Source organism: Leptodactylus fuscus, unplaced genomic scaffold, assembly GCF_031893055.1.
Source record: "Leptodactylus fuscus isolate aLepFus1 unplaced genomic scaffold, aLepFus1.hap2 HAP2_SCAFFOLD_146, whole genome shotgun sequence".
In the NCBI taxonomy this organism is placed as follows: domain Eukaryota; kingdom Metazoa; phylum Chordata; class Amphibia; order Anura; family Leptodactylidae; genus Leptodactylus; species Leptodactylus fuscus.
In genome coordinates this window covers 35,098-106,304 of record NW_027440168.1, presented here as the reverse complement: position 1 = coordinate 106,304, position 71,207 = coordinate 35,098, and the positions used below count along the sequence as shown (strand labels likewise).

The window sequence follows — 71,207 nt, the reverse complement described above, 5'->3', positions numbered from 1 at the left end:
TCAGTGTCCCGGTGTCAGTCACATTCTCAGTGTCGCGCTGTCAGTCACATTCTCAGTGTCGCGCTGTCAGTCACATTCTCAGTGTCCCGGTGTCAGTCACATTCTCAGTGTCGCGGTGTCGGTCACATTCTCAGTGTCGCGGTGTCAGTCACATTCTCAGTGTCGCGGTGTCAGTCACATTCTCAGTGTCCTGGTGTCAGTCACATTCTTAGTGTCGCGGTGTCAGTCACATTCTCAGTGTCGCGGTGTCAGTCACATTCTCAGTGTCGCGGTGTCAGTGACATTCTCAGTGTCGCGGTGTCAGTCACATTCTCAGTGTCGCGGTGTCGGTCACATTCTCAGTGTCGCGGTGTCAGTCACATTCTCAGTGTCGCGGTGTCAGTCACATTCTCAGTGTCCCGGTGTCAGTCACATTCTCAGTGTCGCGGTGTCAGTCACATTCTCAGTGTCGCGGTGTCAGTGACATTCTCAGTGTCGCGGTGTCAGTCACATTCTCAGTGTCGCGGGGTCAGTCACATTCTCAGTGTCGCGGTGTCAGTGACATTCTCAGTGTCGCGGTGTCGGTCACATTCTCAGTGTCGCGGTGTCGGTCACATTCTCAGTGTCGCGGTGTCAGTCACATTCTCAGTGTCGCGGTGTCAGTCACATTCTCAGTGTCGCGGTGTCAGTCACATTCTCAGTGTCGCGGTGTCAGTCACATTCTCAGTGTCCTGGTGTCAGTCACATTCTCAGTGTCGCGGTGTCAGTCACATTCTCAGTGTCGCGGTGTCAGTCACATTCTCAGTGTCGCGGTGTCAGTCACATTCTCAGTGTCGCGGTGTCAGTCACATTCTCAGTGTGGCGGTATCAGTCATATTCTCAGTGTCGCGGTGTCAGTCACATTCTCAGTGTCGCGGTGTCAGTCACATTCTCAGTGTCGCGGTGTCAGTCACATTCTCAGTGTCGCGGTGTCAGTCACATTCTCAGTGTCGCGGTGTCAGTCACATTCTCAGTGTCGCGGTGTCAGTCACATTCTCAGTGTCGCGGTGTCAGTCACATTCTCAGTGTCGCGGTGTCAGTCACATTCTCAGTGTCGCGGTGTCAGTCACATTCTCAGTGTCGCGGTGTCAGTCACATTCTCAGTGTAGCGGTGTCAGTCACATTCTCAGTGTCGCGCTGTCAGTCACATTCTCAGTGTCGCGGTGTCAGTCACATTCTCAGTGTCGCGCTGTCAGTCACATTCTCAGTGTCGCGGTGTCAGTCACATTCTCAGTGTCGCGCTGTCAGTCACATTCTCAGTGTCGCGGTGTCGGTCACATTCTCAGTGTCGCGGTGTCGGTCACATTCTCAGTGTCGCGGTTTCAGTCACATTCTCAGTGTAGTGGTGTCAGGGACATTCTCAGTGTCGCGGTGTCAGTCACATTCTCAGTGTCGCGGTGTCAGTCACATTCTCAGTGTCGCGCTGTCAGTCACATTCTCAGTGTCGCGGTGTCAGTCACATTCTCAGTGTCGCGGTGTCGGTCACATTCTCAGTGTCGCGGTGTCAGTCACATTCTCAGTGTAGCGGTGTCAGTGACATTCTCAGTGTCGCGCTGTCAGTCACATTCTCAGTGTCGCGGTGTCAGTCACATTCTCAGTGTCGCGGTGTCAGTCACATTCTCAGTGTCGCGGTGTCGGTCACATTCTCAGTGTCGCGGTGTCAGTCACATTCTCAGTGTCGCGGTGTCGGTCACATTCTCAGTGTCGCGGTGTCGGTCACATTCTCAGTGTCGCGGTTTCAGTCACATTCTCAGTGTCGCGGTTTCAGTCACATTCTCAGTGTCGCGGTGTCAGTCACATTCTCAGTGTCCTGGTGTCAGTCACATTCTCAGTGTCGCGGTGTCGGTCACATTCTCAGTGTCGCGGTGTCAGTCACATTCTCAGTGTCGCGGTGTCAGTCACATTCTCAGTGTCGCGGTGTCAGTCACATTCTCAGTGTCGCGGTTTCAGTCACATTCTCAGTGTCCTGGTGTCAGTCACATTCTCAGTATCGCGGTGTCAGTCACATTCTCAGTGTTGCGGTGTCAGTCACATTCTCAGTGTCCTGGTGTCAGTCACATTCTCAGTATCGCGGTGTCAGTCACATTCTCAGTGTTGCGGTGTCAGTCACATTCTCAGTGTCGCGGTGTCAGTCACATTCTCAGTGTAGTGGTGTCAGGGACATTCTCAGTGTCGCGGTGTCAGTCACATTCTCAGTGTCGCGGTGTCAGTCACATTCTCAGAGCGGCAGGAAATCTTTTTTTCCAATTTACATTTTTATTATTTTGGCATTTTCTGGTTGCCTCTCTGGTAACATTGATGTGAACAATGACTGCTTTCATTTCTCCATTGTTATTGATGTCACATATTCCGCACATATTATGGAGCAGAAACTATTACAGATATTTTTCGAACTATTTTTCATCAAATATTACAATTTCTGCCCTTTACACAAAGATATAAAACAGTTACAGCCAATAACAATATAGCGTCTTATCTTTATGCTGATGACACCCAATTATACACATCTTCCCGTGACATCACCCCTGAACTCATACAGAACACTAGAGATGAGTGAACAGTAAAATATTCCATGTTCATTATACGTTCCGAATAGCTGCTCACTATGTGACTATTGGAAGGAATATGGAACCCCATTATAGTCTATGGGAGAAGATGCTTCACTCCAGGGGATCCCACCATTCACCTCAGGAGAGTCACCAAGTCCACTATGACACCCCAGGAAATGATGCAACACCTCTGCAATGTAACTGGGCCAGCAGGGGGCGCATGTCTGGGGGCATCTAACACATGCACACACTGGGTTGGTAGTACCAAGCTAATTAACTAGTGACACAAGAGGAGGTACCCCTATGAAAAATGGCTAAAACATAGCTTTTAATAGTCCAATTAAAATCTACAAAAGTCGTTCCCCCCACAAAAAAAATAAAAGAAAATCCAGAGGGTGGGGGTTGTGTGAACACACAATCTCCCAAGCCTATGTTTAAGACAGGATAGCAACTGAGGGGAGGGTGAGAGTATCTCTAGTTCTTTCTGTGTTATTGCCTATGAAATCACACTGGCGATGTCCTAACATCAGAACTCATATGAGACCCCCACTCTGTTTCCCCTCTGACACTCAATACAGAAACTATGCAGTCCTAGCCTATGTGGCAATGGTCGGTCAGGTGGGTCAGGTACTTAGTGGAGATAGCAGGGATACATTGTAATCCCAATCATGATTAATGGGTAGTATCCAACAAAATAATGTACCACCTCTAGTCTTTTAAACCCCCCGCTGTGAGCTTCCTATTGTAAACCCTCCAATCAGTTGAAGGGAGCTCTCTCTATTGCTGGGGTGATTATAATCGGGCTGCATATAGATTCAATAAAGCAAGCCCCGGCACTGCTCACAGCCAGGGCTTAACACTGGATTTGAGATATAACGGTCTATCCCTCTACGCGTTTCATCTATGACTCCTCAGGAGAGTGATATCCATATTTCAATAGAGCGTCAAAAATAATAAATTGCGGTTAAAACCACAAAGACTGCAGCCCTGATGGTGGGCTGCAGCGTGCAAGCGAGTCCGACGCTGACTGCTGTTTTAGCTGCGTTTATAAGGCCCGCGATCCGGTCTTGGCTCCTCCCCCTCAAAGCCCGCCCACCACAGGCCGACCATCAGGAATCATGCTGGTCGGGCAACGTCATAGTGGGCGTGGCTCGGGCGGAGTCTCGTCATTCGCACAATCGTCGTACCAGTCTATGAAGAAAACCAGCGTAGTGGATGGCTGAACAAGTGGGTGTAACAGAAGGTAAGTATCTCCTCGCTGAACGTTCCGGATATGTGAAACAATACTCAAGGGGGCTTATATTTACAATGTATCCACATGCACCTAGATGGTCAAATAAAGAGTATATAATTGGATACGTAAAGAAATCGTGGTATATTGGTGGTATAGATACGCAACCAGCATTTCTGTCCCCCAACAACCTCACCCCAATAGGACCACATATAAGGTGACCAGTTTGGGTGTCATTCCATACATTATTCCATATGTATGGCAAATGGATGTACGGTGTCCTGACCGTTGGAAGCATCAATCGGTTGCTGATATCGCCATCACACCCTTCTTACAGATGTCCATAGGTCTCTCCATTAGATAATGAGACAGTGTGGGGGCCCATGTTTTTAATTCCCCTATGCCTTCACTGATCCCTATCCATACTATGGAGTGAACCTTTGAGATAGTAATAGTCATACACCCCAATTATATTAATGTTCGACTCTTATATGTGCCCCTATCTAGTATAAATATCCAAGTCATCTCATTGGAGACATCCCACCATACACCCACTCTACACAAAAGGGAGAAAGGAGATGTTATCGTTCAGGCCCCTAGGTTTGACACAATTGAACCTGAAAATCCACTGCGCCTCTTTACGCAGAATAGTTCTGTCCCAGTCACCTCTTCTCTCATCTTTGTGAATACATTCCATCCCTTGAAATTTAAGACAGAAGACATTTCCTCCATGGGCATTGCGAACATGGTTCGCCACAGGTGTATCAGTGGCCCTCACCACATCTCCTACATGTTCGAGGATGCGTCTCCGAAATTGTCTTTTGGTCTTGCCCACATAATTTAACTCACATGGACATGAGATGACATAGACTACACCCTCCATGTAACAAGAGATAAATTGATTCGTGGTGTATCTCTTGCCCGTGGCACACGCTAGTACTTCACGACCCTTTTTGATATAGCCACAAGCCCTACACGAGCCACACTTGTGTGTACCCGGTGTCAGCTCGGGAGTTAACCATGTAGATCTCTTATCTTGTTCAAGGTGGCTCTGCATTAGTAAATCCCCTAGATTGCGGCCCCGTCTGTATGTCACTGACGCTGTTGGTGAAATCGCCTTTTGAATATCGGGGTCTTGGAGCAATATTCCCCAGTATGTTCCAAGGATACGCCGAACCTCCTGTGCATGTTTGTCGAAGGTTCCTATAAGGCGGATGGTATTATCCCTTTCTTTTTTAGGTTTAGGTATGAGGAGAGACTCCCTCGGGGTATCTCTACCCATAGTCTCGGGCATCGACGGGTTGACGCAAGGGATCAGCAATTATCTTGACATCATTTTGCGTCCCTCTGTTCTAGCGCTCCCTTCGTATGCCCGAGACACCATGGATGTCCTCCGACATGTGGAGGGCATCCAGATACCACCTGGGGCGGCCCTTGCATCACTTGACGTGGAGGCGCTCTACAGCTCTATACCCCATGACCTGGGGTGTGGGGCTGTGGGGCGCTTCCTTGGGACCCGGGGGACCCAATATGACCGACACAGTGCCTTTATCCTAAGACTCCTGGAGTTTACCCTCACCCACAACATATTTCTGTTTAACGGTCGAGTGTTCCATCAGCGGCGGGGCACCGCGATGGGGTGCCCCGCCGCACCGACCTATGCAAATTTGTATCTTGGGGCGTGGGAAGAGGAGATAGTCTTTGGTGAGGCTTGTGAACAGTGGAATCAGCACATTGTCATCTGGTTAAGATATATAGACGATGTGATGATCATTTGGTCGGGATCCACCCAATCTTTTGAGAAATTCGTTAGTCATCTTAACAACAATCAGCTCAACTTGAGGTTTACGTCCATGATCCATCCAAAAACGATCTCATTTTTGGATATTCAGATTACGTTATCCAGTACAGGAGTATTGTCCACCACCCTATTTAGGAAGGAGACGGCGACTAAAGCGCTATTACGATACGATAGCCACCATCCCCAGCCCCTAAAAAGAGGAATTCCGAAAGGGCAGTTTCTCAGAGTAAGGAGGAACTGCTCTGAGATGGCGGAATATGAGAAACAGAGAAAGATTTTGATGAAGAGGTTTCTTGATCGAGGGTATCCAACTTAGAGATACCCCGAGGGAGTCTCTCCTCATACCTAAACCTAAAAAAGAAAGGGATAATACCATCCGCCTTATAGGAACCTTCGACAAACATGCACAGGAGGTTCGGCGTATCCTTGGAACATACTGGGGAATATTGCTCCAAGACCCCGATATTCAAAAGGCGATTTCACCAACAGCGTCAGTGACATACAGATGGGGCCGCAATCTAGGGGATTTACTAATGCAGAGCCACCTTGAACAAGATAAGAGATCTACATGGTTAACTCCCGAGCTGACACCGGGTACACACAAGTGTGGCTCGTGTAGGGCTTGTGGCTATATCAAAAAGGGTCGTGAAGTACTAGCGTGTGCCACGGGCAAGAGGTACACCACGAATCAATTTATCTCTTGTTACACGGAGGGTGTAGTCTATGTCATCTCATGTCCATGTGAGTTAAATTATGTGGGCAAGACCAAAAGACAATTTCGGAGACGCATCCTCGAACATGTAGGAGATGTGGTGAGGGCCACTGATACACCTGTGGTGAACCATGTTCGCAATGCCCATGGAGGAAATGTCTTCTGTCTTAAATTTCAAGGGATGGAATGTATTCACAAAGATGAGAGAAGAGGTGACTGGGACAGAACTATTCTGCGTAAAGAGGCGCAGTGGATTTTCAGGTTCAATTGTGTCAAACCTAGGGGCCTGAACGATAACATCTCCTTTCTCCCTTTTGTGTAGAGTGGGTGTATGGTGGGATGTCTCCAATGAGATGACTTGGATATTTATACTAGATAGGGGCACATATAAGAGTCGAACATTAATATAATTGGGGTGTATGACTATTACTATCTCAAAGGTTCACTCCATAGTATGGATAGGGATCAGTGAAGGCATAGGGGAATTAAAAACATGGGCCCCCACACTGTCTCATTATCTAATGGAGAGACCTATGGACATCTGTAAGAAGGGTGTGATGGCGATATCAGCAACCGATTGATGCTTCCAACGGTCAGGACACCGTACATCCATTTGCCATACATATGGAATAATGTATGGAATGACACCCAAACTGGTCACCTTATATGTGGTCCTATTGGGGTGAGGTTGTTGGGGGACAGAAATGCTGGTTGCGTATCTATACCACCAATATACCACGATTTCTTTACGTATCCAATTATATACTCTTTATTTGACCATCTAGGTGCATGTGGATACATTGTAAATATAAGCCCCCTTGAGTATTGTTTCACATATCCGGAACGTTCAGCGAGGAGATACTTACCTTCTGTTACACCCACTTGTTCAGCCATCCACTACGCTGGTTTTCTTCATAGACTGGTACGACGATTGTGCGAATGACGAGACTCCGCCCGAGCCACGCCCACTATGACGTTGCCCGACCAGCATGATTCCTGATGGTCGGCCTGTGGTGGGCGGGCTTTGAGGGGGAGGAGCCAAGACCGGATCGCGGGCCTTATAAACGCAGCTAAAACAGCAGTCAGCGTCGGACTCGCTTGCACGCTGCAGCCCACCATCAGGGCTGCAGTCTTTGTGGTTTTAACCGCAATTTATTATTTTTGACGCTCTATTGAAATATGGATATCACTCTCCTGAGGAGTCATAGATGAAACGCGTAGAGGGATAGACCGTTATATCTCAAATCCAGTGTTAAGCCCTGGCTGTGAGCAGTGCCGGGGCTTGCTTTATTGAATCTATATGCAGCCCGATTATAATCACCCCAGCAATAGAGAGAGCTCCCTTCAACTGATTGGAGGGTTTACAATAGGAAGCTCACAGCGGGGGGTTTAAAAGACTAGAGGTGGTACATTATTTTGTTGGATACTACCCATTAATCATGATTGGGATTACAATGTATCCCTGCTATCTCCACTAAGTACCTGACCCACCTGACCGACCATTGCCACATAGGCTAGGACTGCATAGTTTCTGTATTGAGTGTCAGAGGGGAAACGGAGTGGGGGTCTCATATGAGTTCTGATGTTAGGACATCGCCAGTGTGATTTCATAGGCAATAACACAGAAAGAACTAGAGATACTCTCACCCTCCCCTCAGTTGCTATCCTGTCTTAAACATAGGCTTGGGAGATTGTGTGTTCACACAACCCCCACCCTCTGGATTTTCTTTTATTTTTTTTGTGGGGGGAACGACTTTTGTAGATTTTAATTGGACTATTAAAAGCTATGTTTTAGCCATTTTTCATAGGGGTACCTCCTCTTGTGTCACTAGGCATCTAACACCCCAAAGCCCCTCTGTTACCCCACTATCACAGCCTAACAACTACACACTATACACACTCACTACAACCTCTATCACAGTGGGGGGAAAATACCGGGAAACCTTCTTTACTCCCCAAATGGAGGGACACAAACCCCAATGTAAGCCCCACAAACATTACCAAGCCCCCCTTTATATCACGTCCCCCATGACAACCACAGATGGAATAGACAATGGGAAATCCTTCAGTCCCCCCCTGACCTGTCATTGTGGATGTGTGTGATGTGTATATATGTGTGTGTGTGTGTGTGTGTGTGTGTGTGTACTGTATATATATGTATGTGTGTGTGTACTGTATATATATATATATGTGTGTGATGTGGGGAGACCTTCCAAAATTCACTTTTATGGCCCTTAACATGAGCCCGTACAAATTAAGTTCCAGGCCCTTAAGCTGAGCTCCAGCAGAGATTGGGGCCCTTCAGGTGACTTCAGCCTCTACCTGCAGAGATTGGGGCCCTTCAGGTGACTTCAGCCTCTACCTGCAGAGATTGGGGCCCTTCAGGTGACTTCAGCCTCTACCTGTAGAGATTGGGGCCCTTCAGGTGACTTCAGCCTCTACCTGCAGAGATTGGGGCCCTTCAGGTGACTTCAGCCTCTACCTGCAGAGATTGGGGCCCTTGCAGTGAGTAGAGCCTTGCACCAGCAGACTGTTAGCCCCGGTGGTTCCAGAACCATCACTCTCATTGTGTTGGATTGATACAGTGGATGGGACTCAGGACCCAGACATTGACCTTGATTTTGATTGTGAAATTGATAACATTTTGGTATCAAGTCCTGGGGGTAACTTTTATTTAGAGGACCGCAAAGGGGGAGAATTGGCTGCAACCACTACTAGCGGTAATAATAACATCTGTCTAGAGCCCAGTGTAGAGACTACAAGTCATGTCTGTCTAGAGCCCAGTATAGATAGTAGAAGTCATGTCTGTCTAGAGCCCAGTGTAGAGACTACAAGTCATGTCTGTCTAGAGCCCAGTATAGAGACTAGAAGTCATATCTATCCAGAGTCCAGTGTAGAGACTAGAAGTCATGTCTGTCCAGAGCCCAGTGTAGAGACTAGAAGTCATGTCTGTCTAGAGCCCAGTGTAGAGACTAGAAGTCATGTCTGTCCAGGGTCCAGTATAGAGACTAGAAGTCATGTCTATCCAGAGTCCAGTGTAGAGACTAGAAGTCATGTCTGTCTAGAGCCCAGTGTAGAGACTAGAAGTCATGTCTGTCCAGGGTCCAGTGTAGAGACTAGAAGTCATGTCTGTCCAGTGTAGAGACTAGAAGTCATGTCTGTCTAGAGCCCAGTATAGATAGTAGAAGTCATGTCTGTCCAGGGTCCAGTATAGAGACTAGAAGTCATGTCTGTCTAGAGCCCAGTATAGAGACTAGAAGTCATGTCTATCCAGAGTCCAGTGTAGAGACTAGAAGTCATGTCTGTCCAGAGCCCAGTGTAGAGACTAGAAGTCATGTCTGTCTAGAGCCCAGTGTAGAGACTAGAAGTCATGTCTGTCTAGAGCCCAGTGTAGAGACTAGAAGTCATGTCTGTCCAGAGTCCAGTATAGAGACTAGAAGTCATGTCTATCCAGAGTCCAGTGTAGAGACTAGAAGTCATGTCTATCCAGAGTCCAGTGTAGAGACTAGAAGTCATGTCTGTCCAGAGTCCAGTGTAGAGACTAGAAGTCATGTCTGTCTAGAGCCCAGTGTAGAGACTAGAAGTCATGTCTGTCCAGGGTCCAGTGTAGAGACTAGAAGTCATGTCTGTCCAGTGTAGAGACTAGAAGTCATGTCTGTCTAGAGCCCAGTATAGATAGTAGAAGTCATGTCTGTCCAGGGTCCAGTATAGAGACTAGAAGTCATGTCTGTCTAGAGCCCAGTGTAGAGACTAGAAGTCATGTCTGTCCAGAGTCCAGTATAGAGACTAGAAGTCATGTCTATCCAGAGTCCAGTGTAGAGACTAGAAGTCATGTCTGTCCAGAGCCCAGTGTAGAGACTAGAAGTCATGTCTGTCTAGAGCCCAGTGTAGAGACTAGAAGTCATGTCTGTCTAGAGTCCAGTATAGAGACTAGAAGTCATGTCTATCCAGAGTCCAGTGTAGAGACTAGAAGTCATGTCTATCCAGAGTCCAGTGTAGAGACTAGAAGTCATGTCTGTCCAGAGTCCAGTGTAGAGACTAGAAGTCATGTCTGTCTAGAGCCCAGTGTAGAGACTAGAAGTCATGTCTGTCCAGGGTCCAGTATAGAGACTAGAAGTCATATCTATCCAGAGTCCAGTGTAGAGACTAGAAGTCATGTCTGTCCAGAGCCCAGTGTAGAGACTAGAAGTCATGTTTGTCCAGGGTCCAGTGTAGAGACTAGAAGTCATGTCTGTCTAGAGCCCAGTGTAGAGACTAGAAGTCATGTCTGTCCAGGGTCCAGTGTAGAGACTAGAAGTCATGTCTGTCCAGTGTAGAGACTAGAAGTCATGTCTGTCTAGAGCCCAGTGTAGAGACTAGAAGTCATGTCTGTCCAGGGTCCAGTATAGAGACTAGAAGTCATGTCTGTCTAGAGCCCAGTATAGAGTCTAGAAGTCATGTCTATCCAGAGTCCAGTGTAGAGACTAGAAGTCATGTCTGTCCAGGGTCCAGTATAGAGACTAGAAGTCATGTCTGTCTAGAGCCCAGTATAGAGTCTAGAAGTCATGTCTGTCCAGAGTCCAGTGTAGAGACTAGAAGTCATTTCTGTCCAGTGTAGAGACTAGAAGTCATGTCTGTCTAGAGCCCAGTATAGATAGTAGAAGTCATGTCTGTCCAGGGTCCAGTATAGAGACTAGAAGTCATGTCTGTCTAGAGCCCAGTGTAGAGACTAGAAGTCATGTCTGTCCAGGGTCCAGTATAGAGACTAGAAGTCATGTCTGTCTAGAGCCCAGTGTAGAGACTAGAAGTCATGTCTGTCTAGAGCCCAGTGTAGAGACTAGAAGTCATGTCTGTCCAGGGTCCAGTGTAGAGACTACAAGTCATGTCTGTCCAGGGTCCAGTATAGAGACTAGAAGTCATGTCTGTCTAGAGCCCAGTGTAGAGACTAGAAGTCATGTCTGTCCAGGGTCCAGTGTAGAGACTACAAGTCATGTCTGTCCAGGGTCCAGTATAGAGACTAGAAGTCATGTCTATCCAGAGTCCAGTGTAGAGACTAGAAGTCATGTCTAACCAGAGTCCAGTGTAGAGACTAGAAGTCATGTCTGTCTAGAGCCCAGTGTAGAGACTAGAAGTCATGTCTGTCCAGGGTCCAGTATAGAGACTAGAAGTCATGTCTGTCCAGTATAGAGACTAGAAGTCATGTCTGTCCAGGGTGCAGTATAGAGACTTGAAGTCATGTCTGTCCAGTATAGAGACTAGAAGTCATGTCTGTCCAGGGTGCAGTATAGAGACTAGAAGTCATGTCTGTCCAGTATAGAGACTAGAAGTCATGTCTGTCCAGGGTGCAGTATAGAGACTAGAAGTCATGTCTGTCCAGTATAGAGACTAGAAGTCATGTCTGTCCAGTATAGAGACTAGAAGTCATGTCTGTCCAGGGTACAGTGTATAGACTAGAAGTCATGTCTGTCCAGTATAGAGACTAGAAGTCATGTCTGTCCAGGGTCCAGTATAGAGACTAGAAGTCATGTCTGTCCAGGGTCCAGTGTAGAGACTAGAAGTCATGTCTGTCCAGGGTACAGTGTAGAGACTAGAAGTCATGTCTGTCCAGTGTAAAGACTAGAAGTCATGTTTGTCCAGGGTCCAGTATAGAGACTAGAAGTCATGCCTGTCCAGGGTGCAGTGTAGAGACTAGAAGTCATGTCTGTCTAGAGCCCAGTGTAGAGACTACAAGTCATGTCTGTCCAGGGTCCAGTATAGAGACTAGAAGTCATGTCTGTCTAGAGTCCAGTGTAGAGACTAGAAGTCATGTCTGTCCAGGGTCCAGTATAGAGACTAGAAGTCATGTCTGTCCAGTATAGAGACTAGAAGTCATGTCTGTCTAGAGCCCAGTGTAGAGACTAGAAGTCATGTCTCTCTAGAGCCCAGTGTAGAGACTAGAAGTCATGTCTGTCCAGAGTCCAGTGTAGAGACTAGAAGTCATGTCTGTCTAGAGCCCAGTGTAGAGACTAGAAGTCATGTCTGTCTAGAGCCCAGTATAGAGTCTAGAAGTCATGTCTATCCAGAGTCCAGTGTAGAGACTAGAAGTCATGTCTGTCCAGGGTCCAGTATAGAGACTAGAAGTCATGTCTGTCTAGAGCCCAGTATAGAGTCTAGAAGTCATGTCTGTCCAGAGTCCAGTGTAGAGACTAGAAGTCATTTCTGTCCAGTGTAGAGACTAGAAGTCATGTCTGTCTAGAGCCCAGTATAGATAGTAGAAGTCATGTCTGTCCAGGGTCCAGTATAGAGACTAGAAGTCATGTCTGTCTAGAGCCCAGTGTAGAGACTAGAAGTCATGTCTGTCCAGAGTCCAGTGTAGAGACTAGAAGTCATGTCTGTCCAGGGTCCAGTATAGAGACTAGAAGTCATGTCTGTCTAGAGCCCAGTATAGAGTCTAGAAGTCATGTCTGTCCAGGGTCCAGTATAGAGACTAGAAGTCATGTCTGTCTAGAGTCCAGTGTAGAGACTAGAAGTCATGTCTGTCCAGGGTCCAGTATAGAGACTAGAAGTCATGTCTGTCCAGTATAGAGACTAGAAGTCATGTCTGTCTAGAGCCCAGTGTAGAGACTAGAAGTCATATCTGTCTAGAGCCCAGTATAGAGTCTAGAAGTCATGTCTATCCAGAGTCCAGTGTAGAGACTAGAAGTCATGTCTGTCCAGGGTCCAGTATAGAGACTAGAAGTCATGTCTGTCTAGAGCCCAGTATAGAGTCTAGAAGTCATGTCTGTCCAGAGTCCAGTGTAGAGACTAGAAGTCATTTCTGTCCAGTGTAGAGACTAGAAGTCATGTCTGTCTAGAGCCCAGTATAGATAGTAGAAGTCATGTCTGTCCAGGGTCCAGTATAGAGACTAGAAGTCATGTCTGTCTAGAGCCCAGTGTAGAGACTAGAAGTCATGTCTGTCCAGAGTCCAGTGTAGAGACTAGAAGTCATGTCTGTCCAGGGTCCAGTATAGAGACTAGAAGTCATGTCTGTCTAGAGCCCAGTATAGAGTCTAGAAGTCATGTCTGTCCAGAGTCCAGTGTAGAAACTAGAAGTCATGTCTGTCCAGTGTAGAGACTAGAAGTCATGTCTGTCTAGAGCCCAGTATAGATAGTAGAAGTCATGTCTGTCCAGGGTCCAGTATAGAGACTAGAAGTCATGTATGTCTAGAGCCCAGTGTAGAGACTAGAAGTCATGTCTGTCCAGGGTCCAGTGTAGAGACTAGAAGTCATGTCTGTCCAGGGTCCAGTGTAGAGACTACAAGTCATGTCTGTCCAGGGTCCAGTATAGAGACTAGAAGTCATGTCTATCCAGAGCCCAGTGTAGAGACTAGAAGTCATGTCTGTCCAGGGTTCAGTGTAGAGACTACAAGTCATGTCTGTCCAGGGTCCAGTATAGAGACTAGAAGTCATGTCTGTCTAGAGCCCAGTGTAGAGACTAGAAGTCATGTCTGTCCAGGGTCCAGTGTAGAGACTACAAGTCATGTCTGTCCAGGGTCCAGTATAGAGACTAGAAGTCATGTCTATCCAGAGTCCAGTGTAGAGACTAGAAGTCATGTCTATCCAGAGTCCAGTGTAGAGACTAGAAGTCATGTCTGTCCAGGGTCCAGTATAGAGACTAGAAGTCATGTCTGTCTAGAGCCCAGTATAGAGTCTAGAAGTCATGTCTGTCCAGAGTCCAGTGTAGAGACTAGAAGTCATTTCTGTCCAGTGTAGAGACTAGAAGTCATGTCTGTCTAGAGCCCAGTATAGATAGTAGAAGTCATGTCTGTCCAGGGTCCAGTATAGAGACTAGAAGTCATGTCTGTCTAGAGCCCAGTGTAGAGACTAGAAGTCATGTCTGTCCAGAGTCCAGTGTAGAGACTAGAAGTCATGTCTGTCCAGGGTCCAGTATAGAGACTAGAAGTCATGTCTGTCTAGAGCCCAGTATAGAGTCTAGAAGTCATGTCTGTCCAGGGTCCAGTATAGAGACTAGAAGTCATGTCTGTCTAGAGTCCAGTGTAGAGACTAGAAGTCATGTCTGTCCAGGGTCCAGTATAGAGACTAGAAGTCATGTCTGTCCAGTATAGAGACTAGAAGTCATGTCTGTCTAGAGCCCAGTGTAGAGACTAGAAGTCATGTCTCTCTAGAGCCCAGTGTAGAGACTAGAAGTCATGTCTGTCCAGAGTCCAGTGTAGAGACTAGAAGTCATGTCTGTCTAGAGCCCAGTGTAGAGACTAGAAGTCATATCTGTCTAGAGCCCAGTATAGAGTCTAGAAGTCATGTCTATCCAGAGTCCAGTGTAGAGACTAGAAGTCATGTCTGTCCAGGGTCCAGTATAGAGACTAGAAGTCATGTCTGTCTAGAGCCCAGTATAGAGTCTAGAAGTCATGTCTGTCCAGAGTCCAGTGTAGAGACTAGAAGTCATTTCTGTCCAGTGTAGAGACTAGAAGTCATGTCTGTCTAGAGCCCAGTATAGATAGTAGAAGTCATGTCTGTCCAGGGTCCAGTATAGAGACTAGAAGTCATGTCTGTCTAGAGCCCAGTGTAGAGACTAGAAGTCATGTCTGTCCAGAGTCCAGTGTAGAGACTAGAAGTCATGTCTGTCCAGGGTCCAGTATAGAGACTAGAAGTCATGTCTGTCTAGAGCCCAGTATAGAGTCTAGAAGTCATGTCTGTCCAGGGTCCAGTATAGAGACTAGAAGTCATGTCTGTCTAGAGTCCAGTGTAGAGACTAGAAGTCATGTCTGTCCAGGGTCCAGTATAGAGACTAGAAGTCATGTCTGTCCAGTATAGAGACTAGAAGTCATGTCTGTCTAGAGCCCAGTGTAGAGACTAGAAGTCATGTCTCTCTAGAGCCCAGTGTAGAGACTAGAAGTCATGTCTGTCCAGAGTCCAGTGTAGAGACTAGAAGTCATGTCTGTCTAGAGCCCAGTGTAGAGACTAGAAGTCATATCTGTCTAGAGCCCAGTATAGAGTCTAGAAGTCATGTCTATCCAGAGTCCAGTGTAGAGACTAGAAGTCATGTCTGTCCAGGGTCCAGTATAGAGACTAGAAGTCATGTCTGTCTAGAGCCCAGTATAGAGTCTAGAAGTCATGTCTGTCCAGAGTCCAGTGTAGAGACTAGAAGTCATTTCTGTCCAGTGTAGAGACTAGAAGTCATGTCTGTCTAGAGCCCAGTATAGATAGTAGAAGTCATGTCTGTCCAGGGTCCAGTATAGAGACTAGAAGTCATGTCTGTCTAGAGCCCAGTGTAGAGACTAGAAGTCATGTCTGTCCAGAGTCCAGTGTAGAGACTAGAAGTCATGTCTGTCCAGGGTCCAGTATAGAGACTAGAAGTCATGTCTGTCTAGAGCCCAGTATAGAGTCTAGAAGTCATGTCTATCCAGAGTCCAGTGTAGAGACTAGAAGTCATGTCTGTCCAGAGTCCAGTGTAGAGACTAGAAGTCATGTCTGTCTAGAGCCCAGTGTAGAGACTAGAAGTCATGTCTGTCCAGGGTCCAGTGTAGAGACTAGAAGTCATGTCTGTCCAGTGTAGAGACTAGAAGTCATGTCTGTCTAGAGCCCAGTATAGATAGTAGAAGTCATGTCTGTCCAGGGTCCAGTATAGAGACTAGAAGTCATGTCTGTCTAGAGCCCAGTGTAGAGACTAGAAGTCATGTCTGTCCAGGGTCCAGTATAGAGACTAGAAGTCATGTCTGTCTAGAGCCCAGTGTAGAGACTAGAAGTCATGTCTGTCCAGAGTCCAGTATAGAGACTAGAAGTCATGTCTATCCAGAGTCCAGTGTAGAGACTAGAAGTCATGTCTGTCCAGAGCCCAGTGTAGAGACTAGAAGTCATGTCTGTCTAGAGCCCAGTGTAGAGACTAGAAGTCATGTCTGTCTAGAGTCCAGTATAGAGACTAGAAGTCATGTCTATCCAGAGTCCAGTGTAGAGACTAGAAGTCATGTCTATCCAGAGTCCAGTGTAGAGACTAGAAGTCATGTCTGTCCAGAGTCCAGTGTAGAGACTAGAAGTCATGTCTGTCTAGAGCCCAGTGTAGAGACTAGAAGTCATGTCTGTCCAGGGTCCAGTATAGAGACTAGAAGTCATATCTATCCAGAGTCCAGTGTAGAGACTAGAAGTCATGTCTGTCCAGAGCCCAGTGTAGAGACTAGAAGTCATGTTTGTCCAGGGTCCAGTGTAGAGACTAGAAGTCATGTCTGTCTAGAGCCCAGTGTAGAGACTAGAAGTCATGTCTGTCCAGGGTCCAGTGTAGAGACTAGAAGTCATGTCTGTCCAGTGTAGAGACTAGAAGTCATGTCTGTCTAGAGCCCAGTGTAGAGACTAGAAGTCATGTCTGTCCAGGGTCCAGTATAGAGACTAGAAGTCATGTCTGTCTAGAGCCCAGTATAGAGTCTAGAAGTCATGTCTATCCAGAGTCCAGTGTAGAGACTAGAAGTCATGTCTGTCCAGGGTCCAGTATAGAGACTAGAAGTCATGTCTGTCTAGAGCCCAGTATAGAGTCTAGAAGTCATGTCTGTCCAGAGTCCAGTGTAGAGACTAGAAGTCATTTCTGTCCAGTGTAGAGACTAGAAGTCATGTCTGTCTAGAGCCCAGTATAGATAGTAGAAGTCATGTCTGTCCAGGGTCCAGTATAGAGACTAGAAGTCATGTCTGTCTAGAGCCCAGTGTAGAGACTAGAAGTCATGTCTGTCCAGGGTCCAGTATAGAGACTAGAAGTCATGTCTGTCTAGAGCCCAGTGTAGAGACTAGAAGTCATGTCTGTCTAGAGCCCAGTGTAGAGACTAGAAGTCACGTCTGTCCAGGGTCCAGTGTAGAGACTACAAGTCATGTCTGTCCAGGGTCCAGTATAGAGACTAGAAGTCATGTCTGTCTAGAGCCCAGTGTAGAGACTAGAAGTCATGTCTGTCCAGGGTCCAGTGTAGAGACTACAAGTCATGTCTGTCCAGGGTCCAGTATAGAGACTAGAAGTCATGTCTATCCAGAGTCCAGTGTAGAGACTAGAAGTCATGTCTAACCAGAGTCCAGTGTAGAGACTAGAAGTCATGTCTGTCTAGAGCCCAGTGTAGAGACTAGAAGTCATGTCTGTCCAGGGTCCAGTATAGAGACTAGAAGTCATGTCTGTCCAGTATAGAGACTAGAAGTCATGTCTGTCCAGGGTGCAGTATAGAGACTTGAAGTCATGTCTGTCCAGTATAGAGACTAGAAGTCATGTCTGTCCAGGGTGCAGTATAGAGACTAGAAGTCATGTCTGTCCAGTATAGAGACTAGAAGTCATGTCTGTCCAGGGTGCAGTATAGAGACTAGAAGTCATGTCTGTCCAGTATAGAGACTAGAAGTCATGTCTGTCCAGTATAGAGACTAGAAGTCATGTCTGTCCAGGGTACAGTGTATAGACTAGAAGTCATGTCTGTCCAGTATAGAGACTAGAAGTCATGTCTGTCCAGGGTCCAGTATAGAGACTAGAAGTCATGTCTGTCCAGGGTCCAGTGTAGAGACTAGAAGTCATGTCTGTCCAGGGTACAGTGTAGAGACTAGAAGTCATGTCTGTCCAGTGTAAAGACTAGAAGTCATGTTTGTCCAGGGTCCAGTATAGAGACTAGAAGTCATGCCTGTCCAGGGTGCAGTGTAGAGACTAGAAGTCATGTCTGTCTAGAGCCCAGTGTAGAGACTACAAGTCATGTCTGTCCAGGGTCCAGTATAGAGACTAGAAGTCATGTCTGTCTAGAGTCCAGTGTAGAGACTAGAAGTCATGTCTGTCCAGGGTCCAGTATAGAGACTAGAAGTCATGTCTGTCCAGTATAGAGACTAGAAGTCATGTCTGTCTAGAGCCCAGTGTAGAGACTAGAAGTCATGTCTCTCTAGAGCCCAGTGTAGAGACTAGAAGTCATGTCTGTCCAGAGTCCAGTGTAGAGACTAGAAGTCATGTCTGTCTAGAGCCCAGTGTAGAGACTAGAAGTCATGTCTGTCTAGAGCCCAGTATAGAGTCTAGAAGTCATGTCTATCCAGAGTCCAGTGTAGAGACTAGAAGTCATGTCTGTCCAGGGTCCAGTATAGAGACTAGAAGTCATGTCTGTCTAGAGCCCAGTATAGAGTCTAGAAGTCATGTCTGTCCAGAGTCCAGTGTAGAGACTAGAAGTCATTTCTGTCCAGTGTAGAGACTAGAAGTCATGTCTGTCTAGAGCCCAGTATAGATAGTAGAAGTCATGTCTGTCCAGGGTCCAGTATAGAGACTAGAAGTCATGTCTGTCTAGAGCCCAGTGTAGAGACTAGAAGTCATGTCTGTCCAGAGTCCAGTGTAGAGACTAGAAGTCATGTCTGTCCAGGGTCCAGTATAGAGACTAGAAGTCATGTCTGTCTAGAGCCCAGTATAGAGTCTAGAAGTCATGTCTGTCCAGGGTCCAGTATAGAGACTAGAAGTCATGTCTGTCTAGAGTCCAGTGTAGAGACTAGAAGTCATGTCTGTCCAGGGTCCAGTATAGAGACTAGAAGTCATGTCTGTCCAGTATAGAGACTAGAAGTCATGTCTGTCTAGAGCCCAGTGTAGAGACTAGAAGTCATGTCTCTCTAGAGCCCAGTGTAGAGACTAGAAGTCATGTCTGTCCAGAGTCCAGTGTAGAGACTAGAAGTCATGTCTGTCTAGAGCCCAGTGTAGAGACTAGAAGTCATATCTGTCTAGAGCCCAGTATAGAGTCTAGAAGTCATGTCTATCCAGAGTCCAGTGTAGAGACTAGAAGTCATGTCTGTCCAGGGTCCAGTATAGAGACTAGAAGTCATGTCTGTCTAGAGCCCAGTATAGAGTCTAGAAGTCATGTCTGTCCAGAGTCCAGTGTAGAGACTAGAAGTCATTTCTGTCCAGTGTAGAGACTAGAAGTCATGTCTGTCTAGAGCCCAGTATAGATAGTAGAAGTCATGTCTGTCCAGGGTCCAGTATAGAGACTAGAAGTCATGTCTGTCTAGAGCCCAGTGTAGAGACTAGAAGTCATGTCTGTCCAGAGTCCAGTGTAGAGACTAGAAGTCATGTCTGTCCAGGGTCCAGTATAGAGACTAGAAGTCATGTCTGTCTAGAGCCCAGTATAGAGTCTAGAAGTCATGTCTGTCCAGAGTCCAGTGTAGAAACTAGAAGTCATGTCTGTCCAGTGTAGAGACTAGAAGTCATGTCTGTCTAGAGCCCAGTATAGATAGTAGAAGTCATGTCTGTCCAGGGTCCAGTATAGAGACTAGAAGTCATGTATGTCTAGAGCCCAGTGTAGAGACTAGAAGTCATGTCTGTCCAGGGTCCAGTGTAGAGACTAGAAGTCATGTCTGTCCAGGGTCCAGTGTAGAGACTACAAGTCATGTCTGTCCAGGGTCCAGTATAGAGACTAGAAGTCATGTCTATCCAGAGCCCAGTGTAGAGACTAGAAGTCATGTCTGTCCAGGGTTCAGTGTAGAGACTACAAGTCATGTCTGTCCAGGGTCCAGTATAGAGACTAGAAGTCATGTCTGTCTAGAGCCCAGTGTAGAGACTAGAAGTCATGTCTGTCCAGGGTCCAGTGTAGAGACTACAAGTCATGTCTGTCCAGGGTCCAGTATAGAGACTAGAAGTCATGTCTATCCAGAGTCCAGTGTAGAGACTAGAAGTCATGTCTATCCAGAGTCCAGTGTAGAGACTAGAAGTCATGTCTGTCCAGGGTCCAGTATAGAGACTAGAAGTCATGTCTGTCTAGAGCCCAGTATAGAGTCTAGAAGTCATGTCTGTCCAGAGTCCAGTGTAGAGACTAGAAGTCATTTCTGTCCAGTGTAGAGACTAGAAGTCATGTCTGTCTAGAGCCCAGTATAGATAGTAGAAGTCATGTCTGTCCAGGGTCCAGTATAGAGACTAGAAGTCATGTCTGTCTAGAGCCCAGTGTAGAGACTAGAAGTCATGTCTGTCCAGAGTCCAGTGTAGAGACTAGAAGTCATGTCTGTCCAGGGTCCAGTATAGAGACTAGAAGTCATGTCTGTCTAGAGCCCAGTATAGAGTCTAGAAGTCATGTCTGTCCAGGGTCCAGTATAGAGACTAGAAGTCATGTCTGTCTAGAGTCCAGTGTAGAGACTAGAAGTCATGTCTGTCCAGGGTCCAGTATAGAGACTAGAAGTCATGTCTGTCCAGTATAGAGACTAGAAGTCATGTCTGTCTAGAGCCCAGTGTAGAGACTAGAAGTCATGTCTCTCTAGAGCCCAGTGTAGAGACTAGAAGTCATGTCTGTCCAGAGTCCAGTGTAGAGACTAGAAGTCATGTCTGTCTAGAGCCCAGTGTAGAGACTAGAAGTCATATCTGTCTAGAGCCCAGTATAGAGTCTAGAAGTCATGTCTATCCAGAGTCCAGTGTAGAGACTAGAAGTCATGTCTGTCCAGGGTCCAGTATAGAGACTAGAAGTCATGTCTGTCTAGAGCCCAGTATAGAGTCTAGAAGTCATGTCTGTCCAGAGTCCAGTGTAGAGACTAGAAGTCATTTCTGTCCAGTGTAGAGACTAGAAGTCATGTCTGTCTAGAGCCCAGTATAGATAGTAGAAGTCATGTCTGTCCAGGGTCCAGTATAGAGACTAGAAGTCATGTCTGTCTAGAGCCCAGTGTAGAGACTAGAAGTCATGTCTGTCCAGAGTCCAGTGTAGAGACTAGAAGTCATGTCTGTCCAGGGTCCAGTATAGAGACTAGAAGTCATGTCTGTCTAGAGCCCAGTATAGAGTCTAGAAGTCATGTCTGTCCAGGGTCCAGTATAGAGACTAGAATTCATGTCTGTCTAGAGTCCAGTGTAGAGACTAGAAGTCATGTCTGTCCAGGGTCCAGTATAGAGACTAGAAGTCATGTCTGTCCAGTATAGAGACTAGAAGTCATGTCTGTCTAGAGCCCAGTGTAGAGACTAGAAGTCATGTCTCTCTAGAGCCCAGTGTAGAGACTAGAAGTCATGTCTGTCCAGAGTCCAGTGTAGAGACTAGAAGTCATGTCTGTCTAGAGCCCAGTGTAGAGACTAGAAGTCATATCTGTCTAGAGCCCAGTATAGAGTCTAGAAGTCATGTCTATCCAGAGTCCAGTGTAGAGACTAGAAGTCATGTCTGTCCAGGGTCCAGTATAGAGACTAGAAGTCATGTCTGTCTAGAGCCCAGTATAGAGTCTAGAAGTCATGTCTGTCCAGAGTCCAGTGTAGAGACTAGAAGTCATTTCTGTCCAGTGTAGAGACTAGAAGTCATGTCTGTCTAGAGCCCAGTATAGATAGTAGAAGTCATGTCTGTCCAGGGTCCAGTATAGAGACTAGAAGTCATGTCTGTCTAGAGCCCAGTGTAAAGACTAGAAGTCATGTCTGTCCAGAGTCCAGTGTAGAGACTAGAAGTCATGTCTGTCCAGGGTCCAGTATAGAGACTAGAAGTCATGTCTGTCTAGAGCCCAGTATAGAGTCTAGAAGTCATGTCTGTCCAGAGTCCAGTGTAGAGACTAGAAGTCATGTCTGTCCAGTGTAGAGACTAGAAGTCATGTCTGTCTAGAGCCCAGTATAGATAGAAGTCATGTCTGTCCAGGGTCCAGTATAGAGACTAGAAGTCATGTATGTCTAGAGCCCAGTGTAGAGACTAGAAGTCATGTCTGTCCAGGGTCCAGTGTAGAAACTAGAAGTCATGTCTGTCCAGGGTCCAGTGTAGAGACTACAAGTCATGTCTGTCCAGGGTCCAGTATAGAGACTAGAAGTCATGTCTATCCAGAGCCCAGTGTAGAGACTAGAAGTCATGTCTGTCCAGGGTTCAGTGTAGAGACTACAAGTCATGTCTGTCCAGGGTCCAGTATAGAGACTAGAAGTCATGTCTGTCTAGAACCCAGTGTAGAGACTAGAAGTCATGTCTGTCCAGGGTCCAGTGTAGAGACTACAAGTCATGTCTGTCCAGGGTCCAGTATAGAGACTAGAAGTCATGTCTATCCAGAGTCCAGTGTAGAGACTAGAAGTCATGTCTAACCAGAGTCCAGTATAGAGACTAGAAGTCATGTCTATCCAGAGTCCAGTGTAGAGACTAGAAGTCATGTCTAACCAGAGTCCAGTGTAGAGACTAGAAGTCATGTCTGTCCAGTGTAGAGACTAGAAGTCATGTCTGTCTAGAGCCCAGTGTAGAGACTAGAAGTCATGTCTGTCCAGGGTCCATTATAGAGACTAGAAGTCATGTCTATCCAGTATAGAGACTAGAAGTCATGTCTGTCCAGGGTGCAGTATAGAGACTTGAAGTCATGTCTGTCCAGGGTCCAGTATAGAGACTAGAAGTCATGTCTGTCCAGTATAGAGACTAGAAGTCATGTCTGTCCAGGGTGCAGTATAGAGACTAGAAGTCATGTCTGTCCAGGGTACAGTGTAGAGACTAGAAGTCATGTCTGTCCAGGGTCCAGTATAGAGACTAGAAGTCATGTCTGTCCAGGGTCCAGTGTAGAGACTAGAAGTCATGTCTGTCCAGGGTACAGTGTAGAGACTAGAAGTCATGTCTGTCCAGTGTAGAGACTAGAAGTCATGTCTGTCCAGGGTCCAGTATAGAGACTAGAAGTCATGCCTGTCCAGGGTGCAGTGTAGAGACTAGAAGTCATGTCTGTCTAGAGCCCAGTGTAGAGACTACAAGTCATGTCTGTCCAGGGTCCAGTATAGAGACTAGAAGTCATGTCTGTCTAGAGTCCAGTGTAGAGACTAGAAGTCATGTCTGTCCAGGGTCCAGTATAGAGACTAGAAGTCATGTCTGTCCAGGGTCCAGTATAGAGACTAGAAGTCATGTCTGTCCAGTATAGAGACTAGAAGTGATGTCTGTCTAGAGCCCAGTGTAGAGAATAGAAGTCATGTCTCTCTAGAGCCCAGTGCAGAGACTAGAAGTCATGTCTGTCCAGAGTCCAGTGTAGAGACTAGAAGTCATGTCTGTCTAGAGCCCAGTGTAGAGACTAGAAGTCATGTCTGTCCAGAGTCAAGTGTAGAAACTAGAAGTCATGTCTGTCTAGAGCCCAGTATAGATAGTAGAAGTCATGTCTGTCTAGAGTCCAGTGTAGAGACTAGAAGTCATGTCTGTCCAGGGTCCAGTATAGAGACTAGAAGTCATGTCTGTCCAGAGTCCAGTGTAGAGACTAGAAGTCATGTCTATCCAGAGTCCAGTGTAGAGACTAGAAGTCATGTCTGTCTAGAGTCCAGTGTGGAGACTAGAAGTCATGTCTGTCCAGTGTAGAGACTAGAAGTCATGTCTGTCCAGGGTGCAGTGTAGAGACTAGAAGTCATGTCTGTCCAATGTAGAGACTAGAAATCATGTCTGTCTAGAGCCCAGTGTAGAGACTAGAAGTCATGTCTGTCCAGGGTCCAGTGTAGAGACTAGAAATCATGTCTGTCCAGGGTCCAGTATAGAGACTAGAAGTCATGTCTGTCTAGAGCCCAGTGTAGAGACTAGAAGTCATGCCTGTCCAGTGTAGAGACTAGAAGTCATATCTAACCAGAGTCCAGTGTAGAGACTAGAAGTCATGTCTGTCCAGGGTGCAGTGTAGAGAATAGAAGTCATGTCTGTCCAGTGTAGAGACTAGAAGTCATGTCTGTCTAGAGCCCAGTGCAGAGACTAGAAGTCATGTCTGTCCAGGGTCCAGTATAGAGACTAGAAGTCATGTCTGTCCAGTATAGAGACTTGAAGTCATGTCTGTCCAGGGTCCAGTATAGAGACTAGAAGTCATGTCTGTCCAGGGTGCAGTATAGAGACTAGAAGTCATGTCTGTCCAGGGTACAGTGTAGAGACTAGAAGTCATGTCTGTCCAGTGTAGAGACTAGAAGTCATGTCTGTCCAGGGTCCAGTATAGAGACTAGAAGTCATGTCTGTCCAGTGTAGAGACTAGAAGTCATGTCTGTCCAGTGTAGAGACTAGAAGTCATGTCTGTCCAGGGTCCAGTGTAGAGACTAGAAGTCAAGTCTGTCCAGGGTACAGTGTAGAGACTAGAAGTCATGTCTGTCCAGTGTAGAGACTAGAAGTCATGTCTGTCCAGGGTCCAGTATAGAGACTAGAAGTCATGTCTGTCCAGTGTAGAGACTAGAAGTCATGTCTGTCCAGTGTAGAGACTAGAAGTCATGTCTGTCCAGGGTCCAGTATAGAGACTAGAAGTCATGCCTGTCCAGGGTGCAGTGTAGAGACTAGAAGTCATGTCTGTCTAGAGCCCAGTGTAGAGACTACAAGTCATGTCTGTCCAGGGTCCAGTATAGAGACTAGAAGTCATGTCGGTCCAGTATAGAGACTAGAAGTGATGTCTGTCTAGAGCCCAGTGTAGAGACTAGAAGTCATGTCTCTCTAGAGCCCAGTGTAGAGACTAGAAGTCATGTCTGTCCAGAGTCCAGTGTAGAGACTAGAAGTCATGTCTGTCTAGAGCCCAGTGTAGAGACTAGAAGTCATGTCTGTCCAGAGTCCAGTGTAGAGACTAGAAGTCATGTCTGTCTAGAGCCCAGTATAGATAGTAGAAGTCATGTCTGTCTAGAGTCCAGTGTAGAGACTAAAAGTCATGTCTGTCTAGAGCCCAGTGTAGAGACTAGAAGTCATGTCTTTCCAGAGTCCAGTGTAGAGACTAGAAGTCATGTCTGTCTAGAGCCCAGTGTAGAGACTAGAAGTCATGTCTGTCTAGAGCCCAGTGTAGAGACTAGAAGTCATGTCTTTCCAGAGTCCAGTGTAGAGACTAGAAGTCATGTCTGTCCAGAGTCCAGTGTAGAGACTAGAAGTCATGTCTGTCTAGAGCCCAGTATAGATAGTAGAAGTCATGTCTGTCCAGGGTCCAGTGTAGAGACTAGAAGTCATGTCTGTCCAGGGTCCAGTATAGAGACTAGAAGTCATGTCTGTCCAGAGTCCAGTGTAGAGACTAGAAGTCATGTCTGTCCAGGGTCCAGTATAGAGACTAGAAGTCATGTCTGTCCAGAGTCCAGTGTAGAGACTAGAAGTCATGTCTGTCTAGAGCCCAGTATAGATAGTAGAAGTCATGTCTGTCCAGGGTCCAGTATAGAGACTAGACGTCATGTCTGTCCAGGGTCCAGTATAGAGACTAGAAGTCATGTCTGTCTAGAGCCCAGTGTAGAGACTAGAAGTCATGTCTGTCCAGTGTAGAGACTAGAAGTCATGTCTATCCAGAGTCCAGTGTAGAGACTAGAAGTCATGTCTGTCCAGAGTCCAGTGTAGAGACTATAAGTCATGTCTGTCCAGGGTCCAGTGTAGAGACTAGAAGTCATGTCTGTCCAGGGTCCAGTGTAGAGACTAGAAGTCATGTCTGTCCAGAGTCCAGTGTAGAGACTAGAAGTCATGTCTGTCCAGGGTACAGTGTAGAGACTAGAAGTCATGTCTGTCCAGAGTCCAGTGTAGAGACTACAAGTCATGTCTGTCCAGGGTCCAGCATAGAGACTAGAAGTCATGTCTGTCCAGGGTCCAGTGTAGAGACTAGAAGTCATGTCTGTCCAGTGTAGAGACTAGAAGTCATGTCTATCCAGAGTCCAGTGTAGAGACTAGAAGTCATGTCTGTCCAGAGTCCAGTGTAAAGACTAGAAGTCATGTCTGTCCAGAGTCCAGTGTAGAGACTAGAAGTCATGTCTGTCCAGAGTCCAGTGTAGAGACTAGAAGTCATGTCTGTCTAGAGCCCAGTATAGATAGTAGAAGTCATGTCTGTCTAGAGTCCAGTGTAGAGACTAGACGTCATGTCTGTCCAGGGTCCAGTATAGAGACTAGAAGTCATGTCTGTCTAGAGCCCAGTGTAGAGACTAGAAGTCATGCCTGTCCAGTGTAGAGACTAGAAGTCATGTCTATCCAGAGTCCAGTGTAGAGACTAGAAGTCATGTCTGTCCAGAGTCCAGTGTAGAGACTACAAGTCATGTCTGTCCAGGGTCCAGTATAGAGACTAGAAGTCATGTCTGTCCAGGGTCCAGTGTAGAGACTAGAAGTCATGTCTGCCCAGAGTCCAGTGTAGAGACTACAAGTCATGTCTGTCCAGGGTCCAGTATAGAGACTAGAAGTCATGTCTGTCCAAGGTCCAGTATAGAGACTAGAAGTCATGTCTGTCCAGTATAGAGACTAGAAGTCATGTCTGTCTAGAGCCCAGTATAGAGTCTAGAAGTCATGTCTATCCAGAGTCCAGTGTAGAGACTAGAAGTCATGTCTGTCCAGAGTCCAGTGTAGAGACTAGAAGTCGTCTGTCCAGTGTAGAGACTAGAAGTCATGTCTGTCCAAGGTCCAGTATAGAGACTAGAAGTCATGTCTGTCCAGAGTCCAGTGTAGAGACTAGAAGTCATGTCTGTCCAGAGTCCAGTGTAGAGACTAGAAGTCATGTCTGTCCAGAGTCCAGTGTAGAGACTAGAAGTCATGTCTGTCCAGAGTCCAGTGTAGAGACTAGAAGTCATGTCTGTCCAGGGTCCAGTGTAGAGACTAGAAGTCATGTCTGTCCAGAGTCCAGTGTAGAGACTAGAAGTCATGTCTGTCCAGAGTCCAGTGTAGAGACTAGAAGTCATGTCTGTCCAGGGTCCAGTGTAGAGACTAGAAGTCGTCTGTCCAGTGTAGAGACTAGAAGTCATGTCTGTCCAAGGTCCAGTATAGAGACTAGAAGTCATGTCTGTCCAGAGTCCAGTGTAGAGACTAGAAGTCATGTCTGTCCAGAGTCCAGTGTAGAGACTAGAAGTCATGTCTGTCCAGAGTCCAGTGTAGAGACTAGAAGTCATGTCTGTCCAGAGTCCAGTGTAGAGACTAGAAGTCATGTCTGTCCAGGGTCCAGTGTAGAGACTAGAAGTCATGTCTGTCCAGGGTCCAGTATAGAGACTAGAAGTCATGTCTGTCCAGGGTCCAGTATAGAGACTAGAAGTCATGTCTGTCTAGAGCCCAGTGTAGAGACTAGAAGTCATGTCTGTCCAGTGTAGAGACTAGAAGTCTTGTCTATCCAGAGTCCAGTGTAGAGACTAGAAGTCATGTCTGTCCAGAGTCCAGTGTAGAGACTAGAAGTCATGTCTGTCCAGGGTCCAATATAGAGACTAGAAGTCATGTCTGTCCAGGGTCCAGTGTAGAGACTAGAAGTAATGTCTGTCCAGAGTCCAGTGTAGAGACTACAAGTCATGTCTGTCCAGGGTCCATTATAGAGAATAGAAGTCATGTCTGTCCAGGGTCCAGTATAGAGACTAGAAGTCATGTCTGTCCAGGGTCCAGTATAGAGACTAGAAGTCATGTCTGTCCAGGGTCCAGTGTAGAGACTAGAAGTCATGTCTGTCCAGGGTCCAGTATAGAGACTAGAAGTCATGTCTGTCCAAGGTCCAGTATAGAGACTAGAAGTCATGTCTGTCCAGGGTCCAGTATAGAGACTAGAAGTCATGTCTGTCCAGGGTCCAGTATAGAGACTAGAAGTCATGTCTGTCCAAGGTCCAGTATAGAGACTAGAAGTCATGTCTGTCCAGGGTCCAGTGTAGAGACTAGAAGTCATGTCTGTCCAGAGTCCAGTGTAGAGACTAGAAGTCATGTCTGTCTAGAGCCCAGTGTAGAGAATAGAAGTCATGTCTGTCCAGGGTCCAGTGTAGAGACTAGAAGTCATGTCTGTCCAGAGTCCAGTATAGAGACTAGAAGTCATGTCTGTCCAGGGTCCAGTGTAGAGACTAGAAGTCATGTCTGTCCAAGGTCCAGTATAGAGACTAGAAGTCATGTCTGTCCAGGGTCCAGTGTAGAGACTAGAAGTCATGTCTGTCCAGGGTCCAGTAAAGAGACTAGAAGTCATGTCTGTCCAGGGTCCAGTGTAGAGACTAGAAGTCATGTCTGTCCAGAGTCCAGTGTAGAGACTAGAAGTCATGTCTGTCCAGGGTCCAGTATAGATAGTAGAAGTCATGTCTGTCTAGAGTCCAGTGTAGAGACTAGAAGTCATGTCTGTCCAGGGTCCAGTATAGAGACTAGAAGTCATGTCTGTCCAGAGTCCAGTGTAGAGACTAGAAGTCATGTCTGTCTAAAGCCCAGTGTAGAGACTAGAAGTCATGTCTGTCCAGAGTCCAGTGTAGAGACTAGAAGTCATGTCTGTCTAGAGCCCAGTATAGATAGTAGAAGTCATGTCTGTCTAGAGTCCAGTGTAGAGACTAGACGTCATGTCTGTCCAGGGTCCAGTATAGAGACTAGAAGTCATGTCTGTCTAGAGCCCAGTGTAGAGACTAGAAGTCATGTCTGTCCAGTGTAGAGACTAGAAGTCATGTCTATCCAGTGTAGAGACTAGAAATCATGTCTGTCCAGAGTCCAGTGTAGAGACTACAAGTCATGTCTGTCCAGGGTCCAGTGTAGAGACTAGAAGTCATGTCTGTCCAGGGTCCAGTATAGAGACTAGAAGTCATGTCTGTCCAAGGTCCAGTATAGAGACTAGAAGTCATGTCTGTCCAGGGTCCAGTGTAGAGACTAGAAGTCATGTCTGTCCAGAGTCCAGTGTAGAGACTAGAAGTCATGTCTGTCTAGAGCCCAGTGTAGAGAATAGAAGTCATGTCTGTCCAGGGTCCAGTGTAGAGACTAGAAGTCATGTCTGTCCAGAGTCCAGTATAGAGACTAGAAGTCATGTCTGTCCAGGGTCCAGTGTAGAGACTAGAAGTCATGTCTGTCCAAGGTCCAGTATAGAGACTAGAAGTCATGTCTGTCCAGGGTCCAGTGTAGAGACTAGAAGTCATGTCTGTCCAGGGTCCAGTATAGAGACTAGAAGTCATGTCTGTCCAGGGTCCAGTGTAGAGACTAGAAGTCATGTCTGTCCAGAGTCCAGTGTAGAGACTAGAAGTCATGTCTGTCCAGGGTCCAGTATAGATAGTAGAAGTCATGTCTGTCTAGAGTCCAGTGTAGAGACTAGAAGTCATGTCTGTCCAGGGTCCAGTATAGAGACTAGAAGTCATGTCTGTCCAGAGTCCAGTGTAGAGACTAGAAGTCATGTCTGTCTAAAGCCCAGTGTAGAGACTAGAAGTCATGTCTGTCCAGAGTCCAGTGTAGAGACTAGAAGTCATGTCTGTCTAGAGCCCAGTATAGATAGTAGAAGTCATGTCTGTCTAGAGTCCTGTGTAGAGACTAGACGTCATGTCTGTCCAGGGTCCAGTATAGAGACTAGAAGTCATGTCTGTCTAGAGCCCAGTGTAGAGACTAGAAGTCATGTCTGTCCAGTGTAGAGACTAGAAGTCATGTCTATCCAGTGTAGAGACTAGAAGTCATGTCTGTCCAGAGTCCAGTGTAGAGACTACAAGTCATGTCTGTCCAGGGTCCAGTGTAGAGACTAGAAGTCATGTCTGTCCAGTGTAGAGACTAGAAGTCATGTCTGTCCAGAGTCCAGTGTAGAGACTACAAGTCATGTCTGTCCAGGGTCCAGTGTAGAGACTAGAAGTCATGTCTGTCCAGGGTCCAGTGTAGAGACTAGAAGTCATGTCTGTCCAGAGTCCAGTGTAGAGACTACAAGTCATGTCTGTCCAGGGTCCAGTATAGAGACTAGAAGTCATGTCTGTCCAAGGTCCAGTATAGAGACTAGAAGTCATGTCTGTCCAGGGTCCAGTATAGAGACTAGAAGTCATGTCTGTCCAGGGTCCAGTATAGAGACTAGAAGTCATGTCTGTCCAGGGTCCAGTGTAGAGACTAGAAGTCATGTCTGTCCAGTGTAGAGACTAGAAGTCATGTCTGTCCAGGGTCCAGTATAGAGACTTGAAGTCATGTCTGTCCAAGGTCCAGTATAGAGACTAGAAGTCATGTCTGTCCAGGGTCCAGTATAGAGACTAGAAGTCATGTCTGTCCAGGGTCCAGTATAGAGACTAGAAGTCATGTCTGTCCAGGGTCCAGTATAGAGACTAGAAGTCATGTCTGTCCAGGCTCCAGTATAGAGACTAGAAGTCATGTCTGTCCAGGGTCCAGTGTAGAGACTAGAAGTCATGTCTGTCCAGGGTCCAGTATAGAGACTAGAAGTCATGTCTGTCCAGAGTCCAGTGTAGAGACTAGAAGTCATGTCTGTCCAGAGTCCAGTGTAGAGACTAGAAGTCATGTCTGTCCAGGGTCCAGTGTAGAGACTAGAAGTCATGTCTGTCCAGAGTCCAGTGTAGAGACTAGAAGTCATGTCTGTCCAGAGTCCAGTGTAGAGACTAGAAGTCATGTCTGTCCAGGGTCCAGTGTAGAGACTAGAAGTCATGTCTGTCCAGAGTCCAGTGTAGAGACTAGAAGTCATGTCTGTCCAGAGTCCAGTGTAGAGACTAGAAGTCATGTCTGTCCAGGGTCCAGTGTAGAGACTAGAAGTCATGTCTGTCCAGGGTCCAGTATAGAGACTAGAAGTCATGTCTGTCTAGAGCCCAGTGTAGAGACTAGAAGTCATGTCTGTCCAGAGTCCAGTGTAGAGACTAGAAGTCATGTCTGTCCAGAGTCCAGTGTAGAGACTAGAAGTCATGTCTGTCCAGAGTCCAGTGTAGAGACTAGAAGTCATGTCTGTCCAGAGTCCAGTGTAGAGACTAGAAGTCATGTCTGTCCAGGGTCCAGTGTAGAGACTAGAAGTCATGTCTGTCCAGGGTCCAATGTAGAGACTAGAAGTCATGTCTGTCCAGTGTAGAGACTAGAAGTCATGTCTGTCTAGAGCCCAGTGTAGAGACTAGAAGTCATGTCTGTCCAGAGTCCAGTGTAGAGACTAGAAGTCATGTCTGTCCAGGGTCCAGTATAGAGACTAGAAGTCATGTCTGTCCAGGGTCCAGTGTAGAGACTAGAAGTCATGTCTGTCCAGGGTCCAGTGTAGAGACTAGAAGTCATGTCTGTCCAGGGTCCAGTATAGAGACTAGAAGTCATGTCTGTCCAGGGTCCAGTGTAGAGACTAGAAGTCATGTCTGTCCAGGGTCCAGTATAGAGACTAGAAGTCATGTCTGTCCAGGGTCCAGTATAGAGACTAGAAGTCATGTCTGTCCAGGGTCCAGTATAGAGACTAGAAGTCATGTCTGTCCAGGGTCCAGTATAGAGACTAGAAGTCATGTCTGTCCAGGGTCCAATGTAGAGACTAGAAGTCATGTCTGTCCAGTGTAGAGACTAGAAGTCATGTCTGTCCAGAGTCCAGTGTAGAGACTAGAAGTCATGTCTGTCCAGAGCCCAGTGTAGAGACTAGAAGTCATGTCTGTCCAGGGTCCAATGTAGAGACTAGAAGTCATGTCTGTCCAGTGTAGAGACTAGAAGTCATGTCTGTCCAGAGTCCAGTGTAGAGACTAGAAGTCATGTCTGTCCAGAGTCCAGTGTAGAGACTAGAAGTCATGTCTGTCCAGGGTCCAGTATAGAGACTAGAAGTCATGTCTGTCCAGGGTCCAGTATAGAGACTAGAAGTCATGTCTGTCTAGAGCCCAGTGTAGAGACTAGAAGTCATGTCTGTCCAGAGTCCAGTGTAGAGACTAGAAGTCATGTCTGTCCAGTGTAGAGACTAGAAGTCATGTCTGTCTAGAGCCCAGTGTAGAGACTAAAAGTCATGTCTGTCCAGGGTCCAGTGTAGAGACTAGAAGTCATGTCTGTCCAGTGTAGAGACTAGAAGTCATGTCTGTCCAGGGTCCAGTGTAGAGACTAGAAGTCATGTCTGTCCAGGGTCCAGTGTAGAGACTAGAAGTCATGTCTGTCCAGGGTCCAGGGTAGAGACTAGAAGTCATGTCTGTCCAGTGTAGAGACTAGAAGTCATGTCTGTCCAGAGTCCAGTGTAGAGACTAGAAGTCATGTCTGTCCAGGGTCCAGTGTAGAGACTAGAAGTCATGTCTGTCCAGGGTCCAATGTAGAGACTAGAAGTCATGTCTGTCCAGTGTAGAGACTAGAAGTCATGTCTGTCTAGAGCCCAGTGTAGAGACTAGAAGTCATGTCTGTCCAGAGTCCAGTGTAGAGACTAGAAGTCATGTCTGTCCAGGGTCCAGTATAGAGACTAGAAGTCATGTCTGTCCAGGGTCCAGTATAGAGACTAGAAGTCATGTCTGTCCAGGGTCCAGTGTAGAGACTAGAAGTCATGTCTGTCCAGGGTCCAGTGTAGAGACTAGAAGTCATGTCTGTCTAGAGCCCAGTATAGATAGTAGAAGTCATGTCTGTCTAGAGTCCAGTGTAGAGACTAAAAGTCATGTCTGTCTAGAGCCCAGTGTAGAGACTAGAAGTCATGTCTTTCCAGAGTCCAGTGTAGAGACTAGAAGTCATGTCTGTCTAGAGCCCAGTGTAGAGACTAGAAGTCATGTCTGTCTAGAGCCCAGTGTAGAGACTAGAAGTCATGTCTTTCCAGAGTCCAGTGTAGAGACTAGAAGTCATGTCTGTCCAGAGTCCAGTGTAGAGACTAGAAGTCATGTCTGTCTAGAGCCCAGTATAGATAGTAGAAGTCATGTCTGTCCAGGGTCCAGTGTAGAGACTAGAAGTCATGTCTGTCCAGGGTCCAGTATAGAGACTAGAAGTCATGTCTGTCCAGAGTCCAGTGTAGAGACTAGAAGTCATGTCTGTCCAGGGTCCAGTATAGAGACTAGAAGTCATGTCTGTCCAGAGTCCAGTGTAGAGACTAGAAGTCATGTCTGTCTAGAGCCCAGTATAGATAGTAGAAGTCATGTCTGTCCAGGGTCCAGTATAGAGACTAGACGTCATGTCTGTCCAGGGTCCAGTATAGAGACTAGAAGTCATGTCTGTCTAGAGCCCAGTGTAGAGACTAGAAGTCATGTCTGTCCAGTGTAGAGACTAGAAGTCATGTCTATCCAGAGTCCAGTGTAGAGACTAGAAGTCATGTCTGTCCAGAGTCCAGTGTAGAGACTACAAGTCATGTCTGTCCAGGGTCCAGTGTAGAGACTAGAAGTCATGTCTGTCCAGGGTCCAGTGTAGAGACTAGAAGTCATGTCTGTCCAGAGTCCAGTGTAGAGACTAGAAGTCATGTCTGTCCAGGGTACAGTGTAGAGACTAGAAGTCATGTCTGTCCAGAGTCCAGTGTAGAGACTACAAGTCATGTCTGTCCAGGGTCCAGTATAGAGACTAGAAGTCATGTCTGTCCAGGGTCCAGTGTAGAGACTAGAAGTCATGTCTGTCCAGTGTAGAGACTAGAAGTCATGTCTATCCAGAGTCCAGTGTAGAGACTAGAAGTCATGTCTGTCCAGAGTCCAGTGTAAAGACTAGAAGTCATGTCTGTCCAGAGTCCAGTGTAGAGACTAGAAGTCATGTCTGTCCAGAGTCCAGTGTAGAGACTAGAAGTCATGTCTGTCTAGAGCCCAGTATAGATAGTAGAAGTCATGTCTGTCTAGAGTCCAGTGTAGAGACTAGACGTCATGTCTGTCCAGGGTCCAGTATAGAGACTAGAAGTCATGTCTGTCTAGAGCCCAGTGTAGAGACTAGAAGTCATGCCTGTCCAGTGTAGAGACTAGAAGTCATGTCTATCCAGAGTCCAGTGTAGAGACTAGAAGTCATGTCTGTCCAGAGTCCAGTGTAGAGACTACAAGTCATGTCTGTCCAGGGTCCAGTATAGAGACTAGAAGTCATGTCTGTCCAGGGTCCAGTGTAGAGACTAGAAGTCATGTCTGCCCAGAGTCCAGTGTAGAGACTACAAGTCATGTCTGTCCAGGGTCCAGTATAGAGACTAGAAGTCATGTCTGTCCAAGGTCCAGTATAGAGACTAGAAGTCATGTCTGTCCAGTATAGAGACTAGAAGTCATGTCTGTCTAGAGCCCAGTATAGAGTCTAGAAGTCATGTCTATCCAGAGTCCAGTGTAGAGACTAGAAGTCATGTCTGTCCAGAGTCCAGTGTAGAGACTAGAAGTCGTCTGTCCAGTGTAGAGACTAGAAGTCATGTCTGTCCAAGGTCCAGTATAGAGACTAGAAGTCATGTCTGTCCAGAGTCCAGTGTAGAGACTAGAAGTCATGTCTGTCCAGAGTCCAGTGTAGAGACTAGAAGTCATGTCTGTCCAGAGTCCAGTGTAGAGACTAGAAGTCATGTCTGTCCAGAGTCCAGTGTAGAGACTAGAAGTCATGTCTGTCCAGGGTCCAGTGTAGAGACTAGAAGTCATGTCTGTCCAGAGTCCAGTGTAGAGACTAGAAGTCATGTCTGTCCAGAGTCCAGTGTAGAGACTAGAAGTCATGTCTGTCCAGGGTCCAGTGTAGAGACTAGAAGTCGTCTGTCCAGTGTAGAGACTAGAAGTCATGTCTGTCCAAGGTCCAGTATAGAGACTAGAAGTCATGTCTGTCCAGAGTCCAGTGTAGAGACTAGAAGTCATGTCTGTCCAGAGTCCAGTGTAGAGACTAGAAGTCATGTCTGTCCAGAGTCCAGTGTAGAGACTAGAAGTCATGTCTGTCCAGAGTCCAGTGTAGAGACTAGAAGTCATGTCTGTCCAGGGTCCAGTGTAGAGACTAGAAGTCATGTCTGTCCAGGGTCCAGTATAGAGACTAGAAGTCATGTCTGTCCAGGGTCCAGTATAGAGACTAGAAGTCATGTCTGTCTAGAGCCCAGTGTAGAGACTAGAAGTCATGTCTGTCCAGTGTAGAGACTAGAAGTCTTGTCTATCCAGAGTCCAGTGTAGAGACTAGAAGTCATGTCTGTCCAGAGTCCAGTGTAGAGACTAGAAGTCATGTCTGTCCAGGGTCCAATATAGAGACTAGAAGTCATGTCTGTCCAGGGTCCAGTGTAGAGACTAGAAGTAATGTCTGTCCAGAGTCCAGTGTAGAGACTACAAGTCATGTCTGTCCAGGGTCCATTATAGAGACTAGAAGTCATGTCTGTCCAGGGTCCAGTATAGAGACTAGAAGTCATGTCTGTCCAGGGTCCAGTATAGAGACTAGAAGTCATGTCTGTCCAGGGTCCAGTGTAGAGACTAGAAGTCATGTCTGTCCAGGGTCCAGTATAGAGACTAGAAGTCATGTCTGTCCAAGGTCCAGTATAGAGACTAGAAGTCATGTCTGTCCAGGGTCCAGTATAGAGACTAGAAGTCATGTCTGTCCAGGGTCCAGTATAGAGACTAGAAGTCATGTCTGTCCAAGGTCCAGTATAGAGACTAGAAGTCATGTCTGTCCAGGGTCCAGTGTAGAGACTAGAAGTCATGTCTGTCCAGAGTCCAGTGTAGAGACTAGAAGTCATGTCTGTCTAGAGCCCAGTGTAGAGAATAGAAGTCATGTCTGTCCAGGGTCCAGTGTAGAGACTAGAAGTCATGTCTGTCCAGAGTCCAGTATAGAGACTAGAAGTCATGTCTGTCCAGGGTCCAGTGTAGAGACTAGAAGTCATGTCTGTCCAAGGTCCAGTATAGAGACTAGAAGTCATGTCTGTCCAGGGTCCAGTGTAGAGACTAGAAGTCATGTCTGTCCAGGGTCCAGTATAGAGACTAGAAGTCATGTCTGTCCAGGGTCCAGTGTAGAGACTAGAAGTCATGTCTGTCCAGAGTCCAGTGTAGAGACTAGAAGTCATGTCTGTCCAGGGTCCAGTATAGATAGTAGAAGTCATGTCTGTCTAGAGTCCAGTGTAGAGACTAGAAGTCATGTCTGTCCAGGGTCCAGTATAGAGACTAGAAGTCATGTCTGTCCAGAGTCCAGTGTAGAGACTAGAAGTCATGTCTGTCTAAAGCCCAGTGTAGAGACTAGAAGTCATGTCTGTCCAGAGTCCAGTGTAGAGACTAGAAGTCATGTCTGTCTAGAGCCCAGTATAGATAGTAGAAGTCATGTCTGTCTAGAGTCCAGTGTAGAGACTAGACGTCATGTCTGTCCAGGGTCCAGTATAGAGACTAGAAGTCATGTCTGTCTAGAGCCCAGTGTAGAGACTAGAAGTCATGTCTGTCCAGTGTAGAGACTAGAAGTCATGTCTATCCAGTGTAGAGACTAGAAATCATGTCTGTCCAGAGTCCAGTGTAGAGACTACAAGTCATGTCTGTCCAGGGTCCAGTGTAGAGACTAGAAGTCATGTCTGTCCAGGGTCCAGTATAGAGACTAGAAGTCATGTCTGTCCAAGGTCCAGTATAGAGACTAGAAGTCATGTCTGTCCAGGGTCCAGTGTATAGACTAGAAGTCATGTCTGTCCAGAGTCCAGTGTAGAGACTAGAAGTCATGTCTGTCTAGAGCCCAGTGTAGAGAATAGAAGTCATGTCTGTCCAGGGTCCAGTGTAGAGACTAGAAGTCATGTCTGTCCAGAGTCCAGTATAGAGACTAGAAGTCATGTCTGTCCAGGGTCCAGTGTAGAGACTAGAAGTCATGTCTGTCCAGAGTCCAGTATAGAGACTAGAAGTCATGTCTGTCCAGAGTCCAGTGTAGAGACTAGAAGTCATGTCTGTCCAGGGTCCAGTATAGATAGTAGAAGTCATGTCTGTCTAGAGTCCAGTGTAGAGACTAGAAGTCATGTCTGTCCAGGGTCCAGTATAGAGACTAGAAGTCATGTCTGTCCAGAGTCCAGTGTAGAGACTAGAAGTCATGTCTGTCTAAAGCCCAGTGTAGAGACTAGAAGTCATGTCTGTCCAGAGTCCAGTGTAGAGACTAGAAGTCATGTCTGTCTAGAGCCCAGTATAGATAGTAGAAGTCATGTCTGTCTAGAGTCCAGTGTAGAGACTAGACGTCATGTCTGTCCAGGGTCCAGTATAGAGACTAGAAGTCATGTCTGTCTAGAGCCCAGTGTAGAGACTAGAAGTCATGTCTGTCCAGTGTAGAGACTAGAAGTCATGTCTATCCAGTGTAGAGACTAGAAGTCATGTCTGTCCAGAGTCCAGTGTAGAGACTACAAGTCATGTCTGTCCAGGGTCCAGTGTAGAGACTAGAAGTCATGTCTGTCCAGTGTAGAGACTAGAAGTCATGTCTGTCCAGAGTCCAGTGTAGAGACTACAAGTCATGTCTGTCCAGGGTCCAGTGTAGAGACTAGAAGTCATGTCTGTCCAGGGTCCAGTGTAGAGACTAGAAGTCATGTCTGTCCAGAGTCCAGTGTAGAGACTACAAGTCATGTCTGTCCAGGGTCCAGTATAGAGACTAGAAGTCATGTCTGTCCAAGGTCCAGTATAGAGACTAGAAGTCATGTCTGTCCAGGGTCCAGTATAGAGACTAGAAGTCATGTCTGTCCAGGGTCCAGTATAGAGACTAGAAGTCATGTCTGTCCAGGGTCCAGTGTAGAGACTAGAAGTCATGTCTGTCCAGTGTAGAGACTAGAAGTCATGTCTGTCCAGGGTCCAGTATAGAGACTTGAAGTCATGTCTGTCCAAGGTCCAGTATAGAGACTAGAAGTCATGTCTGTCCAGGGTCCAGTATAGAGACTAGAAGTCATGTCTGTCCAGGGTCCAGTATAGAGACTAGAAGTCATGTCTGTCCAGGGTCCAGTATAGAGACTAGAAGTCATGTCTGTCCAGGCTCCAGTATAGAGACTAGAAGTCATGTCTGTCCAGGGTCCAGTGTAGAGACTAGAAGTCATGTCTGTCCAGGGTCCAGTATAGAGACTAGAAGTCATGTCTGTCCAGAGTCCAGTGTAGAGACTAGAAGTCATGTCTGTCCAGAGTCCAGTGTAGAGACTAGAAGTCATGTCTGTCCAGGGTCCAGTGTAGAGACTAGAAGTCATGTCTGTCCAGAGTCCAGTGTAGAGACTAGAAGTCATGTCTGTCCAGAGTCCAGTGTAGAGACTAGAAGTCATGTCTGTCCAGGGTCCAGTGTAGAGACTAGAAGTCATGTCTGTCCAGAGTCCAGTGTAGAGACTAGAAGTCATGTCTGTCCAGAGTCCAGTGTAGAGACTAGAAGTCATGTCTGTCCAGGGTCCAGTGTAGAGACTAGAAGTCATGTCTGTCCAGGGTCCAGTATAGAGACTAGAAGTCATGTCTGTCTAGAGCCCAGTGTAGAGACTAGAAGTCATGTCTGTCCAGAGTCCAGTGTAGAGACTAGAAGTCATGTCTGTCCAGAGTCCAGTGTAGAGACTAGAAGTCATGTCTGTCCAGAGTCCAGTGTAGAGACTAGAAGTCATGTCTGTCCAGAGTCCAGTGTAGAGACTAGAAGTCATGTCTGTCCAGGGTCCAGTGTAGAGACTAGAAGTCATGTCTGTCCAGGGTCCAATGTAGAGACTAGAAGTCATGTCTGTCCAGTGTAGAGACTAGAAGTCATGTCTGTCTAGAGCCCAGTGTAGAGACTAGAAGTCATGTCTGTCCAGAGTCCAGTGTAGAGACTAGAAGTCATGTCTGTCCAGGGTCCAGTATAGAGACTAGAAGTCATGTCTGTCCAGGGTCCAGTATAGAGACTAGAAGTCATGTCTGTCCAGGGTCCAGTGTAGAGACTAGAAGTCATGTCTGTCCAGGGTCCAGTGTAGAGACTAGAAGTCATGTCTGTCCAGGGTCCAGTATAGAGACTAGAAGTCATGTCTGTCCAGGGTCCAGTGTAGAGACTAGAAGTCATGTCTGTCCATGGTCCAGTATAGAGACTAGAAGTCATGTCTGTCCAGGGTCCAGTATAGAGACTAGAAGTCATGTCTGTCCAGGGTCCAGTATAGAGACTAGAAGTCATGTCTGTCCAGGGTCCAGTATAGAGACTAGAAGTCATGTCTGTCCAGGGTCCAATGTAGAGACTAGAAGTCATGTCTGTCCAGTGTAGAGACTAGAAGTCATGTCTGTCCAGAGTCCAGTGTAGAGACTAGAAGTCATGTCTGTCCAGAGCCCAGTGTAGAGACTAGAAGTCATGTCTGTCCAGGGTCCAATGTAGAGACTAGAAGTCATGTCTGTCCAGTGTAGAGACTAGAAGTCATGTCTGTCCAGAGTCCAGTGTAGAGACTAGAAGTCATGTCTGTCCAGAGTCCAGTGTAGAGACTAGAAGTCATGTCTGTCCAGGGTCCAGTATAGAGACTAGAAGTCATGTCTGTCCAGGGTCCAGTATAGAGACTAGAAGTCATGTCTGTCTAGAGCCCAGTGTAGAGACTAGAAGTCATGTCTGTCCAGTGTAGAGACTAGAAGTCATGTCTGTCTAGAGCCCAGTGTAGAGACTAAAAGTCATGTCTGTCCAGGGTCCAGTGTAGAGACTAGAAGTCATGTCTGTCCAGTGTAGAGACTAGAAGTCATGTCTGTCCAGGGTCCAGTGTAGAGACTAGAAGTCATGTCTGTCCAGGGTCCAGTGTAGAGACTAGAAGTCATGTCTGTCCAGGGTCCAGGGTAGAGACTAGAAGTCATGTCTGTCCAGTGTAGAGACTAGAAGTCATGTCTGTCCAGAGTCCAGTGTAGAGACTAGAAGTCATGTCTGTCCAGGGTCCAGTGTAGAGACTAGAAGTCATGTCTGTCCAGGGTCCAATGTAGAGACTAGAAGTCATGTCTGTCCAGTGTAGAGACTAGAAGTCATGTCTGTCTAGAGCCCAGTGTAGAGACTAGAAGTCATGTCTGTCCAGAGTCCAGTGTAGAGACTAGAAGTCATGTCTGTCCAGGGTCCAGTATAGAGACTAGAAGTCATGTCTGTCCAGGGTCCAGTATAGAGACTAGAAGTCATGTCTGTCCAGGGTCCAGTGTAGAGACTAGAAGTCATGTCTGTCCAGGGTCCAGTGTAGAGACTAGAAGTCATGTCTGTCCAGGGTCCAGTATAGAGACTAGAAGTCATGTCTGTCCAGGGTCCAGTGTAGAGACTAGAAGTCATGTCTGTCCAGGGTCCAGTATAGAGACTAGAAGTCATGTCTGTCCAGGGTCCAGTATAGAGACTAGAAGTCATGTCTGTCCAGGGTCCAGTATAGAGACTAGAAGTCATGTCTGTCCAGGGTCCAGTATAGAGACTAGAAGTCATGTCTGTCCAGGGTCCAATGTAGAGACTAGAAGTCATGTCTGTCCAGTGTAGAGACTAGAAGTCATGTCTGTCCAGAGTCCAGTGTAGAGACTAGAAGTCATGTCTGTCCAGAGCCCAGTGTAGAGACTAGAAGTCATGTCTGTCCAGGGTCCAATGTAGAGACTAGAAGTCATGTCTGTCCAGTGTAGAGACTAGAAGTCATGTCTGTCCAGAGTCCAGTGTAGAGACTAGAAGTCATGTCTGTCCAGGGTCCAGTGTAGAGACTAGAAGTCATGTCTGTCCAGAGTCCAGTGTAGAGACTAGAAGTCATGTCTGTCCAGGGTCCAGTATAGAGACTAGAAGTCATGTCTGTCCAGGGTCCAGTATAGAGACTAGAAGTCATGTCTGTCTAGAGCCCAGTGTAGAGACTAGAAGTCATGTCTGTCCAGAGTCCAGTGTAGAGACTAGAAGTCATGTCTGTCCAGTGTAGAGACTAGAAGTCATGTCTGTCTAGAGCCCATTGTAGAGACTAAAAGTCATGTCTGTCCAGGGTCCAGTGTAGAGACTAGAAGTCATGTCTGTCTAGAGCCCAGTGTAGAGACTAGAAGTCATGTCTGTCCAGTGTAGAGACTAGAAGTCATGTCTGTCCAGGGTCCAGTGTAGAGACTAGAAGTCATGTCTGTCCAGGGTCCAGTGTAGAGACTTGAAGTCATGTCTGTCCAGGGTCCAGTATAGAGACTAGAAGTCATGTCTGTCCAGTATAGAGACTAGAAGTCATGTCTGTCCAGGGTCCAGTATAGAGACTAGAAGTCATGTCTGTCCAGAGTCCAGTGTAGAGACTAGAAGTCATGTCTGTCCAGAGTCCAGTGTAGAGACTAGAAGTCATGTCTGTCCAGTGTAGAGACTAGAAGTCATGTCTGTCCAGGATCTAGAATACTGATATGAAGACTTGAAGTGATTGTCGATATGTTTTCTTTTTATTTACATGATAATTCCGGAAATATTTCACACATTATTCTATAATTGTTGGAGTTGGAGACCAGCGGGTCATTGGCTTCTGTACTGGTCCCACCTCACTACGGCCAAGCTTGCCGTAGCTCCACCTGGACCATTATTGGTGGTTTCTCCATCTCATCTGCTCCTATCCTATAACAAAGTCTCTGCTGTCCCACACCACATGCTTGTCCTCCGTCCTCCATCTTCACTCATGTGACCCTGAAGGCCCCTCTCTGGTTGGGTCATCTTCATCATCTGACACATCAAACACCCCGACCAGGTGATGCGAGACCTCCGAGGCTAGTGGAGAATCTAAGGGTACAAGACAATGTCATCACCATGGCTATAGAAAGAGTGTTGTATTGTAAATCTATGAATGCTTCTCATGATGACCATCCTCCATTGTGTGTGGTAAGGATGTGCGGAGGACCATCCATGGTGGTCGAGCTCCACTCTCTAATGTAATGAGGTATGACCGAATCCTATCTGAGTGTCCTCCATTATGGAATGGTAATCTAATATGACCAAGCATCCTCAGTTATGGGCATGATAAACAAATATGGCCGAATGTCTTCCATTATTGACATGGTGATGGAGTATGAACATCTCACCTTGTGAAATAACGCGGAGCCTCGCTGAGCTGGACACTTCTCCAAACACGTTCCAAGCCCGGCAGGTGTATACTCCAGCATCCCTCTGCTGGACCTGGTGAATCTGAAGCCAACTATTCACCTGATGACGCTGAGGACCTCCACGAGACTGTGCCCAAAAAGAGACATCCGAAGTGAGGAAAGTGTGTGTGGACTGCTTGAGATGAGGTGAGGTTAGATGGATGGTGTCAGGTTGGGATGAACAGTATTGTATATACAGGTCAGGTGACCATACACATTGGAGGTATATAGGAGTTATCTGGACTACGATAGCAGATGTCCCAGGGAAAGAAAGATCACGCATGCTGAATCTCAATAGGCCTGATCCTTTGGTCTCAAGTAACATTCGCCCCAGCAGGGGTCTCTGGGGAAACAGAGGGGTTTGGAGGGAATAGACAAATATAGAGGGGGCAGAACAAATGTATCTCGGGGGACAAAGTAATCTGGAGTGGACAGAGAGATCTGGAAATGAACAAGGGTCGGGAGCTGACAGATGTATGTGGAAGGAACAGAGGTGTCCAGAGGAGAAAGGAGGATTTACAGGGTACAAAAGGGTCTTAAGGTGTGCACAAAGAGGCGTCTGAAGGGGGACGGGGGAGTTCAAGGGGGGTGGAGGAGACTGAAGGGGGACGGAGGAGACAGAAGGACGAAGGAGTCTGAAGGAGGACGGAAGAGACTGAAGGGGGTGGAGGAGACTGAAGGGGGACGGAGGAGTTCAAGGGGGGCGGAGGAGACTGAAGGGGGACGGAGGAGTCTGAAGGGGGACAGAGGAGTCTGAAGGGGGGCGTAGGAGTTCAAGGTGGGTGGAGGAGACTGAAGGGGGGCGGAGGAGACTGAAGGAGGACGGAAGAGACTGAAGGGGGACAGAGGAGTCTGAAGGGGGACGGAGGAGTTCAAGGGGGGCGGAGGAGACTGAAGGGGGACGGAGGAGACTGAAGGGGGACGGAGGAGTCTGAAGGGGGACGGAGGAGTCTGAAGGGGGGCGTAGGACTCTGAGTGATGGAGGAGTCTGAAGGGGGATGGAGGAGTCTGAAGGGGGACGGAGGAGTTCAAGGGGGGCGGAGGAGACTGAAGGGGGACGGAGGAGACTGAAGGGGGACGGAGGAGTCTGAAGGGGGACGGAGGAGTCTGAAGGGGGGCGTAGGACTCTGAGTGATGGAGGAGTCTGAAGGGGGATGGAGGAGTCTGAAGGGGGATGGAGGAGTCTGAAGGGGGACGGAGGAGTTCAAAGGGGTGGAGGAGACTGAAGGGGGATGGAGGAGTTCAAGGGGGCGGAGGAGTCTGAAGGGGGGCGGAGGAGACTGAAGGGGGGCGGAGGAGACTGAAGGGGGGCGGAGGAGTCTGAAGGGGGGTGGAGGAGACTGAAGGGGGGCGGAGGAGACTAAAGGGGGGCGGAGGAGACTGAAGGGGGGCGGAGGAGACTGAAGGGGGCGGAGGAGTCTGAAGGGGGACGGAGGAGACTGAAGGGGGGTGGAGGAGACTGAAGGGGGGCGGAGGAGACTAAAGGGGGGCGGAGGAGACTGAAGGGGGGCGGAGGAGACTGAAGGGGGGCAGAGGAGTCTGAAGGGGGACGGAGGAGTCTGAAAGGGGGACGGAGGAGTCTGAAGGGGGGTGGAGGAGACTGAAGGGGGACGGAGGAGTCTGAAGGGAGACGGAGAAGTCTGAAGAGGGTCGGAGGAGTCTGAAGGGGGGCGGAGGAGACTGAAGGGTGACGGAGGAGTCTGAAGGGGGACGGAGGATACTGAAGGGGGACGGAGGAGTCTGAAAGGGGGACGGAGGAGTCTGAAGGGGGACGGAGGAGACTGAAGGGGGGCGGAGGAATCTGAAGGGGGACGGAGGAGACTGAAGGGGGACGGAGGAGTTCAAGGGGGCGGAGGAGACTGAAGGGGGACGGAGGAGTCTGAAGGGGGACGGAGGAGTCTGAAGGGGGACGGAGGAGTTCAAGGGGGCGGAGGAGACTGAAGGGGGACGGAGGAGTTCAAGGGGGCGGAGGAGACTGAAGGGGGACGGAGGAGTCTGAAGGGGGGCGGAGGAGACTGAAGGGGGACGGAGGAGTTCAAGGGGGCGGAGGAGACTGAAGGGGGACGGAGGAGTCTGAAGGGGGACGGAGGAGACTGAAGGGGGACGGAGGAGTTCAAGGGGGCGGAGGAGACTGAAGGGGGATGGAGGAGTTCAAGGGGGGCGGAGAAATCTGAAGGGGGGCGGAGGAGTCTGAAGGGGGACGGAGGAGTCTGAAGGGGGGCGGAGGAGACTGAAGGGCGGCGGAGGAGACTGAAGGGGGGCGGAGGAGTCTGAAGGGGGACGGAGGAGTCTGAAAGGGGGACGGAGGAGTCTGAAGGGGGACGGAGGATACTGAAGGGGGATGGAGGAGTCTGAAAGGGGGATGGAGGAGTCTGAAGGGGGACGGAGGAGACTGAAGGGGGCGGAGGAATCTGAAGGGGGACGGAGGAGACTGAAGGGGGACGGAGGAGTTCAAGGGGGCGGAGGAGACTGAAGGGGGACGGAGGAGACAGAAGGACGAAGGAGTCTGAAGGAGGACGGAAGAGACTGAAGGGGGTGGAGGAGACTGAAGGGGGACGGAGGAGTTCAAGGGGGGCGGAGGAGACTGAAGGGGGATGGAGGAGTCTGAAGGGGGACAGAGGAGTCTGAAGGGGGGCGTAGGAGTTCAAGGTGGGTGGAGGAGACTGAAGGGGGGCGGAGGAGACTGAAGGAGGACGGAAGAGACTGAAGGGGGACAGAGGAGTCTGAAGGGGGACGGAGGAGTTCAAGGGGGGCGGAGGAGACTGAAGGGGGACGGAGGAGACTGAAGGGGGACGGAGGAGTCTGAAGGGGGACGGAGGAGTCTGAAGGGGGACGGAGGAGTCTGAAGGGGGGCGTAGGACTCTGAGTGATGGAGGAGTCTGAAGGGGGATGGAGGAGTCTGAAGGGGGACGGAGGAGTTCAAGGGGGGCGGAGGAGACTGAAGGGGGACGGAGGAGACTGAAGGGGGACGGAGGAGTCTGAAGGGGGACGGAGGAGTCTGAAGGGGGGCGTAGGACTCTGAGTGATGGAGGAGTCTGAAGGGGGATGGAGGAGTCTGAAGGGGGATGGAGGAGTCTGAAGGGGGACGGAGGAGTTCAAAGGGGTGGAGGAGACTGAAGGGGGATGGAGGAGTTCAAGGGGGCGGAGGAGTCTGAAGGGGGGCGGAGGAGACTGAAGGGGGGCGGAGGAGACTGAAGGGGGGCGGAGGAGTCTGAAGGGGGGTGGAGGAGACTGAAGGGGGGCGGAGGAGACTAAAGGGGGGCGGAGGAGACTGAAGGGGGGCGGAGGAGACTGAAGGGGGGCGGAGGAGACTGAAGGGGGCGGAGGAGTCTGAAGGGGGACGGAGGAGACTGAAGGGGGGTGGAGGAGACTGAAGGGGGGCGGAGGAGACTAAAGGGGGGCGGAGGAGACTGAAGGGGGGCGGAGGAGACTGAAGGGGGGCAGAGGAGTCTGAAGGGGGACGGAGGAGTCTGAAAGGGGGACGGAGGAGTCTGAAGGGGGGTGGAGGAGACTGAAGGGGGACGGAGGAGTCTGAAGGGAGACGGAGAAGTCTGAAGAGGGTCGGAGGAGTCTGAAGGGGGGCGGAGGAGACTGAAGGGTGACGGAGGAGTCTGAAGGGGGACGGAGGATACTGAAGGGGGACGGAGGAGTCTGAAAGGGGGACGGAGGAGTCTGAAGGGGGACGGAGGAGACTGAAGGGGGGCGGAGGAATCTGAAGGGGGACGGAGGAGACTGAAGGGGGACGGAGGAGTTCAAGGGGGCGGAGGAGACTGAAGGGGGACGGAGGAGTCTGAAGGGGGACGGAGGAGTCTGAAGGGGGACGGAGGAGTTCAAGGGGGCGGAGGAGACTGAAGGGGGACGGAGGAGTTCAAGGGGGCGGAGGAGACTGAAGGGGGACGGAGGAGTCTGAAGGGGGGCGGAGGAGACTGAAGGGGGACGGAGGAGTTCAAGGGGGCGGAGGAGACTGAAGGGGGACGGAGGAGTCTGAAGGGGGACGGAGGAGACTGAAGGGGGACGGAGGAGTTCAAGAGGGCGGAGGAGACTGAAGGGGGATGGAGGAGTTCAAGGGGGGCGGAGAAATCTGAAGGGGGGCGGAGGAGTCTGAAGGGGGACGGAGGAGTCTGAAGGGGGGCGGAGGAGACTGAAGGGCGGCGGAGGAGACTGAAGGGGGGCGGAGGAGTCTGAAGGGGGACGGAGGAGTCTGAAAGGGGGACGGAGGAGTCTGAAGGGGGACGGAGGATACTGAAGGGGGATGGAGGAGTCTGAAAGGGGGATGGAGGAGTCTGAAGGGGGACGGAGGAGACTGAAGGGGGCGGAGGAATCTGAAGGGGGACGGAGGAGACTGAAGGGGGACGGAGGAGTTCAAGGGGGCGGAGGAGACTGAAGGGGGACGGAGGAGTTCAAGGGGGCGGAGGAGACTGAAGGGGGACGGAGGAGTCTGAAGGGGGGCGGAGGAGACTGAAGGGCGGCGGAGGAGACTGAAGGGGGGCGGAGGAGTCTGAAGGGGGGCGGAGGAGACTGAAGGGCGGCGGAGGAGACTGAAGGGGGGCGGAGGAGTCTGAAGGGGGGCGGAGGAGTCTGAAGGGGGACGGAGGAGTCTGAAAGGGGGACGGAGGAGTCTGAAGGGAGACGGAGAAGTCTGAAGAGGGTCGGAGGAGTCTGAAGGGGGATGGAGGAGACTGAAGGGTGACGGAGGAGTCTGAAGGGGGACGGAGGATACTGAAGGGGGATGGAGGAGTCTGAAAGGGGGATGGAGGAGTCTGAAGGGGGACGGAGGAGACTGAAGGGGGGCGGAGGAATCTGAAGGGGGACGGAGGAGACTGAAGGGGGACGGAGGAGTTCAAGGGGGCGGAGGAGACTGAAGGGGGACGGAGGAGTTCAAGGGGGCGGAGGAGACTGAAGGGGGACGGAGGAGTTCAAGGGGGGCGGAGGAGTCTGAAGGGGGACGGAGGAGTCTGAAGGGGGACGGAGAAGTCTGAAAGGGGGCGGAGGAGTCTGAAGGGGGGCGGAGGAGTCTGAAGGGGGACGGAGAAGTCTGAAAGGGGGCGGAGGAGTCTGAAGGGGGGCGGAGGAGTCTGAAGGGGGGCGGAGGAGACTGAAGGGGGGCGGAGGAGACTGAAGGGGGGCGGAGGAGTCTGAAGGGGGACGGAGGAGTCTGAAAGGGGGACGGAGGAGTCTGAAGGGGGATGGAGGAGACTGAAGGGGGGCGGAGGAGTCTGAAGGGGGACGGAGGAGTCTGAAAGGGGGACGGAGGAGTCTGAAGGGGGATGGAGGAGACTGAAGGGGGACGGAGGAGTCTGAAGGGGGACGGAGAAGTTTGAAAGGGGGCGGAGGAGTCTGAAGGGGGACGGAGGAGTCTGAAAGGGGGTGGAGGAGTCTCAAGGGGGACGGAGGAGTCTGAAAGGGGGCGGAGGAGTCTGAAGGGGGACGGAGGAGACTGAAGGGGGGCGGAGGAGACTGAAGGGGGGCGGAGGAGACTGAAGGGGGACAGAGGAGTCTGAAGGGGGACAGAGGAGACTGAAGGGGGGATGGAGGAGTCTGAAGGGGGATGGAGGAGACTGAAGGGGGACGGAGGAGTCTGAAGGGGGACGGAGAAGTTTGAAAGGGGGCGGAGGAGTCTGAAGGGGGACGGAGGAGTCTGAAAGGGGGTGGAGGAGTCTCAAGGGGGACGGAGGAGTCTGAAAGGGGGCGGAGGAGTCTGAAGGGGGACGGAGGAGACTGAAGGGGGGATGGAGGAGTTCAAGGGGGGCGGAGGAGACTGAAGGGGGGCGGAGGAGACTGAAGGGGGGCGGAGGAGTCTGAAGGGGGACAGAGGAGTCTGAAGGGGGACAGAGAAGTCTGAAAGGGGGCGGAGGAGTCTGAAGGGGGACGGAGGAGACTGAAGGGGGATGGAGGAGACTAAAGGGGGCGGAGGAGTCTAAAGGGGGACAGAGGAGTCTGAAGGGGGACGGAGAAGTCTGAAAGGGTGTCGGAGGAGACTGAAGGGGGACGGAGGAGACTGAAGGGGGACGGAGGAGTCTGAAGGGGGGATGGAGGAGTTCAAGGGGGCGGAGGAGACTGAAGGGGGGCGGAGGAGTCTGAAGTGGGACGTATCTGTCTGAAGAGGGATGGAGGAGACTGAAGGGGGACAGAGGAGTCTGAAAGGGGACAGAGGCGTCTGTATGTGTCAAAGAGGCCTGGTGGGTTCTGAAGCACTCTGAAAAGGACAAAGGAGTTTGGAGTTTTCAGGAGTCTGAGAGGAATAAGCAGTCTGATGTGGTCAGATGGGACTATATAGAGTGTAGATCTAGATGTCATGGATATTGCGCTATGTTACCTGTATGATGATATGGCGGTGCTCCCCTGACAGTGCTCGCTCCACCCCATCCTTCCTCCATTCTATCTCTGCTATTGGTTGTGCAGACACTTCACAGCCCAGCAGGACGCTCTGACCAATCACAACCACCATGTCCCCAGGAGAACTGAGAAGAATCGGAGCTGTGGAGACCACACATAGAGTCCATTATAAACCTCTACCCTCCATCAGGCACATCCAGTGTAATATACAGGCACATTCAATCTAATATACAGGCACGTCCAGTGTAATGTACAGGCATGTCCAGTGTAATATACAGGCACATCCAGTGTAATATACAGGCACGTTCAGTGTAATGTACAGGCATGTCCAGTGTAATATACAGGCACGTTCAGTGTAATGTACAGGCACATTCAGTGTAATGTACAGGCATGTCCAGTGTAATATACAGGCACATCCAGTGTAATATACAGGCATGTCCAGTGTAATATACAGGCACATCCAGTGTAATATACAGGCACATTCAGTGTAATGTACAGGCATGTCCAGTGTAATATACAGGCACATCCAGTGTAATGTACAGGCACATCCAGTGTAATATACAGGCACATCCATTGTAATATACAGGCACATCCAGTGTAATGTACAGGCACATCCAGTGTAATATACAGGCACATCCAGTGTAATATACAGGCACATCCAGTGTAATATACAGGCACATCCAGTGTAATGTACAGGCACATCCAGTGTAATGTACAGGCACATCCAGTGTAATATACAGGCACATCCAGTGTAATATACAGGCATGTCCAGTGTAATATACAGGCACATCCAGTGTAATATACAGGCACATTCAGTGTAATGTACAGGCATGTCCAGTGTAATATACAGGCACATCCAGTGTAATGTACAGGCACATCCAGTGTAATATACAGGCACATCCAGTGTAATATACAGGCACATCCAGTGTAATGTACAGGCACATCCAGTGTAATATACAGGCACATCCAGTGTAATATACAGGCACATCCAGTGTAATATACAGGCACATCCAGTGTAATGTACAGGCACATCCAGTGTAATATACAGGCACATCCAGTGTAATATACAGGCACATCCAGTGTAATATACAGGTATATCCAATCTAATATACAGGTACATCCAATCTAATATACAGGCTCGTTCAGTGTAATGTACAGGCATGTCCAATGTAATATACAGGCACATCCAGTGTAATATACAGGCACATCCAGTGTAATATACAGGCACGTCTAGTGTAATATACAGGCACGTCCAGTATAATGTACAGGCACATCCAATTTAATATACAGACACGTCCAGTGTAATATACAGGCACATTCAGTCTAATATACAGGCACATCTAAACTAATATACAGGCACGTCCAGTGTAATATACAGGCACATTCAGTCTAATATACAGACACATCCAATGTCATATACAAGCACGTCCAGTGTAATATACAGATACATCCAATCTAATATACAGGCACGTTCAGTGTAACATACAGGTGCATCCAGTTTAATATACAGACACACAGACATGAGGACACGACCTCTCCTCCTAATACACAGACATAGGGACACGACCTCTCCTCCTAATACACAGACATCAGGACATGACCTCTCCTCCTAATACACAGACATTGGGACACGACCTCTCTTCCTAATACACAGACATGGGGACACGACCTCTCTTCCTAATACACAGACATGGGGACATGACGTCTCCTAATACACAGACATCAGGACACGACCTCTCCTCCTAATACACAGACATCAGGACATGACCTCTCCTCCTAATACACAGACATTGGGACACGACCTCTCCTCCTAATACAAAGACATGGGGACATGACGTCTCCTAATACATAGACATCAGGACACGACCTCTCCTAATACACAGACATCAGGACACGACTTCTCTTCCTAATACACAGACATAGGGACACGACCTCTCCTCCTAATACACAGACATCAGGACATGACCTCTCCTCCTAATACACAGACATCGGAAACCAACCTCTCTTCCTAATACACACACATCAGGACACGACCTCTCCTCCTAATACAAAGACATGGGGACACAACCTCTCCTAATACATAGACATCAGAATACGACTTCTCTTCCTAATACACAGACATCGGGACACGACCTCTCCTCCTAATACACAGACATGGGGACACGACCTCTCTTCCTAATACACAGACATGGGGACACGACCTCTCCTCCTAATACATAGACATCAGGACACGACCTCTCCTCCTAATACACAGACATGGGGACACGACCTCTCTTCCTAATACACAGACATGGGGACACGACCTCTCCTCCTAATACACAGACATGAGGACACGACCTCTCTTCCTAATACACAGACATGGGGACACGACCTCTCCTCCTAATACACAGACACTGGGACACGACCTCTCCTCCTAATACATAGACATCAGGACACGACCTCTCCTCCTAATACACAGATATGGGGACATGACGTCTCCTCCTAATACACAGACATGGGGACACGACCTCTCCTAATACATAGAAATCAGGACACGACTTCTCTTCCTAATACACAGACATGAGGACACGACCTCTCTTCCTAATACACAGACATGGGGACACGACCTCTCCTCCTAATACACAGACATGGGGACACGACCTCTCTTCCTAATACACAGACATGGGGACACGACCTCTCCTCCTAATACACAGACATGGGGACACGACCTCTCCTCCTAATACACAGACATGGGGACACGACCTCTCCTCCTAATACACAGACATGGGGACACGACCTCTCCTCCTAATACACAGACATGGGGACACGACCTCTCTTCCTAATACACAGACATGGGGACACGACCTCTCCTCCTAATACACAGACATCAGGACATGACCTCTCCTCCTAATACACAGACATCGGGAACCAACCTCTCTTCCTAATACACACACATCAGGACACGACCTCTCCTCCTAATACAAAGACATGGGGACACGACCTCTCCTAATACATAGACATCAGGATACGACTTCTCTTCCTAATACACAGACATCGGGACACGACCTCTCCTCCTAATACACAGACATGGGGACACGACCTCTCTTCCTAATACACAGACATGGGGACACGACCTCTCCTCCTAATACACAGACATGAGGACACGACCTCTCTTCCTAATACACAGACATGGGGACACGACCTCTCCTCCTAATACACAGACACTGGGACACGACCTCTCCTCCTAATACATAGACATCAGGACACGACCTCTCCTCCTAATACACAGATATGGGGACATGACGTCTCCTCCTAATACACAGACATGGGGACACGACCTCTCCTAATACATAGAAATCAGGACACGACTTCTCTTCCTAATACACAGACATGAGGACACGACCTCTCTTCCTAATACACAGACATGGGGACACGACCTCTCCTCCTAATACACAGACATGGGGACACGACCTCTCTTCCTAATACACAGACATGGGGACACGACCTCTCCTCCTAATACACAGACATGGGGACACGACCTCTCCTCCTAATACACAGACATGGGGACACGACCTCTCCTCCTAATACACAGACATGGGGACACGACCTCTCCTCCTAATACACAGACATGGGGACACGACCTCTCCTCCTAATACACAGACATGGGGACACGACCTCTCCTCCTAATACACAGACATGGGGACACGACCTCTCTTCCTAATACACAGACATGGGGACATGACGTCTCCTAATACACAGACATGGGGACACGACCTCTCCTCCTAATACACAGACATGGGGACACGACCTCTCTTCCTAATAGACAGATATGGGGACATGACGTCTCCTAATACACAGACATGGGGACACGACCTCTCTTCCTAATAGACAGATATGGGGACATGACGTCTCCTAATACACAGGCCTCAGGCCTCGGCCCCATTGACCACCATGTTACCTCCATACTAGGGACATCTCCCTGGGGTGCAGTTGGATGGTCTCACCTTCTCGGCAGGCTCCGGTGTGGGCCAGGCTCAGGACCTTCCTCCTGCGGGTTTGGGCGACCTCCTGTAGTCGGCAGATGTTTTTGTAGGTCCTTCGGTCGGTCCCACACACGCTGTCCTGACTGGGGCAGACACATTGGGGCTCCGGGCCGTGGCCGGCCACTACCTGGCACTGCAGCTGCCCTCCGCAGGGGCCATAATGATGCCTTTGCCAGGGCAGGTCACAGCGTTGCCCCTCCACATTGGCACACTCCCAGCAGCAGCCACAATAGTCCCTGACCCTGCCAGCAGGACAAGGTTGCGGCACGGAGGGGCAGCGGGATTCCTCACACACCGGACAAGTCTCTTTACCTTCCACTTCATTGGGACCAACCTCGATGGGGGAGAATCCGAGGCAAAGCCGGGAAGGGGAAGAGAAGGAAGGTGACCAGGGTGAGGGCAGGGTACATGGTGGCCAGTGAGGTGTGAGAGGGCTCTGGTCAGCTGCAAGGCTTTATAGAGGCCAGAGGTGTTACCCCCTACCTGCCATTCATCTGACCTTCCCGGCCCCCTGCTGAGCCCCTCAGGCTGGTCTGTGCTCATTTGCACATGGTTTGTGGTGGAGGAGGGTGTCTTCAATACACATGGCCATGTCTGCCCATAAGGCCGGGGGTGCCCGTACCAATAACCGCACTATGGGACACAACCCCTGTCCGTAGCCGTAGATTACAGCGGGTATCACACAGAATGCAGGACTAGATACACCCTGGAGGGGGCGTCAGGTGACAACATGACTACTGTGTATGCCAGTAATGGGCCGATGTTGTGTGCCTGGAGAATAGCGCTGGGTATGGGGGCGCCGGTGGTCCTGGGTCACGTCTACTGGTCATAGCCAAGGGCAAGGGCATAACCAAGGAACTGAACCTAAAAGATGCCCACCAGGAGAAGATGACCACTTTATGTACAGGTGGAGCAGTAGGAGAAGATGACCACTTTATGTACAGGCGGGGCAGTAGGAGAAGATGACCACTTTATGTACAGGCGGAGTAGTAGGAGAAGATGACCACTTTATGTACAGGTGGGGCAGTAGGAGAAGATGACCACTTTATGTACAGGTGGAGCAGTAGGAGAAGATGACCACTTTATGTACAGGTGGGGCAGTAGGAGAAGATGACCACTTTATGTACAGGTGGAGCAGTAGGAGAAGATGACCACTTTATGTACAGGTGGGGCAGTAGGAGAAGATGACCACTTTATGTACAGGTGGGGCAGTAGGAGAAGATGACCACTTTATGTACAGGTGGGGCAGTAGGAGAAGATGACCACTTTATGTACAGGTGGAGCAGTAGGAGAAGATGACCACTTTATGTACAGGCGGGGCAGTAGGAGAAGATGACCACTTTATGTACAGGTGGAGCAGTAGGAGAAGATGACCACTTTATGTACAGGTGGAGCAGTAGGAGAAGATGACCACTTTATGTACAGGTGGAGCAGTAGGAGAAGATGACCACTTTATGTACAGGTGGAGCAGTAGGAGAAGATGACCACTTTATGTACAGGTGGAGCAGTAGGAGAAGATGACCACTTTATGTACAGGCAGAGTAGTAGGAGAAGATGACCACTTTATGTACAGGCGGAGTAGTAGAAGATGACCACTTTATGTACAGGTGGAGCAGTAGGAGAAGATGACCACTTTATGTACAGGTGGAGCAGTAGGAGAGGATGACCACTTTATGTACAGGTGGGGCAGTAGGAGAAGATGACCACTTTATGTACAGGTGGGGCAGTAGGAGAAGATGACCACTTTATGTACAGGTGGGGCAGTAGGAGAGGATGACCACTTTATGTACAGGTGGGGCAGTAGGAGAAGATGACCACTTTATGTACAGGTGGGGCAGTAGGAGAAGATGACCACTTTATGTACAGGTGGGGCAGTAGGAGAAGATGACCACTTTATGTACAGGTGGGGCAGTAGGAGAAGATGACCACTTTATGTACAGGTGGGGCAGTAGGAGAAGATGACCACTTTATGTACAGGTGGGGCAGTAGGAGAGGATGACCACTTTATGTACAGGTGGAGCAGTAGGAGAAGATGACCACTTTATGTACAGGTGGGGCAGTAGGAGAAGATGACCACTTTATGTACAGGTGGGGCAGTAGGAGAAGATGACCACTTTATGTACAGGTGGGGCAGTAGAAGAAGATGACCACTTTATGTACAGGTGGGGCAGTAGGAGAAGATGACCACTTTATGTACAGGTGGGGCAGTAGGAGAAGATGACCACTTTATGTACAGGTGGGGCAGTAGAAGAAGATGACCACTTTATGTACAGGTGGGGCAGTAGGAGAAGATGACCACTTTATGTACAGGCAGAGTAGTCTTATTTTCCATGGTTTTTTCGGTACGTTTGTGGTTTGGTTTGACCAGAAGGTGACCAGGAACACTGATGTTCTCCATATGATGTCACCAGGAGAGGACACAAAGCAGGACCTTCTGACTTTCTAAAGACCTGAGGTCATCTTAGACAATGACGCAATTAACAAACCAATTATCACAATGGCTGATGAGATTGCCACATAACGAGATCACTGTAGATGTAGCAGAGTCCAGCTGTGCGTAGTCCGGCCTGTACAATACTGGAGGACTGGGGTGTGAGGTCCACCGATGACCACCATTGTAAGGGCCCACTACACGGTCACCATCTGCAGCTTAGCCCTTACCTCACATTGTTTCTCTCCTGGGGCCCCGTCAGTCACAGGACCCCAGAAGGGCCGACCTCTGTGGCTAGGTGACATCTCAGCCACCTGATGACTCCATCCATGAGGTTGGGGTGATGGCTTGTGCTGATATGTTGGGCGTTGTACGCTATGGCCAAAGGACATTGGTCCTGACGTCTTGTGGCGTGTTCAGATGTAACTTTACAAGCTGTGCTGACAACCCTTCCTCATGAGCCCCACTTGTCCAGTCTTTCTCCTGACAACTCTTCCACCACTCTTCCTGAACACTGGATAGGTTGTCGGCTGTCCTGAACCCTGGTTAGGTTCCCCTTACGTCCTACCAGCAGCACAATATGGGGTATTTCCTGGAATTTCTAATTAGCAATTAATTACCCATGGCTGACGAGTCCCTATAAGAGGGCGCAGAGACCTCCCCTCCCCTCCCCCTCCCCCGCGTGTCTTTCTCTGTCCTGTGGACTTAGGGCAGGTGGGGAGGACTCTGTGTCCTCTCAGGGTCGGGGTGAAGGCTAAAGTGGTTTTTCTCTGTTCCTGATTCCGGGGGTTTCGGCCTCTTCATCTTCTCCCTCACTAACCAGTGTAGGCCTCTAATTGGGCTCATCATTCTTTATAGCTTACCTTAGGCCTTGGCCTGCTTCGGGCGGGGGTGCGCTTCGGGGTAGTGCTTAGCCCCACCTCTTTCGGCCATGTTGTTGCGGCCGGGTTAGCTACTGGGCGGGTGCGCTCCGGGGTAGTGCTTAGCCTCGCCCCTTTCGGCCATGTTGTTGCGGCCGGGTTAGTTAATGGGCGGGTGCGCTCCAGGGTAGTGCTTAGCCCCGCCCCTTTCGGCCATGTTGTTGCGGCCGGGTTAGTTACTGGGCGGGTGCGCTCCAGGGTAGTGCTTTGCCCTGCCCCTTTCGGCCATGTTGTTGCGGCCGGGTTAGTTAGTGGGCGGGTGCGCTCCAGGGTAGTGCTTTGCCCTGCCCCTTTCGGCCATGTTGTTGCAGCCGGGTTAGTTACTGGAGGCGTGCGCTCTGGGTAGAGCTTAGCCCCGCCTCTTTCGGCCATGTTGTTGCGGCCGGGTGTGCTCCAGGGTAGTGCTGGATAGTCACCGGAGTGTAGGGAGGACATGGACTGCAGGGTGTCTTACCTTCCCCCACTTTCTCTCCTGCAGAGCTGTCCTTGTCTTCTCTCACTTGTCACTTCCTCTCTCTCTTCCTCTGAGGTTTGCTGGGTAATCCCCCCGTGTAGCAGTGGGGCTTTGGTATGCTCCGCATATGGATTAGGTGGACACGCCTCCTCCATCGCCCCCCCCCCCTTCCCCTACTAGGGGGCGGGGTTTTGAATTGGTACATCCCGGACGGTCTTAAACTGGGGCAGGCGGCCATTTTACCCCCTCCGGCTGCCTGTCACCGACGAGTTGCGCTCACTCTGCGAGTTCACAGGTATGGCCGATGAAGCAGCGTTGGTAGCGGGAGGGAGGGTGAGGCTTTCCTGGCCCGTCTAATTGCTGGCGCCCGGCAGGTTACCTCAGCCTCGGGGGTCTTGGCGCCCTCTATTTCGACCCGCAGGATGGCTCGGCGTTCTAGGCCGCCTGCGAGACTTTAGCCCCAGTCCCCTCATCACCCATTAGAAGACGGCGTAGGGAGCGCACAGGAGCGTCTCTCGCATTGCGTGGGGGAGGCGGCGCCTATTCTCCCACCGGCTGTTTGCCCCCCCCCCCGGCTTATCTGTTTTGGGGGCCATTTTGCAGCATGCAGCTAGTGTGTTAGAAGCCCCACGGATCATGGGCAGCCGGGAATCCTCTGTAGTTCCTTCCCCAGCCCCGGTGGCTACTGCCTCGGGAACCCCCAAGGACCTGCTATAGCGTTGCCTGGTGCTTCGCAAGGGCATGAATCTTCCTCGCCATCTTCCGTGTCACCCATCCCCCCTTCTCAGGCCTATATGAACCTGTTGGGATTGAGGGCTCAGACAGGGAGAGGACGGTCCCGGGGTCCTGTTAGAGGGGATAAGGATTCCTCTTCCTCTGATTCCTCTACTTCTTCAGAGCGCCGTAGACGTAAGCGCCTCAGGGCTCAAAAAGTTAAGAAGCGTAAGGACCGCCGCCGTTCCCGGTCGTCTGTTAGGAGCCAGAGATCCGAGGGGTCCAAGAGTCACCGTCGCCAAGTTCGGACACTTCCTCCTCCAGCAGCTCCGCCAGGTCCGTTCGGTCCCGCCATCATGGTCGGAAGAAGCATGTGCCTGAAGTTCCCCTGGATCGATCTTCCGTGCGGCTAGCCTCACCGGAGTGCCTGCTCAGGCCTGGCCGTGGCTCCCCTCGAGGTTGTCCCTCCCGCTGGTGAGTTTGATTTTGCTGGGGCTTGGGGTTCTGATGGTTCTAGAGCTGAGTTGCTGCCGGCCCTTAAGGCTTTGATGGCGCAACTCAAATTATCTGGGAAACCAAAAGACGTGGCTTCCCCTACTGGGGCGGCGGTTCATAAGGATGCTTTCTTTTGTGGGGTCCCACCTGGACCCGGAGACAAGCAGTAAAATTGAGACAAACCAATTTGTCGACATATGGACTTTGATTTCGACTGATCAGCATACTGTGGATAGGGGGCGTAGGTTGGTGACGGAGAGGATTGTGGATAGACGCCCGAAGGTCGCCAAGACCTTCAGGAATTGGTGTCAGGCGTTTGCCGTACTCGGCTGCGTCTTGGGTCAGAAGCACCCAGAGAGGTGCCCTGAGCTTTTTATTTACTTTGACACCATCTATGGTGCCTATGAAGCCCACGGGGGCAGCGCTTGGTGGCATTACGACGAAGAATTCTGTCGACACCTTGCCCTTCAACCTGAGATTGGGTGGGCGGTGAAGGCCACAGATGTGTGAATCCGCCTTATTCTTTCCCAGAAGGCTTCGCCCTTTCAGTCAGGGACCACCGGCATGGGTGCCTCGGGCCCTATGCAGGTGGCCGTACGGCGGCCCGGAACCAGTTGGCTCTTCAACGAGGGCCATTGCAGGTTCTTCGGGCTCTGCAAATTCCACCACGAGTGTTCCACCTGTGGTGGCAACCACGCAGCTGCTAAGTGCACAAAACCGGCGAAGCCTCCTGGGAAACAGGGTGATGGGAAGAACGCCAGTGAGCGTTCAGGCGATGTCCCCGTGGCTAGATAGGTACAGTTACGTTTTGGGTTTTCTTTCGTTCTTTTCATACCCTTTATTTTTAGTCATCAGGGAGTTATGGCCCCTAATTTGAAGTCCGCTAGGGACTATCCCGAGGTTTTAGGGGAAAAGATAGGCAAGGAAGTGTCCTTGGGCCGTGTTAGAGGCTCCTTTTCTTCTCCTCCCTTTCCCAATTTGCGGGTCTCTATTACATCACTGAACCAGTCCGCTGCCCACAGTCTCCACTCTACTACATCACTGAACCAGTCCGCTGCTCACAGTCTCCGCTCTACTACATCACTGAACCAGTCCGCTGCCCACAGTCTCCACTCTACTACATCACTGAACCAGTCCGCTGCTTACAGTCTGTGCTCTACTACATCACTGAACCAGTCCGCTGCCCACAGTCTCCGCTCTACTACATCACTGAACCAGTCCGCTGCTCACAGTCTGTGCTCTACTACATCACTGAACCAGTCCGCTGCTTACAGTCTGTGCTCTACTACATCACTGAACCAGTCCGCTGCCCACAGTCTCCGCTCTACTACATCACTGAACCAGTCCGCTGCTCACAGTCTGTGCTCTACTACATCACTGAACCAGTCCGCTGCCCACAGTCTCCACTCTACTACATCACTGAACCAGTCCGCTGCTTACAGTCTGTGCTCTACTACATCACTGAACCAGTCCGCTGCCCACAGTCTCCGCTCTACTACATCACTGAACCAGTCCGCTGCTCACAGTCTGTGCTCTACTACATCACTGAACCAGTCCGCTGCTTACAGTCTGTGCTCTACTACATCACTGAACCAGTCCGCTGCCCACAGTCTCCGCTCTACTACATCACTGAACCAGTCCGCTGCTCACAGTCTGTGCTCTACTACATCACTGAACCAGTCCACTGCCCACAGTCTGTGCTCTACTACATCACTGAACCAGTCCGCTGCCCACAGTCTGTGCTCTACTACATCACTGAACCAGTCCGCTGCTCACAGTCTCCGCTCTACTACATCACTGAACCAGTCCGCTGCTCACAGTCTCTGCTCTACTACATCACTGAACCAGTCCGCTGCCCACAGTCTCCACTCTACTACATCACTGAACCAGTCCGCTGCCCACAGTCTCCGCTCTACTACATCACTGAACCAGTCCGCTGCTCACAGTCTCTGCTCTACTACATCACTGAACCAGTCCGCTGCTCACAGTCTCTGCTCTACTACATCACTGAACCAGTCCGCTGCCCACAGTCTCCACTCTACTACATCACTGAACCAGTCCGCTGCCCACAGTCTCCGCTCTACTACATCACTGAACCAGTCCGCTGCTCACAGTCTCTGCTCTACTACATCACTGAACCAGTCCGCTGCTCACAGTCTCTGCTCTACTACATCACTGAACCAGTCCGCTGCCCACAGTCTGTGCTCTACTACATCACTGAACCAGTCCGCTGCCCACAGTCTCCGCTCTACTACATCACTGAACCAGTCCGCTGCCCACAGTCTCCACTCTACTACATCACTGAACCAGTCCGCTGCCCACAGTCTCCGCTCTACTACATCACTGAACCAGTCCGCTGCTCACAGTCTGTGCTCTACTACATCACTGAACCAGTCCGCTGCCCACAGTCTGTGCTCTACTACATCACTGAGCCAGTCCGCTGCTCACAGTCTCCGCTCTACTACATCACTGAACCAGTCCGCTGCCCACAGTCTCCACTCTACTACATCACTGAACCAGTCCGCTGCCCACAGTCTCCACTCTACTACATCACTGAACCAGTCCGCTGCCCACAGTCTCCACTCTACTACATCACTGAACCAGTCCACTGGCCACAGTCTGTACTCTACTACATCACTGAACCAGTCCACTGCTCACAGTCTCCACTCTACTACATCACTGAACCAGTCCGCTGCCCACAGTCTCCACTCTACTACATCACTGAACCAGTCCGCTGCTCACAGTCTGTGCTCTACTACATCACTGAACCAGTCCGCTGCTCACAGTCTGTGCTCTACTACATCACTGAACCAGTCCGCTGCTCACAGTCTCCGCTCTACTACATCACTGAACCAGTCCGCTGCCCACAGTCTCCGCTCTACTACATCACTGAACCAGTCCGCTGCTCACAGTCTCCGCTCTACTACATCACTGAACCAGTCCGCTGCTCACAGTCTGTGCTCTACTACATCACTGAACCAGTCCGCTGCCCACAGTCTCTGCTCTACTACATCACTGAACCAGTCCGCTGCCCACAGTCTCCGCTCTACTACATCACTGAACCAGTCCGCTGCTCACAGTCTGTGCTCTACTACATCACTGAACCAGTCCGCTGCTCACAGTCTGTGCTCTACTACATCACTGAACCAGTCCGCTGCCCACAGTCTCCGCTCCGCTGCTCATAGTCTGTGCTCTACTACATCACTGAACCAGTCCGCTGCTCACAGTCTGTGCTCTACTACATCACTGAACCAGTCCGCTGCTCACAGTCTCCGCTCTACTACATCACTGAACCAGTCCGCTGCCCACAGTCTCCGCTCTACTACATCACTGAACCAGTCCGCTGCCCACAGTCTCCACTCTACTACATCACTGAACCAGTCCGCTGCCCACAGTCTCCGCTCTACTACATCACTGAACCAGTCCGCTGCCCACAGTCTCCGCTCTACTACATCACTGAACCAGTCCGCTGCCCACAGTCTTCGCTCTACTACATCACTGAACCAGTCCACTGCTCACAGTCTCTGCTCTACTACATCACTGAACCAGTCCGCTGCTCACAGTCTGTGCTCTACTACATCACTGAACCAGTCCGCTGCTCACAGTCTGTGCTCTACTACATCACTGAACCAGTCCGCTGCTCACAGTCTCCGCTCTACTACATCACTGAACCAGTCCACTGCTCACAGTCTGTGCTCTACTACATCACTGAACCAGTCCGCTGCCCACAGTCTCCGCTCTACTGCATCACTGAACCAGTCCGCTGCCCACAGTCTCCGCTCTACTACATCACTGAACCAGTCCGCTGCCCACAGTCTCCGCTCTACTACATCACTGAACCAGTCCGCTGCTCACAGTCTGTGCTCTACTACATCACTGAACCAGTCCGCTGCTCACAGTCTGTGCTCTACTACATCACTGAACCAGTCCGCTGCTCACAGTCTCTGCTCTACTACATCACTGAACCAGTCCGCTGCTCACAGTCTGTGCTCTACTACATCACTGAACCAGTCCGCTGCTCACAGTCTCCGCTCTACTACATCACTGAACCAGTCCACTGCTCACAGTCTCTGCTCTACTACATCACTGAACCAGTCCGCTGCTCACAGTCTGTGCTCTACTACATCACTGAACCAGTCCGCTGCCCACAGTCTCTGCTCTACTACATCACTGAACCAGTCCGCTGCTCACAGTCTGTGCTCTACTACATCACTGAACCAGTCCGCTGCTCACAGTCTCCGCTCTACTACATCACTGAACCAGTCCACTGCCCACAGTCTGTGCTCTACTACATCACTGAACCAGTCCGCTGCTCACAGTCTCCGCTCTACTACATCACTGAACCAGTCCACTGCTCACAGTCTGTGCTCTACTACATCACTGAACCAGTCCACTGCTCACAGTCTGTGCTCTACTACATCACTGAACCAGTCCGCTGCCCACAGTCTCTGCTCTACTACATCACTGAACCAGTCCGCTGCTCACAGTCTCTGCTCTACTACATCACTGAACCAGTCCGCTGCCCACAGTCTCCGCTCTACTACATCACTGAACCAGTCCGCTGCCCACAGTCTGTGCTCTACTACATCACTGAACCAGTCCGCTGCCCACAGTCTCTGCTCTACTACATCACTGAACCAGTCCGCTGCCCACAGTCTCCGCTCTACTACATCACTGAACCAGTCTGCTGCCCACAGTCTCCGCTCTACTACATCACTGAACCAGTCCACTGCTCACAGTCTCTGCTCTACTACATCACTGAACCAGTCCGCTGCCCACAGTCTCCGCTCTACTACATCACTGAACCAGTCCGCTGCTCACAGTCTGTGCTCTACTACATCACTGAACCAGTCCGCTCCCCACAGTCTCTGCTCTACTACATCACTGAACCAGTCCGCTGCTCACAGTCTGTGCTCTACTACATCACTGAACCAGTCCGCTGCCCACAGTCTCCGCTCTACTACATCACTGAACCAGTCCGCTGCCCACAGTCTCCGCTCTACTACATCACTGAACCAGTCCACTGCCCACAGTCTGTGTTCTACTACATCACTGAACCAGTCCACTGCCCACAGTCTCCACTCTACTACATCACTGAACCAGTCCGCTGCTCACAGTCTGTGCTCTACTACATCACTGAACCAGTCCGCTGCTCACAGTCTGTGCTCTACTACATCACTGAACCAGTCCGCTGCTCACAGTCTCTGCTCTACTACATCACTGAACCAGTCCGCTGCTCACAGTCTGTGCTCTACTACATCACTGAACCAGTCCGCTGCTCACAGTCTCCGCTCTACTACATCACTGAACCAGTCCACTGCTCACAGTCTCTGCTCTACTACATCACTGAACCAGTCCGCTGCTCACAGTCTGTGCTCTACTACATCACTGAACCAGTCCGCTGCCCACAGTCTCTGCTCTACTACATCACTGAACCAGTCCGCTGCCCACAGTCTCCGCTCTACTACATCACTGAACCAGTCCGCTGCTCACAGTCTCCGCTCTACTACATCACTGAACCAGTCCACTGCCCACAGTCTGTGCTCTGCTACATCACTGAACCAGTCCGCTGCTCACAGTCTCCGCTCTACTACATCACTGAACCAGTCCACTGCTCACAGTCTGTGCTCTACTACATCACTGAACCAGTCCACTGCTCACAGTCTGTGCTCTACTACATCACTGAACCAGTCCGCTGCCCACAGTCTCTGCTCTACTACATCACTGAACCAGTCCGCTGCCCACAGTCTCCGCTCTACTACATCACTGAACCAGTCCGCTGCCCACAGTCTGTGCTCTACTACATCACTGAACCAGTCCGCTGCCCACAGTCTCTGCTCTACTACATCACTGAACCAGTCCGCTGCCCACAGTCTCCGCTCTACTACATCACTGAACCAGTCTGCTGCCCACAGTCTCCGCTCTACTACATCACTGAACCAGTCCACTGCTCACAGTCTCTGCTCTACTACATCACTGAACCAGTCCGCTGCCCACAGTCTCCGCTCTACTACATCACTGAACCAGTCCGCTGCTCACAGTCTGTGCTCTACTACATCACTGAACCAGTCCGCTCCCCACAGTCTCTGCTCTACTACATCACTGAACCAGTCCGCTGCTCACAGTCTGTGCTCTACTACATCACTGAACCAGTCCGCTGCCCACAGTCTCCGCTCTACTACATCACTGAACCAGTCCGCTGCCCACAGTCTCCGCTCTACTACATCACTGAACCAGTCCACTGCCCACAGTCTGTGCTCTACTACATCACTGAACCAGTCCACTGCCCACAGTCTCCACTCTACTACATCACTGAACCAGTCCGCTGCTCACAGTCTCTGCTCTACTACATCACTGAACCAGTCCGCTGCTCACAGTCTCCGCTCTACTACATCACTGAACCAGTCCGCTGCCCACAGTCTCCGCTCTACTACATCACTGAACCAGTCCACTGCTCACAGTCTGTGCTCTACTACATCACTGAACCAGTCCACTGCTCACAGTCTGTGCTCTACTACATCACTGAACCAGTCCACTGCTCACAGTCTGTGCTCTACTACATCACTGAACCAGTCCGCTGCTCACAGTCTCCACTCTACTACATCACTGAACCAGTCCACTGCTCACAGTCTGTGCTCTACTACATCACTGAACCAGTCCACTGCTCACAGTCTGTGCTCTACTACATCACTGAACCAGTCCACTGCTCACAGTCTGTGCTCTACTACATCACTGAACCAGTCCGCTGCTCACAGTCTCCGCTCTACTACATCACTGAACCAGTCCACTGCTCACAGTCTGTGCTCTACTACATCACTGAACCAGTCCACTGCTCACAGTCTGTGCTCTACTACATCACTGAACCAGTCCACTGCTCACAGTCTGTGCTCTACTACATCACTGAACCAGTCCACTGCTCACAGTCTCACCAGTGCAGTGTGAAGGTGAATGGGAAAAGGACCGCATACTTCCAAATGGCCCGAGGGGTCAGACAAGGCTGTAGCCTGAGCCCAACGCTCTTCAACATCTACATCAATGAACTGGCTACAGCCCTGGAGGCCTCACCAACCCCAGGCCTCACCCTGAACGACCGGGAGGTGAAGTTCCTGCTATACGCCGATGACCTCCTACTCCTGGCCCCCACCGAGAAAGACCTCCAAGAAAGCCTGTCAGTGCTGGAAAAATTCAGCACCACATGGGCCCTACCCATCAACCAGAAGAAGACCAAAGTCATGGTATTCCAGAAGAAGGGCCACAATAAAGCCTCCACCACCCCACAATTCACACTGAACGGCTCCACACTGGAGAAAACCAACAGCTACACCTACCTGGGGCTGGAGCTCAGCCAATCAGGAAGCTTCAAAGCAGCAATAGAAACCCTGAAAGCAAAAGCCTGCAGAACCTTCTACGCCATCAGAAGACAACTGTACCACCTCAAACCACCGGTGAGGGTCTGGATGAAGATATTTGACGCTGTCATCACCCCGATCCTTCTCTATGGCAGTGAGGTTTAGGGCCCAGCCACCTACCCAGACCAGTCAAAGTGGGATTCCAGCCCAACAGAGAACTTCCACCTGGAGTTCTGCAAATACCTGCTCCATGTCCATCGCAACACCTCCAACATGGCCTGCAGGGCAGAGCTAGGCAGACTCCCCCTAGGGCTCACCATACAGAAGAGGGCGCTAGCTTTCCAGGCACACATCCAGGGGAGCGACTCCTACCACCACCAAGCATGGCTAAGCCACCGGAGCAAACCAGACACTCACCAACCAAACAGCAGCCAACCACCAAACCAAAAACACCAACAGATGATAACCAAGGCCGAAATAAAGGCGACCACAGAGGCAAACAGAGAGCGGTACATTGAAGAATGGAGAAACGAAATAAATAACTCCAAGAAACTCACCAATGTGTACCAATCCCTACAAAGGGACTACACCATGGCCACCTACCTGGAGAGAATACGCCACCCCAAGCACAGACAGACCCTGAGCCGGTACAGACTGAGCGCCCACAACCTAGAGATAGAGACGGGGCGATACAGGCAGACGTACAAGCCACGGGAGAAGAGACTGTGCCAGCACTGTGACCAGGGGGTCCTAGAAGACGAGACCCACTTCCTGCTACACTGCACCAAATACTCAGCTGTGAGGGCCGTCTACTACCAAAGACTCTCTGCCCACATCCCAGACTGGGAGAAGAGGAAACTCTACATCCTACTGGGAGAAGAAGAGGCCACTGTGGAGATCGCTGCCCAATACGTGTCCAGCTGTCACCAAACCAGAGGAAGATGAGACTCCATGGACTGTTATATTTATCCCAATACACCCGCCCCGCCCCACCTCCCCATATAGCAGTCACCAACTAAGAGGAAGATGAGACTCCACGGACTGTTATATTTATCCCAATACACCCGCCCCACCCACCCCCACCTCCCCATATAGCAGTCACCAACGAAGAGGAAGATGAGACTCCACGGACTGTTATATTTATCCCAATACACCCACCCGCCCCACCCCACCTCCCCATATAGCAGTCACCAACTAAGAGGAAGATGAGACTCCACGGACTGTTATATTTATCCCAATACACCCGCCCCACCCCCACCTCCCCATATAGCGGTCACCAACGAAGAGGAAGATGAGACTCCACGGACTGTTATATTTATCCCAATACACACCCCCCCCACCCCACCTCCCCATATAGCAGTCACCAACGAAGAGGAAGATGAGACTCCATGGACTGTTATATTTATCCCAATACACCCGCCCCACCCCACCCCCACCTCCAACCCCAACCCCACCCCCATATAGCGGTCACCAACGAAGAGGAAGATGAGACTCCATGGACTGTTATAACTCAAACCACCACCCCCATACCCCCCCCCAACCGCCCACTTTACTAGCTTTGGCAATGCCAAATACCTATTCGGACGTGCCAATAAAGCATTTTTTATTTGATTTGATTTGATTTGGTCTCCGCTCTACTACATCACTGAACCAGAGTGGGTCTTGAGGTACAGAGGGGTCTGCAGGGGGACAGAGAAGTCTGGAGGGGACAGGGGGGTCTGGAGGGGACAGAAGAGACCGGAGGAGACAGAGGGGTCTGGAGGGGACAGAAGGGTCTGGAGGGGACAGAGGGGTCTGGAGGGGACAGAGGGGTCTGGAGGGGGACAGAGGGGTCTGAAGGAGGACAGAAGGGTCTGGAGGGGACAGAGGGGTCTGGAGGGGACAGAGGGGTCTGGAGGGGGACAGAGGGGTCTGAAGGAGGACAGAAGGGTCTGGAGGGGACAGAGGGGGACGGAGGGGTCTGAAGGAGGACGGAGGGGGATGAAGGAGGACGGAGGGGGACGGAGGGGTCTGAAGGAGGACGGAGGGGGATGAAGGAGGACAGAAGGGTCTGGAGGGGACAGAGGGGTCTGGAGGGGACAGGGGGGTCTGAAGGAGGACAGAGGGGTCTGGAGGGGACAGAGGGGTCTGAAGGAGGACAGAAGGGTCTGGAGGGGGACAGAGGGGTCTGGAGGGGGACAGAGGGGTCTGAAGGAGGACAGAAGGGTCTGGAGGGGACGGAGGGGTCTGAAGGAGGACGAAGGGGGATGAAGGAGGACGGAGGGGGACGGACGGGTCTGCAGGGGGACAGAGGGGTCTGCAGCGGGACAGAGGGGTCTGAAGGAGGACAGAAGGGTCTGGAGGGGACAGAGGGGTCTGGAGGGGGACAGAGGGGTCTGAAGGAGGACAGAAGGGTCTGGAGGGGACAGAGGGGTCTGGAGGGGACGGAGGGGTCTGAAGGAGGACGGAGGGGGATGAAGGAGGACGGAGGGGGACGGAGGGGTCTGGATTGGACAGAGGGGTCTGCAGGGGGACAGAGGGGTCTGAAGGAGGACAGAAGGGTCTGGAGGGGACAGAGGGGTCTGGAGGGGACAGGGGGGTCTGAAGGAGGACAGAAGGGTCTGGAGGGGACAGAGGGGTCTGGAGGGGACGGAGGGGTCTGAAGGAGGACGAAGGGGGATGAAGGAGGACGGAGGGGTCTGGAGGGGACAGAGGGGTCTGCAGGGGGACAGAGGGGTCTGAAGGAGGACAGAAGGGTCTGGAGGGGACAGAGGGGTCTGGAGGGGACAGAGGGGTCTGGAGGGGGACAGGGGGGTCTGAAGGAGGACAGAAGGGTCTAGAGGGGATAGAGGGGTCTGTAGGGGACAGGGGGGTCTGAAGGAGGACAGAGGGGTCTGGAGGGGACAGAGGGGTCTGGAGGGGTCTGGAGTCTGCTGGGATTTTTTCCCCTTTACCCATTGAGATTCATTGTACGATTGGCTGAGCTGAGTGTGCGTGTGTATGGGAGGACACAAGGAATAGCTGATTGATGAAGTTGCAGCTATGTGACTGACCTCCTGTACCCTCCTGTAGAGGTTTGTGCACCTCGGTGTGTGGCCCCTGGCCCCCATATAACCCCCCACCCCCTATAGAAACATACACATGAGGCTTACTAACAGGATTACCTGTTTGGATACAGATCACTGGATTCCCTGGTGGTGGGGGGGAGGGGTACATGGTGATCACCCCCTGCCAGGAGGACTCAACTCTGACCTGATGAGATTACAATTATCCACTGGATACACAATTACAGGGAGAGAAATGATGAGACAGCGAGGAGATGATGAGAGTGATGAGACAGCGAGGAGGAGATGATGAGAGTGATGAGACAGCGAGGAGGAGATGATGAGAGTGATGAGACAGCGAGGAGGAGATGATGAGAGTGATGAGACAGCGAGGAGATGATGAGAGTGATGAGACAGCAGCGAGGAGATGATGAGAGTGATGAGACAGCGAGGAGATGATGAGAGTGATGAGACAGCAAGGAGGAGATGATGAGAGTGATGAGACAGCAGTGAGGAGATGATGAGAGTGATGAGACAGCAAGGAGGAGATGATGAGAGTGATGAGACAGCAAGGAGGAGATGATGAGAGTGATGAGACAGCGAGGAGATGATGAGAGTGATGAGACAGCGAGGAGATGATGAGAGTGATGAGACAGCGAGGAGATGATGAGAGTGATGAGACAGCGAGGAGATGATGAGAGTGATGAGACAGCGAGGAGATGATGAGAGTGATGAGACAGTGAGATGATGAGAGTGATGAGACAGCGAGGAGATGATGAGAGTGATGAGACAGTGAGATGATGAGAGTGATGAGACAGCGAGGAGATGATGAGAGTGATGAGACAGCGGCGAGGAGATGATGAGAGTGATGAGACAGCGAGGAGATGATGAGAGTGATGAGACAGCGAGGAGATGATGAGAGTGATGAGACAGCGAGGAGATGATGAGAGTGATGAGACAGCAGCGAGGAGATGATGAGAGTGATGAGACAGCAGCGAGGAGATGATGAGAGTGATGAGACAGCAGTGAGGAGATGATGAGAGTGATGAGACAGCGAGGAGATGATGAGAGTGATGAGACAGCAGCGAGGAGATGATGAGAGTGATGAGACAGCGAGGAGATGATGAGAGTGATGAGACAGCGAGGAGATGATGAGAGTGATGAGACAGCGAGGAGATGATGAGAGTGATGAGACAGCAGCGAGGAGATGATGAGAGTGATGAGACAGCGAGGAGATGATGAGAGTGATGAGACAGCGAGGAGATGATGAGAGTGATGAGACAGTGAGATGATGAGAGTGATGAGACAGCGAGGAGATGATGAGAGTGATGAGACAGTGAGATGATGAGAGTGATGAGACAGCGAGGAGATGATGAGAGTGATGAGACAGCGGCGAGGAGATGATGAGAGTGATGAGACAGCGAGGAGATGATGAGAGTGATGAGACAGCGAGGAGATGATGAGAGTGATGAGACAGCAGCGAGGAGATGATGAGAGTGATGAGACAGCAGCGAGGAGATGATGAGAGTGATGAGACAGCAGCGAGGAGATGATGAGAGTGATGAGACAGCAGCGAGGAGATGATGAGAGTGATGAGACAGCAGTGAGGAGATGATGAGAGTGATGAGACAGCAGCGAGGAGATGATGAGAGTGATGAGACAGCGAGGAGATGATGAGAGTGATGAGACAGCGAGGAGATGATGAGAGTGATGAGACAGCGAGGAGATGATGAGAGTGATGAGACAGCGAGGAGATGATGAGAGTGATGAGACAGCGAGGAGATGATGAGAGTGATGAGACAGCGAGGAGATGATGAGAGTGATGAGACAGCGAGGAGATGATGAGAGTGATGAGACAGCAGCGAGGAGATGATGAGATTGATGAGACAGCGAGGAGGAGATGATGAGAGTGATGAGACAGCGAGGAGATGATGAGAGTGATGAGACAGCAGTGAGGAGATGATGAGAGTGATGAGACAGCAGCGAGGAGATGATGAGAGTGATGAGACAGCAGTGAGGAGATGATGAGAGTGATGAGACAGCGAGGAGATGATGAGAGTGATGAGACAGCAGCGAGGAGATGATGAGAGTGATGAGACAGCGAGGAGATGATGAGATTGATGAGACAGCGAGGAGATGATGAGAGTGATGAGACAGCAGCGAGGAGATGATGAGAGTGACGAGACAGCAGCGAGGAGATGATGAGAGTGATGAGACAGCAGTGAGGAGATGATGAGAGTGATGAGACAGCAGCGAGGAGATGATGAGAGTGATGAGACAGCGAGGAGATGATGAGAGTGATGAGACAACAAGGAGGAGATGATGAGAGTGATGAGACAGCAGCGAGGAGATGATGAGAGTGATGAGACAGCAGCGAGGAGATGATGAGAGTGATGAGACAGCGAGGAGATGATGAGAGTGATGAGACAGCGAGGAGATGATGAGAGTGATGAGACAGCGAGGAGATGATGAGAGTGATGAGACAGCAGCGAGGAGATGATGAGAGTGATGAGACAGCAGCGAGGAGATGATGAGAGTGATGAGACAGCGAGGAGGAGATGATGAGAGTGATGAGACAGCGAGGAGATGATGAGAGTGATGAGACAGCAGCGAGGAGATGATGAGAGTGATGAGACAGTGAGGAGATGATGAGAGTGATGAGACAGCGAGGAGATGATGAGAGTGATGAGACAGCAGCGAGGAGATGATGAGAGTGATGAGACAGCAGCGAGGAGATGATGAGAGTGATGAGACAGCAGCGAGGAGATGATGAGAGTGATGAGACAGCAGCGAGGAGATGATGAGAGTGATGAGACAGCGAGGAGATGATGAGAGTGATGAGACAGCGAGGAGATGATGAGAGTGATGAGACAGCAGCGAGGAGATGATGAGAGTGATGAGACAGCAGCGAGGAGATGATGAGATTGATGAGACAGCGAGGAGGAGATGATGAGAGTGATGAGACAGCGAGGAGATGATGAGAGTGATGAGACAGCGAGGAGATGATGAGAGTGATGAGACAGCGAGGAGATGATGAGAGTGATGAGACAGCGAGGAGATGATGAGAGTGATGAGACAGCAGCGAGGAGATGATGAGAGTGATGAGACAGCGAGGAGGAGATGATGAGAGTGATGAGACAGCAGTGAGGAGATGATGAGAGTGATGAGACAGCAAGGAGGAGATGATGAGAGTGATGAGACAGCAGCGAGGAGATGATGAGAGTGATGAGACAGCAGCGAGGAGATGATGAGAGTGATGAGACAGTGAGGAGATGATGAGAGTGATGAGACAGCGAGGAGATGATGAGAGTGATGAGACAGCAGCGAGGAGATGTTGAGAGTGATGAGACAGCGAGGAGATGATGAGAGTGATGAGACAGCGGCGAGGAGATGATGAGAGTGATGAGACAGCAGCGAGGAGATGATGAGAGTGATGAGACAGCAGCGAGGAGATGATGAGAGTGATGAGACAGCAGCGAGGAGATGATGAGAGTGATGAGACAGCAGCGAGGAGATGATGAGAGTGATGAGACAGCGAGGAGATGATGAGAGTGATGAGACAGCGAGGAGATGATGAGAGTGATGAGACAGCAGCGAGGAGATGATGAGAGTGATGAGACAGCAGCGAGGAGATGATGAGAGTGATGAGACAGCGAGGAGATGATGAGAGTGATGAGACAGCACCGAGGAGATGATGAGAGTGATGAGACAGCAAGGAGGAGATGATGAGAGTGATGAGACAGCAGTGAGGAGATGATGAGAGTGATGAGACAGCGAGGAGATGATGAGAGTGATGAGACAGCAGCGAGGAGATGATGAGAGTGATGAGACAGTGAGGAGATGATGAGAGTGATGAGACAGTGAGGAGATG

At 50.1% G+C, this 71,207-nt stretch overlaps 1 long non-coding RNA gene and 1 pseudogene across 1 annotated transcript; both read right to left on the bottom strand.

Annotated features, from left to right (window-relative positions):
* Positions 1 to 40,894: 40,894 nt before the first annotated feature.
* LOC142187233 (kazal-type serine protease inhibitor domain-containing protein 1-like) lies at positions 40,895 to 52,360 on the bottom strand (annotated as a pseudogene).
* Positions 49,540 to 50,469, bottom strand: LOC142187230 (uncharacterized). The gene is made up of 3 exons (XR_012712547.1): positions 50,436 to 50,469; positions 50,028 to 50,061; positions 49,540 to 49,894 (listed from the first exon to the last, which is right to left on the bottom strand). It is a non-coding gene; the product is annotated as an uncharacterized LOC142187230 (long non-coding RNA).
* Positions 52,361 to 71,207: the final 18,847 nt, after the last annotated feature.